Below are 72,089 nucleotides of genomic sequence, written 5' to 3' on the forward strand. Positions count from 1 at the left end.
TTTCATGAGGCATTAAATATGCCTCGTTCTTACAAGAGGAAGTATATCTGAAATTCTAGAACAATGTAAAAAATTGAAAAAAATATATTTGAACATCACATTGTTTGCTGTATTTGAAAAAGTAAACTTCTTATATAGCACATCTTCCTGCAATGTGCTACTATTCCCTTTCCTGTTTTCCAGAAAAATTCAGAGAGAGCTCTTGAAATAAATTCAAGAGAAATGTCACAAGCATGCTTTTCACATTTCTGCTTTGTAGTTCCTGGATGTTTGTCTGGCTTTTAAATTTCCTATGGAAAAAATAATCCACCTCTTCTATAAGCACCATTTTTCTATTAATAATTAATTGGAGTTCAGGGAGGTTCACTCAGAATTTTCAATGGGATGTCTAGTCAGAGCTATAAAATCTTATAGCCAGGGGATGTAAAGCAAGCATACAATGAGAGTGGAAGATCAGAGTGACGTGATTTATTCTGATAATTTTCTTTTTTTCTGTTAAGACCTGTTAGCCTGCCATATAGGTTTACTCTAGATCTCTGTCTCTCTATATAATACTATTTAAAATACATATATATGAGGTCAGCTGATAAAAAATACTAAAACTGATGAAAGGTTTTTGTAAAGATTTTTATGGAGTTACCTTTGAAGATTGTAACCCACAGCTGCTTTTTCTTGTGTGTGCTGTTTTATATTGCTATGATTTTGGACTTTGATGACTAATGTAATGTGAGTCTTGAAAATACAGGTTTATTCTTTAAGAACATACTGCACCTCAAGCCTGAGAAGGGGTGTAAATTACCATATTTAGAAGCATTGCCATCAGCATGCAGAAGTTTTACATCTCCAAAGTAATAGCAGCCCTTTCTCCCCAGAAAGCTTTCACCTTTTTCAGAAAAAGCATTGCCATGGTGTAGTCATATAAGATGTAAGCAAAACAGGGCTCTGTGGTGAGATAGATAGTATCCTCTATTATATGCAGTTGGAAAAATGAAAAAAATACAAGATTTTTGACACAATAAGTACCAAAAACATCAGAGAAATGTCTTCTATGTGATAAACAAGCTGTTTCTGAATTTCATAGATTGTCAAGTGCTTGGCTCTTTCATGATGGAAATTTTCTTCAGCACTTAATTAAAACTTTTTTCCAGACAGTTTTGAATAATAATATATTTGGGGAAGGAGTTCCAAGAACCTAATTTTTAATTCTTGCCAACCTGTAGATTGGCTGGTGACACAAGAGATCAAAATCAACTACTCAGGATCAGGGGAATGCCTGAGAAGTCCCTGTCTGTAGCAGGGACCAGATGGATGGTACCAGGTGGACAAGAAAGCCAGAAAGGCACATCTGGCAATCAGTTGACTTAGAGGGCAGCTGCTAGAGCAGTTTAATGAGACATTTCCCTGGATAGGACCTTTTGTGTTCCTGCAGTCGTGTTTGAGACTCAGCATGCGTGGTGGGGCCAAGGTTTCTAATTTGAACAGAGGAGCAGACGGCACAAGTAGAAGGCAGAGTTTTTGTGTTGCTGAGTTTGTGATGTTTCATGCATTCCTCACCAAGCTTTAGCCTTTCCTCCTGCAGCATCCCAGAGCAGTAATTATTGTTCTGAAGTTGAGTTCTCAGCTCTATTTTAAATTTCTCACTGTAAACCATTGCTAAAGGCAGGAGAAATAGCTTGGAAAAGATCCTTCTCCTACTTTTAGAAGCCTTCATGTGAGAGCATTCCCCAGCCTGTTCACTCAGGTGTTTTCTCCCTATTGCTTTGCTTTAATCTCTGCCAGCACCTTGGCTGTCAGTGAGTCACCAGAGGCCGCACTGTTTGCCAGGTGTCTAAATGAGTGCTTCTGACTGCCCAGAGAGTGGACCCACAGCTGTAGGCTGAAAGCACTTCCTCTTCTGTGCCAAATAAATGCAATAGGCTTTGATAAAACATGTAGGCAACTCCTTCCCATCCCCACACACTGGAAGAAACTTTGCCAAGCATCGTGCACAAAAGGCAAAGTGGAGAAATTGGTTACCAGCTAAAGAGCCCTGTATAAGGGGGTAATCTTGGTTGTGAGAAAGCTTTGGGATGAAGCAGAAATAATGGTTTCTTAGGGGCTCACTTTTCATTTGTTTCTTTGGAAAAATGAAAAGATTTTGTTCACAAAATTGTGGTTTTCTAATCCACTGGTTTTAAAATTATTCATAGGTCTTGAGTATATAGAAATCAATGAATCCAATAGTGCCTCTATCCTGATATTTGTATTAGGTTATCTGAAAATGGGCAGCAAAATGCCTTGTCTAATTACAGTTAAGACTATTGTAATAAAAAGAAATGGGACCTTTTAGACAGTTGGAAATGTATCTCATTTTTCCTTTTTTTCACCCAGACAATCAGAGATATATTCAAATAATCCAGATTTCTTCTTATTAAAGTTTATCAGCCTTCATTTTCCTGTGCAAAACTAATTTTTTATTCTGATTAGATAACTTTCAGTTTTATGCTTGGTGTGCCAGAGCAGAGGAGCATCAATGACCAGTAATATTACAAGAACTGTGTCTCTCCCAACCAATGACAGTCCCTGATTTCCTGCAGCTGGAAGGGATCTGCTCCTGGGACAATGCTGCACTTCTCAATAGGTTTTATTGGGTGTACTTTTCAAAGAGAACTTTGGGGATGAGTCATGCATAGATTGTGCACCGTTTATCCTTCACTAACTCATCTGGAATGCCACAGGGAGTAATTGGGATTTTAAGAGGTTTATGATGCTGATATTCAGTGCAATGTGAAAAAGCTTAATTGTTTTTAATTGAGCAGTAGTATAATAACCATTTTCTTTCAATTAAAAATCCTTTTGGGGCAAAGGCACTCACAAATCCAAAATGCTTTTTTATGGCTCATTTTCCTCAGTTTATTTCAGTTTTGACAGTTGTGCCTTTCTCTGACGATAGGTTCCAAACCAAAGAATTTTGTTGGTTCTCCTGTGATTTATATTTCTGAACTCAAAGAGGACCTATGGTTCTGTCATGATATTTACAGAACTAAATAACTGAGGCAATACTTTCTAATATATCATTTTAAGCACATGTTGTTAAAGCTTTGCACAGTCAAATGAGCTAGCAGAAAAATCAATACAAACAGTGGAAAACCTTTTTTGCCTGTATTACAATGTTGGGTAACAGGTAAACAGCTTATAGCTCTTGTAGGAACACCAGCATAAAATCCTGAGAAGCAGAAGAGCAGTTTTATTTTTAGCAAGGTAGCCTGTGCATCAAAGACAAGTATATATCAATTCTGAAGCTTCTGTAAAGAGCTTGCTAAAGGTGGGAAAGAGCATCAGCTTCAAAACCAAATAGTTTGCAGGTTGCCCATCCAAGAACAGGATGCTGGTATTTCACATTTAAGAAGTGTACTTCTGTCTTAAGGGACAATTTTCAAAATTAATGTTTTCTGTCTTGATTTCTATGCCTTTAGTTTCTTCTTTTAAGGAGCTTCCCCTTTATAAGTGAGAATTATCAACTTCTCTTTACACATTTCTCTTAGAAACTGAGTTTCTCTTCAGAGAAGTGCAATTGCTATCTGGTTTCAATCTAGCCATTGAAAGTGAAAAATTTATTACTAAATTGTAGTGAAAGCTGTTTGAAAAAGGAGCACTGACTCAGTTGTCATTTGAACATAGCATTCAGGAGAACTTCTCATTCCTTCAATCATGTCTGACAGTTGATGTTATTTTAATACAATTACTCCTCTTTAAAGTTTGCTCATATAATGAAGACTGCTTCCAGTTTTATTGTGATGTAAATATTCCAAGACTTATACTTGGGTTTTTGAAATCAGGTCTGTTTTGATGACTTTTTTATGCTATTCAAGAGATGTGCAGATCTGAAGAATAATTCATTTTACATTTCAACACATGACAGTCATTTGAGTTAAGCCTTTTCCCATGAGCAAGGAAGGTGTTTTGTATTTTAAACTAATTTTTTTTTAGAAAATGTTAATGGGTCTGACAGCAGAGAAAAATACAAACTGCAACCAAATTAAATTTGTTTTACACTGAGAGGAAGATGGAAGTTGTTACCATGGACACAGGTGGAGCACATGAGACAAAAGGTGGTTGTGTGCAAAAATACCTGCAAAAATATTCAGCTCTGTTCTTGGGCTTAGCATTGGGATGTCAAGGAACTGAATTAAGACAAAAACACAAGGAAGCAGAGCAAATGTCAAAGAGGCATGAGGCTGTGGACATGAACTGATCCAGCTGGAGGCTGATGGGGTGAAGAAGTTGATCTCCCCTTGGTGCCTGGTTGCTGGAGATACAGGCTCTCAGGGCATCATGCTCCCTTGTAATCCATTTTAAACAAAACTGTGGGTCTAATTCAAGCAGGCTGATTAAATTGTTTATATTGTTACACTAATTTATACTATTACACTAATTGCTGCTGGCTGCTTTGCCCGAGAGGCGCCAGGAGAGAGCACACAGCTGCTCATCTGGGCAGGCTGGTGACCTCTCACTGGAGCAGCACAGACCCATCACAGGCAGAAATGTCTCATCTCATGCCAGCACACAGCTTTAGGCAACAGGAAAAGAATCAATCACTAATATAAAATTATTAATCATTATTGTTGTAGGACGCAAAGGTGTTTTGGAAGGAGCTCCCTCTCCACTGGCCACTGATCCAAACAGAGAAGTAGCCAATTGCTCCCATAACCTGGAAGCCTCAGAGGAAGCATGGGCACAAACAGGTATAATGAACTTCAAATAAGATATTTATCTGTAATCCTTGTTTCAGAGAGTTGTAGGTGTCTGCAGAGATCAATCTGTGTAACACACTTGCATGAGCAAGATAAGGGGCTGGGCAATTTATAAAGGGTGGTTTCTTTATGTTGATTATTGAACCTACCTCTATTTTAGTGAGGAGAACTTTGACTTTACGGGAGGTATAAAAGAGTTTATTTATGAAAATAAAAGTTACTGGTTAGGATCAGATCAAAGATTTTTGGCTCCAGATAGCTTCCTCAGCATAAGCATTTTGTTCCAGGACATCCATCAATCCATCCAATGCAAAACATCCAGATATGGACCAAATGAGTGGAAGGATATACTGGCACAGACAGCTTAATGGTAGTTCTCAGTTCAGAGGGAAGACACAAAAATATTGCAGCCTTTGCTTGCATTACAGTATAAATCAAATTTGCCATATTTGAAAACCAGGAAGATTAGGTATTATTTTGGATGAAGGTTATATCATTTGATAATGAAATCAATTGATATTAGAGGATCAGAGAAATTATAAAGGACACTATTTATGTGAACTTGTCATGGACAGTGCCATCTCCCTGGGCACGAAAGGATGATGAGGCATCAGGTGTTGTGGAGCACTTTGGCAGATGGGGTCTTCTTTCACAGCTACAAGCAGCTTTATGTTCCTTCAGTTTCTCAGCCTAAGAAGGATTGTGAGATGTGAGGTTTTCACTATGGCTTTCTCAGACTTTTTCATAGCTTTGAGAGATTGTCTCAGATCTCTTATTTGTCAGACATTTTCTTCACGTGCTATTGCAGTTGCCCTGGTGAAGTAGCTTCTGTAGTCAGTTCTGCTGGGTCAGACAATATGGCTTAAATTTTTTTGTCTCTTTTTCAAATAACCAAGTAAGCAAACTGTAACAGATGAGTTTATTGCTGCGTCTGAATATTAAAGAGGACGGTGACTTCGGAAAATCCTGTTCATGGAATGTATTGGCAGAGATTTCAGAGGCAGAATATCTGGGTTTGTTGCTTCCCAGACCTTGCTATGCTCCCAGTGTTAAGAAGGCTTCAGGCTTAGGCTTTTGTGGGTTTCTGTGCAAAGAAACATGAGGAACATGGAATAAATCAATTTAATATGATCAAATTCAAAGACAAATTTTTCAGGACAGTCTCAACCTTCTGAGTAGCTCTGATGGGCACAAACCTGGGAAGAACATTTAGGATTTCAGGTGAGAAAGTCATGCCACAGTTTCTCATAAAATCCCTGCTGCTGCAGAGTCCCCCTTCACTGAAGAGAACCTGCCAAATCCTTAGTCTGCCCATACAGGACACAGAAAACAGAGCAGTGTTTCCTTCCCAGGTTGTTTTTGTTCATATTCTGTTTATTGTGATGGCCAAATCACAACATTTGTCCTGACAGAATGATGTTGCTGTGCAAGCCAAGTGCCAATCCATGTTTTCAGCTTTCTCTAAAGACTAACAACAGAATGCTGTCAGGAGGGCACAGTGGGGCAGGGGGTGGCACAGGGCAATTTCATTTCATACCACTTGTTTCTCTGAAAAACATATTTCAGCTAGAAAATGGATATATTTGATGCTCTGAGAATCATCAGAAAGGAGAAAATTGTTTTGTAAGAAAATGAGCAAAAACTGTTCTGAGCCCCATTTGTTATGGGCAGAAGTTGATGTAATATCCAATATCATCAGCAACAGTGCTGTACATGCTCACAAACTGGCAATGATCAGTACTAAGCAAATAGAAAAAAATTTTGCAGGGAAAAGAAGCACAAGGAAAAAACCTTCTATTTTAACTATGCAAAATTAGTTTGAAAAATTCATCTATTTTGCAGGAGAAGCTAAATAATTTCTACACCATATAGTGGATGTCTTTCTTCCTAAAACTTGGGGAATAAAGCTTTTTTTTTTTTCTCTTGAACAAATTAGCTTACACAAGTTTCTGCATATTTTCTTCAACTGCCTTAGAACTGTATATTTTATTCACAGGAAGGACTAGAGCAGGATCTCAGGTAATTTCCTCACTAATGTAGTTAAAAGATGCTTCAGAGTTATAATAAGGAAAAGCAGGACAGAAATCTCAGGAGTCTGGCACAATCTTACACCAGCTAGGATGCAAGATTTTTCAAAAGTCAGATGCCTCATTTATTCTTCATTAATTATTCCTTCTGTTGGTAGAACCCAGAGAACTGTAGCAGGTTCTGTGCACTATTACATAAAAGCTCCACAAATGCAAATGTGTAGATGAGGAGTGAGGGAAGGCCCATGTGGGTTGATATCCATACTGGAACACAGTACAGAAGGCACTGCCTGGGCCATGTCATATATTTGCATAGAAATATCCATGGAAGAACCCAAGTAGAAGAAAAACAGTCCCAGAAAATTAGTTTTCCTTTTTTCTCTCTCTCTCATTTTAGGAAGAGAGGAAGTTATAGGGCTGCAGAGAAGTTTTGGTCCAATTTCTCTACCCAGAGGTCTCTGGGTTTCCAGAAACACAGTCACTCACCTCTGTCACTTTTCCTCCAAAAGTTCCACGTTCACTTCAGCAGGATTCATATGTCAGTATGTCCATGGGTCTCCCTTTTCTCATAGAGAGGAAGGAATATATATGGATTTTAAGGCCCAAATAAATTACATTACATTATTAGGGTACTAAACCCAAGTTCCCCGAAGTCAAGCCATTTGCATGAAACTGAATTGTTGCTCCTTTGTGTATAATGTGTTATATTATTCATTATTATAATCAAGAAAAATTGTACTATGCTTTATAGGTCTCCTGCTTCATTAAGTCATAAAATCAACAAAGCTATTAGTACTTTATCTCTTCATTTTTCAATTTGTGGCCCATTTACAAGAAATGATTCCAATCCTAATGTGAAGGAAAAATTGCTACTAATTATCAGTCCTTCTGTGGTGCTGCTAGTAGTTCTGGATACAGATTCCTTTTCAGAAACTTGGGTAAAGAAGTGTTGCATGAACTTTTACAAATACAGAACCTATACAAAGAATGAGTAAAGGAAATGTGTGCTTTCATGAAATCTGAGATTTACAGGGCTCATTGCTGATTTAGGCTTTCAAATGAGTGAACTGCAGAGTACACTGATACCAGTCAGACAAGGAGATTCAGACTTAGACAACACAAAAAACAAGATAAACTCCCTCTGTTTCAAATCAGACTTTCTGTGCCATAATGAGAAACACACAGTTAATGACTAATTAGGAAAAGAAAGTGGTTTCAGTGGCTTAGCAAGTGGAATTGACCCTGTTATGAGATATGGCAGCTGCAAGACCAGCGCCCAGGGTTTTATCCACAGTAGTGGACAAAAAACCCAAATGTATAAAAGGCTCAGGGGAGCAGAGAAGGAGCTGAGATTTGTGATCCTGAGGAAGCTATGAACCACTTCCAGATATTAATTTTGTAAGCAAGAATCATTTACATCTTATTGTCACAAAGGGTTAGAGGAGGGACTCAGACCAAGGGTAAACACTCTGGAAATGGGCCTGGGGCAGCAGTCCCCTGAAGTAATATAAGGCAGGCTGGAAAAACAGCACCCAGATAAGTACTAAAGTGCACATAACCAACAGTTTACCCTTAGATTTAAAAGGAGTGTGTTTAAAAACTGTCTTCTCTTCCTAGATTTTATCATGATACCAGGCTTGCTGGACTAAGGAAGAACTCCTTTTTCCTTTCTTTGTCACACATGACTTGGCGGGGCTGAAATGCTGTAGCATTGCATGCAGCATCCTAACAGACTATACTGACTTGCAAAAAAAGACATATACTGTTTTTATCCTTAAGAAATTAAATTAATTAAATCTACACTCTTTGAATTTTGCTACTGAGTGTATTATTAGATTACTTTCAAATATTGAGGCTGAAACAAGCATAGAAGTCTTGAAAGATTTCAGGGTGTGTCTAGAATTTCAGGGAATTTTTCAGTCAGATTAAAGGCAACAGCTTGGTGTTTACCATTGTGAACACAATATTAATCCTTTGCCTTTTTGTGATTGTCTCTGAACTCAGTGTGTTTGAACTGTAGCAGCTCAACACTAATTCATGCCATTGAACAAAAAATATGTAGTTCTTTTTTGAAAAAGAACAGTTCTCCCATCACCGGTTTTCTAGTGATGAAGTGTCTCTATTCTTTATTCTCCTTTATGTGAACTCAGCTAGAAGGTAACAGTTTTATGGCTTCAGATTTATTCTCCCTTTATTTTTAGTAGTGAGACAAGGGAAGTGACTGTCTGAGTCATAACATACGAAAAGGAAGTGTAAGGGGAATTCAAAAATCCAAGATTTTTCTGTGCTGTGAATTTAATGATTTAAGTGTGAAAAACAAATTGCAGCTTTTTATCAAAAAGAAATTATACTTTCCTAATGATTTTTCTTCCTATTCACCCACATTTTACTGTTCAAGTATAGACATTCTTAATTAATTATGGATTATTGTATTTACATGTTAAATTTATTGTATTACTTAAGTCTGTAGCAGTTTGCTATTAAATCGAACATGAAGTGATATATGGACAAGCAATTCCATTAAATTCCTCCAGTGGAGATGTTATATTATGAAATGGAAATTGTTTCTTCAGTTGATGACATTAAGTCTGGTGGTACAGATGAACATAATAGACATTTCTTCATTTTCCAGATATATCTAAACTTAAATGTAAAAAAGTAATCTTATCCATGAAGAAAAACAGCAACTATACAGCATAAGGCAGCAGCAAGAAGCTAGGGAGCTGATAGGGGTATCTGGAGAAGATGAGAAGGTAGCAATATGTGCAGGATTGCATTTCCTCTAGAGAACAGCGCAGAACAGCCTCTGCTGGGCAGTGCTTTCCCAGGTGGGGCTGAGCCTGCCTTCTGCTGCAGTGAAGGAAAACTTCAGCAGCAGGTGGGTCCAGACTCATGTAATTCCCAGCTCCACTGATACTGCTCTTTCTTCCCTCTGCTGGTGGGTCTGGCCCCCAGAGACGGAGCTTTTCCTGGATGCACACTTGTGTAAAACCTCCGTGTGGCTCCTTTTTCAGGGTAAGTAACCCTGAACTGGTGTGGAGACAGAGGTAAGTCCCAGCAGCCTTGGCTTTGCCTGCTGTTTGATGGACACAGTTTGTATCAATATTCTGCCATACACTGGAATAATGAACTCTCTTCAGCAAACTAAATTTTAACAAAGATTTTTAAAGTTCAGTTGTTGTTTCCCAATCTTTAAAGGCACAAATATTAGTAAAGCTATTACCTAGTTTCTTGGCACCATCTTCCCTGATGATTAATGTATGCAACGTTTCTGCCACAGGCCCAGCACAGCTTTCCAAGTAGCAGCAGGAGGTTGAAGCGAGATGCTAAAGAACATTTATGCATGCAGCATTTAGTGACTATTTAGAAAAAAATCCATTTTTTTATAATGCAGCAAGTCCACTAAGGAGGAGACCAGGAAATAAATGAAAGTAAAGATCGATCAATCTTTGATTGAGCTGGAGTACAATTATTCATTCCTCTGACAGGATCTCTACTGTGCATTTACAGGACTGTGTTTTAGGATGGTAGGCATGCATTAAACATGAAAAAAAACCCCACCTACTTAATTCTTTGTATAAAGCATTCCGTTCAGGAAAATATTAACTGTAATATTGTTTTTAACAAAAGAGAGGCTGCAATGTGAATGTGAGAGGGAGTGAGAGAGTTGGGAAGCAAGATGTGGCCTATAGCTGGGAAAGGGGAGACAGAAGGTCAGGGCAGCAGTTTGGGAAGAGGTAGAAAAACCCTGCTACAGCCTCAGGACAGGAGCTGGAGACTGGTCTAATCACCTAATCTCTGCTGGACTCCTCATGTTTGCATTCTTCTTGCTGAGCAAGCAGTGAACAGTAAATAAGGAGGGACTGCAGGCAGCTGCTTGTGGCAAATCCTCACTGATACAGGCATTGAGGGAGTACAGTGTGAATTTAGAACAATACACTGAAAATACTAACAGTGCATTAACAGTATTTTTTTCTGTTTCTAGACACACTACTGAAGAAATATGTGTACTCTAAAACATGGTAACAAAAAGAGCTTTCATACACAAGTACACGTGCTCCAAAACAACAAGGCTCTGTAATAGGTGCCTGGCTAGGTAATATAAAGGCACTCAAAGATATATTTTACTCAAGCCTTAAATGTGACATTGCAGAGGAGCAAGAGCTTCATGATGCACACAGGCCTGAGGAAATTCATTGCTATAGAACACCAACCCATAACATCACCATTTTATTTATTTGTTATTATTTACCTCCTTTCAACCTAAAAATGCAGCTCAAAAAAACCTGCCAACAATGTGGTGGTAACAAAAACAAAAGGAATTCATAAAAATAAATCTTTAACCACATCAGGCGCAGGAAGCCTGCCAGTCTGTATGACCAAGAGATGATCATGGCAGAAAGGCAGTATTCAGAGGAGCTAAAGCCACTGCAGAGAACCTAAATGAATCCTCTATTTTTTTATGTAGCAGCCAGCTTCAGAACACCTGGAAAGGTCTGAGTCTCCCTGAACTCCTCCTCCCAAAATAACCCTACAGAAATGTAGCCACTGAGGGTTGCTTAGTAAGAAAGGCACTGCAAGTGTAAAGCATCCTGCAGAAAAAATTAAGCTGGGAAGAGCTTTATCATAAATGTATAGTTCCTGTACTCTGGGTTAAGCATGTGTTCATAACATGCTTACAACCACACAAAAAGATTCTCATGGACAGGACCATGCTGTGGCCCAGTTTAACTGATCATAAAAGCTGTGTTAATACAAACATGCTAGGAATTAACACATCAGCTTTTTCCCTGTATGTGCATGAGTTACCAATGTAATCAAATGTTACTCAGTGGCTACCTGAACTAGCTTGGTGTCATGGTCTAAGTGTCAGGTACACAAAGTTTGCTGTTTGTGTTGTTTTTCACCTGTGATCCCTCTTCTTTCTGGGCACCCTGTTTGCAGGCTGACCTGGGGTAGAAGCCACACTCCACCTGCAAGGTGCATCCCTTGAACACATCTGCAGCACATGAGGGGCTTCAGACAGAACTGGAGATTTCTGTTAGCATTTCATGCTTGGAGGCTTCTCTGTGCAGGTTTCTTACTTCCCTTCTAAAGCAGGAGTGTTACATTTGGGGTCAGACAGTACAAAATGAGCTGGAAGTGTTTGAAGTGAGTCAGGTCCTTGTTGGCATGTTTGGATAGCTGTGTCTCCTGCTGGAAGTGGTTTCAGCTAGGCTTGGACTAGGAAAAACGTAAAACTGCTTCAACCACAAGGAAAGCTATTCATCAGTAATTCTATGATATTTTCTCTCCAGATGGCTTCTGCTTCAGGTCAGATAAGAGTGGAGCTACAGTTCTGTGCCCCAGGAGGAGAGGGTGGTTTTGGGAGCTGTATTTTCGTGCAGGCCAGAGGCTGAGGGGTGTTCAAGGCTGCTGTCCAGCTCTGTAGGAACCTGCCTTTATTGAGTGAAGAGCTGCAAGCTCCAAGCCTCCAGCACACCCATGATACAAACAAGGGGTTTTAGCTGCCGTCATGGGGAGCTATGAGGGCATTCCACACCAACAGCGCCTTGTTTTTTATTTCTGTTTGTTCACAGCCTGTTAAAAGTGCCTGTGCTGGCAGACCTTTGGCTGCAGAGCCTTAGGGAGCTGTGAAGTGTGGCGGCAGTGCCAGCACCACGGCTCTGCCCTTGGCAGCACTGCTGCCCTGCAGCTGCCAGGACACCTGTAAAGCCCAAGGCAGCTGTGTCCAGAGGAGATGGTGCTGAAGGCTTTTGGCTGCTCTCAGTGCCACATAACAAAGAATGTGCTGGATAGAATCAGGCAGAGCTTGTTTATGTCTTCACAAGGAAAAGAAAACAACGTGTCTGAAATTCAGTGCAGCTAATGCACATTTGTGGGAGCAGTTTTAAAATCATGATTCTGAGCAGTATAAAATTAAATGTATTACAATGAAATAACATATTTTACTCTTCAAATTATAGTGTTTGCCCTTAATAAGCATTTCATTAAAAGCATGTTTAAAATGAGTATTTTCATGTAAATTGCTCTGCTCCTTTAGAATTAGTCAATTGAAAATGAGTTAATAGCAGATTTTTAGTCATAAAAAATTCAGGTTTGTAAAAAGACTTGATGAATGACAAATTTGTAGATCCCCTTTCTGTTACTCTACACTGTTTGAGAGCATTGAGTTGAAGTTAGCAAATTCATTTCAAATTGGAGATAAGCCTTGCCATACCCTTTCATTCCTCCTTAATGATTAAGCTTGTGCAGTATTATTAAAGGATTTCTCACTGATATGAGCATTTCTTTTATGTTAAGTTGGTGTTACCTTTGATATGCATTAATGCTTCTTTAGCTCACTCATACCCATATCAAGATTATTTTAATAGCTAAAGGTCATTCATCAATGTGTAGATGTGAATAAATGATGAATTTTTAATAGCAAGAAAAAATCCCATAAATTCAATGGCATTCAATATCCTTCTGTGGGTCCTTGTAAAAACACCATCCTCAGCAAACATCTCATATTAGAAACTTTTTTGCTCAGAGATATTTGGGGTTCCTTTGGCAGAAAAGTTTTCCATTAATATTTAAAAATCTGATAGCAGAGAGAGATTGTGTTTTGCAGAGCTAATACAAACTTTTCTATAAGCTTTTTATGGCATTATCTTCAATATAAAATAGCACTATAAAATCAGCAATGAAGGAGCTTTTTTGCTTTACCAGTCAGACTGTTTCAAGAAGATGACACAAAGGAACTGAATATCAATTCTAAATGTTTTCATATGATGGAGGATCCAGTTTGCTTTCTTGTCTAGAACTATTGTGACTGATTCAGGTCATGCCTTCAGTTTTTCTCATTTTAAATAATGAAAACAGCAGTATTTTCAACCTAGCTCAAAATTTAACTCTTTCCAAAAATCTGTTTAAAAGGTCAATGCTGGGACTTTCTGAACTCTCACAGTAAAAACAATTGAAAAGTTTCAGGAGAGTAAAGTGGACCATGAAGGTACTGCACAAATGGAAACCACTGTTACAGGGCCTCCAGGACAAACATCTTGGCTTTGTTCTTACACACATAGATAAGTCCAACATTTGGCTTTACTCAGACTCTCAAAATGAACGGAGCAGCTAAATTTGATTGTATTTTATTTTCAGCCTAAATTGTACAATGCCATTAGAAAAGGGATTTCTACCTATATGAAAAAAACCCAAGCCTAAAATAAATTACTTGAAGTGAGACCAGAAAATGGATATATTTAAGAACTTTAGCAAAATGAGTCAGAGATGAATCAGCCACAATTCACTGATGTAGTTGTAAGAAAGATCTGCTGTTCCAGCTATGACACAGAAACACAAAAGTGCCACACTAAAACTAAGCTATTAAAAGTGAAAATTATAAGGATTTAAAAAGTGGAATGCAAAGTACTTTCCATAGAAAATTATACTAGAATTTATTTCCAGAAGCAGTTTCCAAATGCAGCTACTGAATTCTTGAGACAATTTTGTATCCTAAAATAAAGTTTAAATTCATACAGTTTCTGATGGCCACAGAAAAGCTGAAGATATAGGACAAACCTATTCTTTGTGTAGTCTGGGATGCAGGGATGGCAGCTCCACTTTCTGTATCTGTGCCATTTCAGATGTGCAAGTGCAAGGCCTGAATGCTTCACATCCAAAGAAAAGTATGGAAATAACTCTTATCATTGGCACACACATACTTGCTAGAGCACAACTGTCTTGTGGAAACATATTATTGCTGGAGGCTGTTTATTATTTCTTAATAAAATTGAAATGCCGGTACATTCCAGAGGCTCTCTTGCAGAATCATCTTGATTTATCATCAATCTTTTCAAATTTTCTTGTCTGAGGTTGAAAATAATCTAGGTCTGGTCATTGATTCTCTTTCTATGATGTTGGTTGACATCAGCAGTTGGGTAGTCAAAACAATGCCATAAATAAACTTGAATTATTTTTAGATATGAAAATAACAGTAGTTAGGGCTGATGCTGCAAATGAACTTGAGTTATTTTAATGCACACTGGAAATAGATACAGAAAATGGAAACAGAGCTAGGGAGGATGCTGTGACAAGAGCCCTGCTCAGCAGCAGCTCTGGTTTATATCTGAGCTGTAAAGTACAGAGGGAAAATAAACACAGCTCATCTGAATAATAACTAAGCCATTTGGTGTGAGCCTGCCTCTCTCATTTCCCTTTCTGGATTCAGAGGTTCCCATGTGTCTGATGCTCACTAAGAATGAAACACAGCTAATAGGTTTGGTCCAGGGGGCTGTGAGCTTATTCTAGTTAGGGAGCTCATACAGAGATTTGTGATGGCAACCCACTGTTCCAACTTGTCTGCTCCTCTTCCATTGAAATAAAATACTTCTATCTGTCATTTCTCTAGGATTTTTTATTTTTTAAGTCTTTAGTGTATCTTGCTTAACAGTTTCTACTGGATTTTAAACTACTGGAGCAGGATGGTCAGCAATCACTCATGCTCTGGGACAGAAGGGTTTTTCACTCAACCCAGCCAACTGGTCAGCTGCTCACCACGTCAGTACATGTCTGCAGAGCCTATCTCATTTATCTCAATAGCTGTGGAAGTCAGTGGCCCTTAATGTTGTGGTTACTATTTCACTGCTGGCTATATTTGAAATTACACCTTTGGCTAGGTTGTTCCTCATGCTCTGGAACTGAGGAGGTGGATAAGTGGGGACATCAGGGACATTAGTGGCAACAGGCCATGAGCTCCAGGCTGCCACACAGCTGACCCTGACAGCTCTGCAGCTGCACAACCTGGCACCAGGGCTTGGGTCTGCTGGCTGCAGAGCTGGGGGCAGCCCTGAGCCCAGGGCAGCCCTGGAAGAGCTCCCAACAGAAGCTCAGTCCCAGGTTATAAAGTAGCTTTCATACAGGTATTTCTCTAACTCTGCTGGCAGTCTAGATTTTCCAATAATGTTAGTATATTTAGCATAACCTTCTGATTTATTTCATTAAGCACAGGCTGTATGATATTAGACTCTTTAAAATATAACAATACTGTTTATTTAGGAAATGCTGATAAATAGCTCCAATTATGCCAATGCAAGTCATGAAAACCCTTCTGGGAATGAAATCTCTGTAAACACATGCAGCAGTGTATGGCTCTTGTCTCAGTGTTGGCTTCAAAAGATTTAATAAAAGGTAGGTGCTGAACCTCATGTCCTCATAGGAAAAGTTTGGCGATACTTTACTTTGAAAAGACAGATAATAGGAAGGAACAAAGATACAGTTTATTTTGGTGATATCTAAAGGAAGATTGTTCATACTAAATACTTTTTGCAGAGCATTGTGTATTTTTACCACAATTATGTGAATTCCTAAAATTAAACCCCTGCTTTGAGTATTGTCTGTTCTAAATGGTTTGAAACCTTTTCTGTTTCCATAGGAAATAGCAGTCTTTTCTACTTACTTTAATTTTCAAGCCATAAAGAAAATTACTAAAATGCCTTTTGATTTGTAAAATTTGTAATGGCTCACACTGACATTTTACAGCAAAATGCCAAGAGAGTACCCAGCTATTAGAATTCTGGCCTTTGTTTTGGATTTTATTTTGGGCTTGGTTTTTTTTACACTAGGTGAACGGAAATAAGTAAGTAAAAGGGAGAAGTAAGGATTACATTCTTACCTACTGAGAAGCAAGCTTGCAATATTGGGAACCACAGCAGATGCTACTTTCAAAATACTGTCATACCTCCCCGTAGTTGTGGCAAATTCACATTTAATGATCTCATTACAGTCTTGCTCACTGAGGCAAGGGAACTTCAAAACCCAGAATTTTTTCTTGTCTTTAAATATCAGATCAGTTTATTTCTTTTTTACAGATAGCTATTGAAGGAAAAGCTAAAACTAAATTTGCAATAAAACTTAAGTTTTAGAAGCTGGCCACTCTCATTGTCTTAGTTCTGTGAGGTTCATATTTAGTTACAGTTTTTCTTGTCTTTTTTCTTTCCCATTTCATCTGGGGATGAAAAGTCAGAGAATTTGTTCAGTTTTGATGACCATTATTGTTGATGAAAATAAAATATAATAAAAAGTAGGAACATTGGTGACTGGACAGATGTACTGAACTGTAATATTCGATATTCAAGGGATTTTTTTGTCAGCTTTCTCTGAAGGTAAAATGATCAAGTTAAAAGAGATGTAATCTCCAGTAATAAGGAAAAAAGTCTTCAGAGCTTGTAGCGCTGCTGCTTTTCATATAAGGACTTTTCTTAAATTAAATTATGGTTTTAAACATTTTTACTATGTTTGTAGCTATCTACTCATCTCATACCTGTAAATTGTAGATAAATTCTGAAAAGGTTGGACCACAACATAGTTCCACTCTTACTTTCAGTGAGTGGAAAATGTTTTCTTTAAAGTGGCAGTTGATTGTGTAGGAGACGTGTGGAATATAGTAAGTGTTCTCTGAAGATTTACAATCCAGCACTGCCTCACTCAAGTTTCTCATTATACAAATTTTTCCTGTATAAAAATAGTTTCACTAAAAAAAAAAATAGGAGAAATCACTGGGTGGTTTTGGGTGTGTGTTTGAACTGGAACCCATGAAAGGTTTTTGTAAGACCCACTCAGCATATAACAACAGGTGCCCGTAGGGAATGGAAGGGAATGGAGTGTGGAAGTGAGCTGGTCTGGATGGAGCTGTTTAATAGCAAGAGAGATTTAGCTGATACTATTTTTAAAATGCCTGTGTATGTTGAAGGCTGGAGGAAAGGTGATGGGCATGTCATGCAAATCTTTGAATTTCACAAGAAAGAAATGTTACTCATTGTATTTGAACTCAATCCCACCTGCCTGAGAGCTGAAATAAATGGAGAGTCCATTTCTGGTTTTGGTTTGATTTATGTTATCCATGGTAATGCTAAGGATGGGGATGAAGTGAAAATTGTGAATTGTCACATAAAAGCTGATTGTGTAGTAACTCTGGCACAACTAAAAGACAGAAAAGCTAGAGGATGAGGTTTTAAAAATTGTCCCCCCCATCTTTTCAGAACATAATTTGTCTCTTATTCCACTGCAGTTTAGTCTCACAGTTTAGCACATAATGCCACCTTCCCAAGCAGCAGGTCAGGCTGAGGGGGCTGAGGCGCTGTCAGAAGGATTGTACTAAAATAAAAGGTCTACTTAAAAAATGAAAAAATAAATAAAATAAATCTCTAACATTTCTCCAAGTTTCTGTATGATAGCAGTAAGACAGATTGTTTAATTGAGACGTCCTAGATAGTTTTCTCCCCAAAGGGCTTTTGATACAGAGCTTCTGGATGAGAAATGGAATAAATAAATGGCCGAATTTTATCCATCACTCTCTGTAGAAGTTTTAATGTGCAACAGTCACTGGTGAAGTACTTGCTGAATCCCAGTAACTGTTTAATCTATAGTTTTATAACTGGACCTGGAGGTTAATTTTATTTTGCGATTTTATTTTTGATTAGAGTTTCAGTCATCCAAACTTTGATCTGTTCAGGTTAACTGTTGGGTAGAAAGTCAAGGAAGGGAATGGTTCCCTATGAGCTCATTGCCTGAGACTTCTTCAAATAAATAGCTTGGTGATTATTTATGAGTTAGTTATTCATTTCCAAGAAAGGTCAAAATCACCAACACTTTATTTGAGAGTCTAAAGTGAACAGGAATCATATTTAGGAATCTAAAGAAGAAAGAAAGTATGTGCAGTTACAGGGAACGATCATTTAATTTCTGTCTTGGTTTTTTGACAAGCATGGACCTTCAATTCTTCATTCCTATGAACATTAAAGATAAGATCTTTTTCTAAGAGCTTAAAGTGAATGTCTAAAACTTTTAAGAATGTATAATGATCTCCAAAGTATTTATATTCATTATTAGCAAAGGAACGTGCTTCGTGCCTTTGTGATTGCAAGTAGGGATTTGAATATAAAATTTTTCTGAGTTTCCAGGCTTCTTTTATACCATAATATGTTTAGTAATTTTGGCTAATTCTTTAATTCCCTTGAAATTAGCTTCTTAAATGAGGATATTTTCCAGATTCTTAACTTCTAGTTTACAGTACTAAAAGACAATGGAAAATTTGACTTTTATCGCTTTGACACACAAAAACTTAATTGACAGAGTGTTTTAGACCGTTCAAAATTTATTAAGGAGATTAAATTATTGCCTCCAGTAACTGCTGAGGATAACAATACTCTTTTGACCCAGCAGTTCCAAAAGCACATATTCGAGTCTCCTTGGGCACTGTGAAAGTGCTCAGGGCTGTCTTTTAATTGTATTTTTGGAATAATTACACTATAGGGTGATCATTCTGTGCAATTTTACTTGTCTACTAGGTCTACTAGGAATCTTTAAATCTTCCAAAGCTCTCATTTCACTTCAATAAACCTTTTCTCATTATATTATTACAAGAAAAGAAGGATAATGTACAAAATTTAGCAAACCAGCATTTTTACTTTTAACACTGAAATAATTCATTTTTAGTTGTGAAATACTATCTGCATTATTGATGCTTCAGGCAAAGCATGTAACAATTGTATATGTTTTATAAACAAAAAAGGAGTATTAAATTTGTAATAGAGACTTCAATTACACTGACCCCATTGCTAATCCCAGTGGGTTGTAGTGGGATCTGACAGAGACTGGGTATTAGATGAGTAAAAGGTGGGCAGAAGGCTCACTGAATGTGCTCTCCTAGTCATTCTTTGTAAATTAATTTCTAATGCTTATTCTCTGGCAACACTCTTTTGCAGAATGGAACAGTTGAAGATAGGAGACAATTCTGTGAAAAATGTTTCTGACCTAATCCAAAACATGAGGTAACCAGTTTTATATCCCAAAAGTTATATTAATAATTTTAATAATTTATTTAAAACTAAAAATTGGGGGGGGGGGGGGGGGGGGTGTATTGAGTTGAAAAAAAAAATTGATTTGATGGAAGCCAAGGAGCAGAAAAAGTTTAGAGCCTGCATTTGGTTCATATAAAACATGACAGCACTAATGCCAGTGCAAACTACTGCAGTTTGCAGGCGAGTCATTTGAGGTCTTACAGCAGTTACTGGGTAGAAGGTAATGTTTACATCTAACTGAATGCTCTGCTTCCATTTCCCTATCTGTAAGGTGAAGCTTCCTACAAAAGTTGTTTTTTTAACTTCTGAAATTGGCAGAATCTTTTTGTTGGTCTTTCTTTGCCTGCTTTTCTGTTGTTCTGTTGTCTCTGTCTCAGAAATTTGTGCCATTGGCCAACTGATCAGGAATATGATAGAAACACGTGGCTGTAGTTGGTAAAAGCAGAGGTCCCAGAGTCACAAAGGCACAGACTAGCTCCAAAGGGAGCTCTGGAGCTCTAGTCCAGTCCCCTACTAAAGCAGGTTCAGCTAGAGCAGTTTACATAGAACCACATCTGGGCAGGTTTGGAGTATCTCCAGAGAAGGAGACTCCACAGTCCCTCTGGGCACCTGTTCTAGTGCTCTGCCACCCACTAAGTAAAGAGGTTTTTCCTCATATTCAGATGGAACTTCCTGTGTTCAGTTTGTGTCCATTGCCCCTCCTTTCTCTTGCTGGGATGCTTTAACCCTACTTGGTCACTCTCAGAAAAAAGTCATTCATAGTGACTCTCAGAGAATAATTTTTTTTCTGCAGATAAAAGATTTCATTTCCCCCATTATGTCATTTGTCTGTAATCATTAGAGATTGGCTTATGGGTGAGAAATAGAACTTAATATCCCTATCAAAGTTGCTATTATTCATTATATTTTTTTTCTATGACATCCAGACTGAGAGGCAAGAAAGACACAGCGTGGAAACAGATCTTACTCTGAAAAAAGAAATCTCAAGGCTACTGAAGAATGATACTGCTATATATATATATACATCAGGCTAGAAAACAAGGTGAGCTAGAAGAGTTTAAAGTTTCCTTGCCTTTCTGCAACAAGATTAGTATTTCTTATAACCAATCTTTCCTTAATTTACAGCTGCCCTCTGCAGAAAATGAGATGTGGATTTATTTCGACATATTGATCCTGTTTAGTTTACTACAGTAAATAAGAGAAAAAGCATATGATGAATTCTGATAATAATGGAGATTTAGGTAAAAAAAAACTACTTACATTAACACCAACACAATATTCCAGTAGAGTATTACATTCTATTTTTCCATTAAAAAGGGACACTTTCTTCATATCAAGACATTTACAGCATGCTTTGTCATTTCCAAATGCTACAGTTTGTGTAGCTGAATTCCTTGGTGTGCCATTACTGCACCCATACCATCTTCTTTTTCAGCCATAGCCTCCTGTGACAGATTTTAATAGAGATTTCATCTGTGCCTCCATCAACAGACATAAATATTTACCTTTAATATCAAGTCTAAATTAAGAATACATTTCTCCTTTCACTCTGAATTCAGCAGGGTAAAAATAACAGGCTGATATTTCCTCTAGAATTTGTTGGTTTGTAACACCTTTCCTCAGAGGTTTGGTGGCCCTTCTCGACACAGTTTTTGCCTACCTGTGTGCCAGGCTCCTGCTGTGATAAGGACCTTGCAGATTTTGAAGAAAAGCAGCCACCATGGCCCAAAACATCTGATAAGCAATTGCAGTGCTGAGAGAGACCAGCTAACTCCCCCAAAATGCCAAATAAATTAGTGAGGAGTAACCCAGCTGCTTTTAAAGAGTGGCTGGGGATTTTCAGTGTGCTTCTGCCTCATGGGCATTAAATTTACAGCATGAAAGGGGGAGTCTGGGGGAGCCTTTCAGTGGTGTCAGCAGGGTCTGATGGGGCTGGGATGAGACTCTCAAGCACTTAGACCTCTCTGCTTGATGGTTTCTGTCTAAGGAGCAGTGAGAAATGGCCCCAAATCTTTAAAGAATATGTTTGAAGAGAAGTAGCAGCAAGTGGCATGTGAGGGTCCCTGCTGTTGGGGAAGTGGATGAAGCAAGGGGGGAAAGGTCCCTGTTATACTCCTTGCCAGCTCCTGTCTTTTCTGCTCAAACTTCTTTTATAGAGAGAGGATGCTGGGACATTACACACAGCAAATTTTGCAGGGCTATTGAAAATATCAGTCCACTAAATTCTCCTGCTTGTCAGTGGGGAAAAATGGGTAAATGAGAAGAAAAGTTCTTTCTCTCAAGTAATAAATGTTTGATAAAAGCTGGGGCAATGATCAAATACTTCCAACCCAGTCAAACATTTCTAGTAAGTGCTACTCATTCCAAAATCTTTAAGGGAGAAAGCATGTCTCTGGTATTTTATCTGAAGTATTTCTCAAAGGCTTGCAGGTCTCAAAGACAACTTTTGCCTTTCTCTTGCACTGGTTGTTATTAAAAACAAAATTTCATTTGACTCCAGTGGTGTAAAATTAGTTATTAAAATTCCCTTCATCAAAACATTCAAGATTCATATATTACAAATTGCTGCAGTGATTCCTCAGCAAATTGATAAAAAAAAAATTCACAGTACTGAAGAAAGAGAAAAGCAGGTAACAAATAAGGGTAAATATTGCAGTCTTTAGTATATAGCCTTCTCATTGAGATAAACACAAATTCATAATTCAAAACAGCAGAATTTGGCCTAGTGAGACAAACTGTTTTCTGACTCTTCTGAGAGAGCAGTGAAATGAGAAATCCAGTTTATAGCTGCTATCTGCCATTTTTGCCAATCTTGGGAGCACAAACCATTTTTTAAAGTGGACTGCAATTGCCCTTGGCTATACAGATTAGTGCTCAAAACCAGAAAAAAGGCCTGTGTCCCACTTTCAAATTGTTGACATCTTGTACTGGCAAAGAAAAAAGGTCTGAAAGGAGACCCAAAATAAAGTAGAGGCTTGGAGGAAGAGGCAAGGCCAGGAAATATGTACCAGTTGAAAGGGGTGGCAGGCTGAAAGTTTGTGTGAGGCTAGAAAAAGTAGAGATTAAAGGGTTTGGTAGACCCAAAGGTCATTGGAGTCCCAGAATAAAATTGAGTTTAAACGGAGGTGGGGGACAATAATGGACCAGAGACAGGGATAAAAGTAGAGGGCAAAAGTGGCCTCAAAAGGTCAGGATGCTGGAAATAAACCAGTGATCCAAAAGTTGGAGGGTGTCAGTAGAGGCTAAAGGGGGTAGAAGGACAAAAAATGGGGGTTCCTGTGATTGCACAAATCTGTGTGTGCAAAATCTTTCCCCCTGGAAGTCTCCTGCTGTGGGATAGCAGCTTGTCTTCTTTATTTCATTTTTTTTTTCTAAAAACTGCAGGAAACTAATCTACATTAGTTCATCCAGCTGCAACTATTGCTAACTTTATCCTTCACACTCATGCTGTGGAAGATGTTCTGGGGAAGCCTCTGCTTATAAACTATTAATATTTTTATGTCCCTAGAGAAAATTAACTCCACTTACTCTTTAGCTTTGAAATTGAGCAATAGCAGTGGTCTGTATTTATTGAAAATAATATACATATATATATATATATATAGCAATAGCAGAAGAAGTGATTCTGACCTTCCTCTAAATAGAGAAATGGCTGAGCAGCCCTTATAAAAACCACACAGTTTGAGTGTACTGAGAGTGGTTGGGGTCGAGTTCTTTTTCCATTATGGCCTGTGATGGTTCTGGATTTGTCATTAGAAGTGGTGACAAAAGCCCAATGTTTTGTGTAGAACAGGGCTAGCACAGTGTCAAGGCTTTTTCTGCACCAGCTGGGATATCACTGTAGAGATTTGCATGCAGTGCCTCAGAACAAGAGGATTCTAGGTAGAGCATTTGACAACTGTGACACTTAGCACATGTTGATGGTGGCAGTGCCTTGGGCAGAGGCTGCAGCAGCACTAACCAGCACTCAGTGCAGTACCTCTGAGTTATTTCACATCCAGGTTTTAGATTTTGTGGATAACCACTTTTCTGTGCAGCAGGAGGGGAAGGGATGGGAATGAGGATGATTCAAGGCCCTGTATCTTGCAGCAGATGTACAGAAATGGACATTGCCCCTGCAGAAATGACATGCCCAGCATTTAGCAGTGAAGGACATCACACTGTTAATTCCACCCAAAGAATGAATATTTTTACTAATCTGCTGTTGCTGCCATTTCAAAGCCCACTGATCCCTGTCTATTAAATGAGTAATAGGCTCTTGAGAGTCCAGAGGAGATGGAATGCCACACAAACATGAGGGTTTCTCAGGTAGGTGGGGGATTAGAATGCCCCAAGTATGTGTGAAGAGGATGAGAGAACGGGTTGTTTCAGGAGAGCATGCAGAGTTGTCACGATACCTTCCTCTCTGAATTAGTAAAACTCAGAGCCCTGTGCTGTGCTGAAGGAAGGATGCATATTTTCCAAATTTAGAAGTCTGTATAGAGCACATTTTCTACTTGATGCTTTCCTGTGACAGTCAATTCTAGCTGACAGCAGGAAGAAAAGATGTGTGCTGAATAAACCTTTTTATATTAGAAGTTTTATCTTTTAATGTGCAATGCCTGCATTCCTGGGTAAAAAAACCCAAATAGCAAAGATCCAAGAAACCAAATCAACCAAGTTTATAATAAACTGTAAAATTGTAATGTTTTGCAAGAAATAATGTCATACAAAAGCATTCAGAACCTTCTGTGTTACAAATAAAAGTGCAGGAATTTATTTTATTTTAGAGAATTAAAGATGGAATAATCAGCTTCTGGTTATATTACACTGCTTTTGTTTTTAAATTCTTATTTTCCACTATTGATAGGACACACAAAATGGGGGTTTTTTTTATATTTTAAAGGAATGTGTACTGAGCCCCTCAACTTGACCAGAACTGCCACTTATACTTAAAAAAAATACAGCTGAAAAAGGGAATAAAAGAATAATAGTGACAATTTAAAATCATTTCCAAACCATCTTGTGTGTCAAATCAAAAGTGGATCAGTATTTCTGTGTTTAAAATGTGTTAATAATATGGCAGACTGCAAGTAAAAATAGTCCTTATCCTATGCCCAATGTGTATTTGTATCCTATTAACCTATTTCCTTAGCCTCAGGAAACCAAGGGATAGAAATGTAGCTCATTGTCTGCTTTAAACACATAAGCTGTCCACTTGGGCAAAAATAGCTGTACATCCACCTAAGCCCATGAAAGTAACAACACAGGCCACTTAGCCAACCATCTGAAGAGTGGCTGGACAAACACTCAGCAAACTGAAAACTCCTTAAATTATTTTTCTGGGGCAATTGTGAACAACAATTGCATTTATGGAGACTTTTAAGCAATTTGTAAAAAGAATAAAGGATCAAGTTTTCAACACAGGTCAGTGCTGAGCTGTTTTGACTGGCCCAGTCCTTGAAGTGCTAGCCAGACCGGTGCAGAGAAAGCTGCTGTGAGATATGCAAAGCAACCTTGAAATGCAGGAGTGAATAGAGGGTTGAGGCATATTCCTTCACATCCTGGAAGCACATCTCTAATGTTTCTGATGTTGAAGGATTTCTTTTCATGACAGCAATTTCACTTGACTAGTCAAGAGGCTTGAGTACTGAGGGGCACAGGGGCACTTTGAAAACTGGCTGTGTTTTATAAAAAACTTGAGGACTATAAACAACTTTTCAAATAGTGTCATGGTTATTGAACTCACAGTCAGGGGCTGTGCTCATTATTGTCTTAATAAATCTCAGCTGTGCAGAGCTCAGATCGAGATTGAGTACCATGTTTCCATGTATTTTAACTGGAATAGAAAAGCAGTGAAGGGGAAAAAAGACTCATTGGAACCATCAGATTTCTCTTTAATATATGCTGTCTTGGCACTATTCTATAAAAACCTCACAGAGGGCTGACTGGCTCTAAACCACCTTGGATTAGCAGTATATCTTTACAAGCTTCTCTACTCTTCAAACTTAGAGGTTCTCCTCCTGAAGCTGTTACTTCTCCAGTCAAATCTTATTGCAGCTAAAGAAAAGATTGCAGTGCTTTTTTTATTGCAAAAGTATTCTTCATTACACACATGGCTGCCAACTGCTACTGGAAATTATTGCCCCAACAGTAAATATTTACCTCTATTTTATCTCACTTAGATTTTACTCATTAAGATTCCACACCAATGTTAGCAAAAGTCAACAATTGCTTATGTTTGGTAGTTTACATAATTGTAGGGAATAGAGATGGATGGAGCTTATTTTTATTTGTTTTTTCTTTTCCACTATTTTGAAGAGATCAAGTTTCAATGTGCTGCTGTAGATCCATTGTTCCTGAGTTGTGATAAAATACAACTGCCTCAAATGGAACATTTTCATGAGAAATTGATGAAAACCATGCAGCAGATGTACCAATAACAAAATCAAATTATTAGAATACTGCAGGTATTGGAGGTACCTTTGGAGATACAAAATTATAGTAGTTTTGTTTGTTAGCATGAATTTCTCTTTACCACCAGGTTACCTTGAGTGATGTTTCAGAGCCTCCTAAGTGAGGTCTTTCTGGCTCAAAAGCCATTCATGTGAGTGCTTTGGTGACATTTTCCATGTGAACTGGCTGCTGTGGGGAAGCTGGATCCTGAATCAGCACCATCAGCTGTTCCCATGACCAGCCAGAGACAGACACTGACTGAATGACTCTAACCCTCCCCTGTCTCCTACAGCTCCTCTTCTATCCTTTCTGTAAAGCACTGGCCATTTCTCTCATGATTAAATGGTATGTAATAGCAATTTTACTAGAGGATAAAGAGAGATGTAGCAGCTGAATTGTCACAAGAGGCATAAATAACTGCCATGAGACCACTGACCTTCATGTTACTTTACTGTATGGCCTTTGACTGAAGTTAACCTTACTGAAGAGAAATAACATGAGTACCTGGCTTCAGTTAATTGTCTAGTGAAAAGAAGTGCTAATCAATTGTCCGGTTTCAAAGGCCAGGCATTGCAAGGAAATCTTGAAATGTTCAGTTAGCAGAAGTGTTGTCCTTGACCTTAAACAGATATCCAGCCTTAGAAAATTGTGCTAAAAAACATATGTAATGGCAAAGCTTGCAAACAAGGAAAGATGGATTACATTGGACATTTGCTGATAGAATACCTTATTTTGGTAGCTGTCTTTCCCTTGAATTCAGTCAAAAGATGTTGATCATATTAAATAGCTGTAATTACATCCTTGATGCTCTATTCAACTCTATGCCAGATGTATATTTCTATGCAGCTCAAAGATCTGTAATAGTTTGCAGACCTGAATGTAGTTCTGCAGTTCATTTCTTTATGAGTTTTCTTCTTTTGGGAAAATGAAACCCAGTAGGAGATAGCATACCAAAAATAATTAGCTTTTCCCATTTTGGTCCTAAGACATGGATTTTATTTCATAGCAATTTTAAATGCTGCAGTTCGAACCATTCATTTGCTTTTCCTACTATTCTGACTCTCTTAAAATAAGTCTAATAGAGATGAGCCTAAAACACAACTACACAATATATTAAAGCCGAGAATAATGGAAACTGAAGCTGAAGCACATTTCTAGCTATCATTCTTCAGTCAAATATTAATATGGCAATCTATAATTTGATAATGCAGGTCTTTTTTTTTTTTTTAAAGTAACTGGTCTTTTTCTGAATTAATTCATTCAAAAACATTAATATTCCACCTGCAGAGATACTATTAAGCCATACAGCTTCAGAAAAGTATTCAGGGTTCTGTTACAGATTTCTGAATAAGAATTTCTAAATTCTTGCCTATATATTTAACACATTCTCTACTGAAAAGTAGCGCTAAGAAAATACAGAGCAAGAAACACATGGAGCTATACACAGAAGGAATATATAATGTTGTGGTGTAATCTTCAGGCATTCACTATAAACAATTTCTTTTGAAGATGTGTATATGTCTCTCTATTGTCCAGCTGTTATATTTCCATGCAATTCAATGAAAATCAGATGAGGAATAGGAATTTCCAGCAGGATCTATCTCATTTTAATGAAGTATCATTGCTGCTATTGGTTTGTTGGTTTGGGGTTTTTTTTTAGCAGGTAACACTGTTAGAACTCTGCACTGGAGAGAGTGGGGTAAATCTGGATCTTTGTGAAACATCGTGCTGAACTCACCTCATTTAATTCCTGCAGCAGGAAATAGTCCAAGGTTGGTGCTGTGTTCTCTGTGTCTGCTCCTGAGCCTTATTATCCAAGTGACTTCCCCAGCAAAGTCAGGTTAATTTGGGGTGAGCAGTTTCCATTGCAGGGCTGACAGAAATGGCACCTGGGAGCTCTGCCTTTATCCAGACACAGGGCGTGCTCAGGGCCTGGATTGCAGCAATGCATTTGTGCCCTTCTGCACACAGGGAAAATATATCATTTACTGAGCATCTAGACACTCTGATAAGGACATGACACCAAAACCAAAGGAAACCTTTGAGTTCAGATGTAAACACCGCTTCCTTGCCTCTTACTCTGCTAAGTTATTAAAAAATAAAATAATAATAATAAATTATTCCAGGTTTCAAAACTCAGTGATGATAAGAAAACTGTGAAATTTATAAACAGGACTTAAGTGAACCTGTAATGTTCATGGAGTTTTGACAAGCCCAAGAGTAAATTCCTTTGATTTAGAACAACTTTTTTCAGCTTTTAGGGAGTAAATTGAGTTTCTTCAGCTACAATATGTGTAATAATTGTCACAGTTTCTTTTCAAGGGACTGAAATAAGGGGGACTATGTAAAGCTGAACAAAAACATGACTATGTTCTCACTCTTTCTTGGGCCAAGGCTCTTTTAAAATGGAACAATTTTTCTAAAACTAAACTGTCCTCACTGAGATCAGATAAAAATTATTCTAGGACTTCCATGAATAACTTTTTGTCCCATACTACAGACAGATGAAATGTATAGCTTCCAGATTAACAATGTAGCCAAACCCTGCAATTCATGGCAGGCTGCAGACAATGAAGTCTAAAAAAAAATTTTAAAAAAAATGCTAAAAGTCTGCACAATGTCTGCTTGCACACTGACAAAGGTCTTTTGTAAACAGTGTCAGTTCATTAAAACTAATTTTTTCTGGTGATGTAAAATGCTGCAAAATTATTTATGCAGATATCAGTTTCAAATTTACAGGAACATTAAAGATGCCTAAGATTATATTGATAAATAATATTTTAGCACTCTTATTCCAGCTTACTATCATATTTGCAGTTTAAATTAACTTCTGTTGCTCTATGAAGCTCTGTTTTTCACAGGTTTTAAGCTGGGGGTATTATTGACATTGAGTTAACTCAAATATTTCCACAAGATATAATAGTAGAAGTCCTGAGAGTTTCCTTATACATAATGCAATTTGTTTAATATGGGCAGATTAAGGAGCTGATTCATCGAGGGATTTAAACACAGGAGTAGACTCATTTGAAGCCAGCAAGACTATCTAAATTGAGAAAACAAAGCAAAGTACTTTATATCTGGCATTGAGACCTAAAATAGGAATCCAGAAATAGATCTGTAACTGCAGTTCTCTAAAACTGTCAGCTAGATCATCAAAATTTGTCTTAATTAGGAACTAACATGTTCTTTGAAGCTGAGGATTTGCCTTTTTTTTCTTTTTTGTAGTTTGTGGAGTTTTTGATATACATATTTTAAAAAGCAAATCAAAATCAAGTTTTAGGTAGAGGAAATGCCAGCTCAGCATCTGTGCCCCTGTGCCAACTGCCCAGAGCCCAGGGTAAGGGCAAAGTGAAGACCACAGAGAAGAATCTGAGCCGCAGAATGTACATTTATTTCCTTTTTATACAAAATTACAGATTACATTCAGGGGTAAATTATTTATATATTATTCATTCTTTTTCTTCAGATTCCCTAGAATTGACAAGCTATCAAACAAGAAGGATCACGCTTGCTAAAAAATGGTATATTTGTAAAAACAGATGCCATAATAGTAGAATAGATTTAGAGCATTTAATGTCTTGATTTTATTCTGATAAAATTTAAAAAAACCAAACAAACACTTTCCCCACCCCACAAGTCTACCTGAAGCACTACTAGAGTGAGTTAAGTAACAAGGCAGAGTTACTTTTAAGCTTTCCTTTTTTCACAGCCTCACTGGGAGTGTGTCTGTCCTGGGGAATCAGGGAGCAGCAGCACGGACCCCCAGTGTTTGCACAATGCAGCTCAAGCTCTCATGGACATGGATGAACCCATTTGGACACCTGGGAGCCTTCATGAAAGACAAATGAAGCTGCTCATGGGATCCATGCAGCATACCTGGTGTGTGCTTTTTATTCAATTCACAGTTTATTTACATTTCTTATCCTTTATCACAATGCTTGTCTGTGTGCATCAACAGTTCCCATGATGGTACGGTGGGAGGCATAATTCCCATCTGTTTGAGTTGTGGATTTCTTTTCAGAAAATCACAAACACAGGACAATGAAAAAGACCTACTCCTTCCAGCACATCATGAGGGAATAGAGCAGAATCTGATGGAATATTCAACACAACAGTGTGAATGCCCAGTGAACGTATGCAGCTCTCAAAACCCCTTGAAAACAAGTTCCACACTGGAGGAATATTTTTTGTGGCTGGGGAGGCTCAGCATGTGGTAAGTCACTCAAGCTGGTTTTCCTTGGTCAAGTTCCTATGTTGCAACTATTTTTCCCTTTCCCAAAGTGTCTCATGTAAGGACCAGATTTTGGTGGATAAGTCAATGTTCTTTTAATCATTATTAGAGTCACTCTAAGGGTGCAGCTGTCAGGATGCATTGATACTAATTTTCTAGGGCTTTAAAACTTTATTGTCATTGATACAGCACCAAAGCAACGTGCAAATTCACTAAGTGGCAGAGTTTATCAGTAAAGCCACATGAAGGCTTTCAACATCTTCTCTGCATCCTCCAATTTCTTCCAAGGCTCTCTGTTAATTTCAATTATTGCTGTGTCTTCCTCTGCCTTGAGGAAGCAGTTCTGGAATTGTCATTGACTTTCTAGAGAAAGCTGGTTGTTTCCAAGACACAATATCTCTTTTAAAAGCTGTGAACCACCCTCTGATACAATGAGTGTTAGTAAAATTTCACAGAATTTTTACTGTATGAAATGCTAAACAACTGCACAGATAGTTCAAAGTCAAACAGAGATCACAGAGGAACTGAACAAACATTTAAAGTCTCTCAGGCATTCAGGAACCATCAAGTGAATATTCTATTTCTGTGACACCTGTGAATTCCTTTTTAGGTATATTTGAATATTTGTAAGTACACTGAAATTCAGTGATCTCACATGTATACGGTTGTGCAAATACTGCTATTTTATTCTTTAGATTTACTGGTAGATTTGGAAGAAAATTATCCAGGAGCTGAAAATAGCAGGGAGGCAGATCAGCCAACCCACTGATCAAATCTGTAGATATAGCAAAGTATCCCTTTAATTTTTCATGAATTTACTAAGGAAATTTACGAGCAGTATTAAAGCCTATGGTGGAACATGTGGCCATCAGGCCCCACCATATGGCTCAGTTGCCCTGTTAGCCATCTATGCAGAGGCTAACTCAGGGCTGGAGGAACTCACCCTGCTCCCTGTTGGGGGTTTCCAGGCCAGACCAGAACTCTGCTTAAGTTTCTCTCCTGCCCCAGATGTGCTGCAATTATCAGCTGTTCTAGGAGGGAGCACTGCTGGTTAGGGGAGAAACAGAACTCTGTCTATCCTCATGTGTAGAGGTTGCCAGGAAACAGAATTTCTTCTGAAATTTCTGAAAGAAACATAGTTTTGGTTTCTAGAGATTACTTAGGGAAGATATTTGAACTTTTCTGACGCAAATGAGAGGGTTGAATCAGCTCAGGTTTAAAAACAGTTGAAACTCATGAACACGTAAACAAAGGTAATGGTTCTGGTTAATTTGCACAACTGTTCTTGTAAAAGTTAAATGTGCACAGACTGATCCTCCCCAAAAACAAATAGGCTGGAGCTGAGACATTTATCTTCAACCCAGCTGATTTATCTCATCTATGTGTAAATGAGAAATAGTTGTTGGGGCATCTTTAAAAAGCAGTATATTCACTTATCTCAAACTCATCAGGTGGGTCTTAGACATTGAAGGCATTTGCAAGGGAGAGTAATTGCTCACAGCTGAGGAATCTAGACTTTTTTCTGCAGTCATAATATTCCACAATATGTGTGCTCAGGGTACTGATTTGTCCTGGTTAAAGAAGAAAGTGAACCTATTCAAACATTACTACTACTGTAACAAGAAAAAGAACAGCCACCATTCCTATCCCAAGTGTTAAATCCTCATTCTGTATTTCCTAAAAACCTTTTCTGTTCATATACAGAGGGAAACAGGATAGAAAATTAAGCGGAAACTTTTTTATTTGGTGAATATATAACAAGAACTAAAAAAGGAAGTATAAGTGAAGCAAAAGAAAAGAAAGCATTCCTTGAGTTCAGGCTGTTAAACACCTTTTGTTGGCTTGTAAATGAAAGCTTATTCAGCTATTTTTTCTCCAATTAAATATTTGAGGTCTCCATAGTAACAGCCATTTTGCAAGATGCTTGTACTTCACAATCTGGATATTGAGCCACTGAATAAAGTGGAACGGGAAATGCTATATCCATAACACTTTTTAGAATACTTTCTAGGGAGAGAAGCAGTACCTGCTGCCACAGAGCAACAGTTTTCTGGACATAATGCTAATTTTAAAAGTTTGGATTTTTTTCTAAAGAAATTATGCATTTCCTTTTCTGTTCTTGTTGGCTTGTGTTGTGTGACATGTGCATTTAAAAAATAGTTTTACATAAAAATTAAAATAAAACTTAATTTTAGATTTTAAGTCATGATGTTACAAATCAGCTTTTCAGCAGGTCAAAGTGCTTTACAAATCACTGAGGTCACTGCAGAGATTATAGGGGCTGAGGCTCTGCAGTCAATCTGTTAGACACATTGGTAAAAGAAATTTAAAAATACTGTTTCTCTAGCATGGCTATTGGTCACAGCTCAGTAGGTGCTGTGCAGTGGTGCTGGTACCATTATTTCTCTGTGGGTGAAATTGCCTTACAAGTGAATAGTCCAATGTCCACACCCTTGGGATAAGGAGCAGTGCTCAGACACTGTTGGACACTTTCTCCCTAGCGGGTCTGCAAACAAGGACTTTACTCTGAGCTGAATTTCTCCTCCTCTTTTTTATTCCTACAGAATCAACCATGAGGTCCTGCATACTCTTTTCCCCCCCATACTATTAAATTTTCTCAGAGGTCTCTCAGGTAGCAGCCTTGAATGCTCAGTTGGAATAGCTGATGGCTCAGCATGTTTGTGAGCTATATGGTTGATATTTGTTTCAGATCTGTGGTACATTGTGTCCTCCATAACAGCATTACCTCCTTTTCTTTCTCCTGTGTGAACAACTGGTCATCTTCTGCCTTATTTTGACTACAGTGTCAACAACAAATTGGAGCCAGAGGCAGAGCTGTTAAGCCCTGATAAGATAACTGAAGCATGACTTAGATATGAAGCAAATGTTTCTACCCTAGAGGAGATCTGTTATTTTATTTTTCCTTAAGCTAACTGGAGGTTTGTTTTGCATTGTCTCAGCATGGCAGTTTAGGCACTAATCCTGACACACAGGTCCCACAGACTTTAACAGGAGCATACCACACCTGAAAATGCTCAGTTCTGGGAGGGATGTTCCTGTTGGAATTCATGCTTACCACAGCCAACTAGCTAAATACAGGGGATTCAAGGAGAGGATCAAAATGTCTTGTCTGGCAGGAATTGCTACCGGCACTTGTATTAACTGGATTATTAATCTCCATAAAGTACTTAATAGATAAATAGTGTTTTTTATATTTTCAGAGATAGTATTCTTAAAGATGTCTGATTTTCCAAAGGGAACAAAAAATGTCACTGAAGCATTTCCATTAGGGAGAAGATAGGATCCCCGGGGTGTTAATCCAGCTCTTTGAGAGGCTGAAAATCTCAGGAAGCAAGCAGAGCACAAGCCATTGTCCAAGTTCTGGCAATTAATTTTCTTTGCTCTCCCTCACTGCATTTTATTAACTAGGCTATTGATGATATGTATGTTATTTTAATGGTCATGTCCAACACAACAAAACAACCATTAACTATATTGGAGTTAGTATTTCCTATGTATGAGTAAGTTCTACAAGTCTTACCTTTAAAAAATATAAGATCTTTGGGCTACCCTGATTCTGGGCAGCTACATCTGTTTCTGTAATATAAAAAAAGAGTGGCACCAGCTGATGAATTGACATCTAGACAAGGACAGCTTTTTATGAAGAGTTGCTACAGTGTTCATCATCATGAAGGACCCCTCAGTTCTGAGCTGTTTGACCTACCTCTGCAATGCTTCCTCAGCCAGGTTTTCTTATGGAATGTGTTTACTCATTGATTATAAAGATTTGGCTGAATAAGGATTGTATAATCTATATATTTAACCATAGAAACTGCCTTATTTATAATATTGTTGCTTATTCAGATTGTCAGAAGTGTAGGTAACGTGACAAGTATTCCTACTCTGTAACTATTAACACTTGGGTTAAAGAAAGCATCTTGCAAAAACACCTGTACAGGAGCTGTTGAGATAAACTGAAGCCTAGATCAGCAGAATGTTGCTACAGGTAATGTCAGCTTTAATGTGAATGTGATTTGGAGAGATTTGCACAGTGTGGCCAGCATTTGACCGAATTTCCAGTTACAGAGCAGCATCTACCTGGTAATCTCAGTGCCTTACAGCACACAGGCAGTTTTCTGCTCCTGGAGGTCACAACAGTAGAGTGACTTGTGTGGGAGATCAGAGCTCCCAAAGTCAGGACAGCAGAACCTTTTTTTATAAATAAAAAGCAATACATTTTCATTGATTTTACTTTATCAGCAATTATTTTGGAGCAAGTACATGATCCTCTATCCCAATGCTTTAGTTCTGCTCAGACACTATGAAAAAGAACAAGGGAACATTATCAAGCTGATACTTTAAGCAGAAAGTAAACAATGGCAGTGACAGGCAAAGAAAAGTGCAGCAGTGGAGTTGCAGCTTCACTTCCAAGGGCATGGCAAGCAAGGTAATTGAGAGTATGAATGGACACAGAACAGCTCAGTCAAATTAGATTAGAGCAAAACCTGTCAATAAACAAGATCTTAATACAGGAAAATGAGAATTAACAAAAGAAAACAAAATATTCTTTTAAAAACCCAAAAATGTATGATATTGTGAGCAAAATGAAACAATAATCAAGTCCATGCTTTTTGAAAAAGTTCTAGTGCTTTTTAGCTATGCAGCACAGATCCCATATGAGAGCACGTCTGGACCTACAATCTCTGCTACAACTTCTCATTAGTATCATCTTAGATTCTTTATTTCCCCAGTAATATTATTAGAAATAACCATAAAAGCAATAACATGTGTGCTCAGGGTTGGTACAGGCTTCAGACATTCAACAATATACTTTTTTGGACCATTTTGAATTCCTATCCTAGTATTCACAATCCTTTTAGGTAATCAAAGCTATGAGAATATTGCTTTTTCTTTTCTAGGTAAGGTTTGGTCATCTCCTGACAGATCCAGTGTCTAGTAGACAATGTAAAGAAGTTTTGATCACTCCATCTCCTGCTCCATCATTCCACCTCTCTGGGCTAAAACTCCAAGCATTGCATGCCTTATAAAAGAGATGACTCTGCCTATATGTTACCTCCCTGCTGCTTTTCCTTGTTTATAACTTGCCAGATTCCAAGTTGTCCATTACAACTCCAATTTGTCAGTACAAATGCACTCAGGAAGCTGCATCAATGTGAAGCCAGCTTGATACCATATTTAAGTCTAGGCATAATTAATATCTAGGCAAATCCTAGAGCAGGATTTTAATGCAACACATTGGGAGTATGAACGTCCAGGACTCTGACTTAATTAAGGAAAAGAAAATAAAAGGTTATCTATTGTTTCACTATCTTAAATCTCTGCAGGACAGACCTCCTACAGAGCTACTGGTGACTGGCTCTGGGTCAGCTCTTAGTTCCACCCAAGGAATGTCCCAGAGATCAGTGCAGCCAGGACTATCAAAGCCAGGAAACCAGAAGGAAACAGTTCAGACTGCTGTGTTTGTCCTCAACATTTTGTGACTGCAGTCTCATGTTTTGTCACTAAATTTTATTTTTGCATAAACATTCCCCTTGGGCACCTGGACTTCACAGCAATGGGATCTTTTCAAAGTAAATCATCCAAAGATGTCATGCTTGCTTCAAACTGCTTGTAGATGAAACAACAGCTGGATGAGAAGTACAATGAACAGGTAAACAGAATAATGGGTAGATTGTCTTTCATGCAATAAACAGCAGCCACAGTAAAGCAAGTGCTTTGTTAAAGGAAGGGTAACAGTACTTTACAATAAATTATTCTTTATTTTAAAAACTCCAGCCACTCCTCTGTGTCAACAAATCCTATTTGCCCTTCTCAAGGTGCCTGGGGACAGAATATGAATGACATGTGGGCTAGAAGATAAATGGGATAAGCCATGGTTCTCTCTTTTATTTTGCTCTGACTTTGATTTTAAGCAATATTTTTGCCTGGGTCAGTGCATATATTCTCTAATATATTGTTGAACCTCAATGCTTTCTCTTCTGCAGTAAGTTGCAGTTGGACCTGTTAGCTTCTCCTTTCAATAGATGTTTATGTGAAAACCTCAAAACATCAGCTGCACAGCACTCCAAGATAAAATATCCCTTGATGAGAGAGACATGTAGCAATTATGCCTCATAAAGTATATGTTTCAATCCCTGAAACATCAGCATGTGTATACATTCTATTCTCTGTGAGGCCATCTCCTCATCTAGGTTTTGCTATCTGCTTGCAGACTGATCTCATTTTGGTTTTGAAGTGTAAAGAAGGAAAAGGGAGTAAAGTATTTGTGACAGTGATAATTTGCAACCCATGCAGCATAAGCCAGTCCTCTGTTGCTTTTGTGGTAGGTGAGGGAGAAGGCTGTAGGTGATGAAGCAGGGTTTCTGCTCCTGTAGGTTTTTGTTCATTTGGTGCCAGTTGAATGTTGGTCCCTTCATGCCATCAGTCTCTCTACACCCTGTCTGTTTGAGTGGGGAACAATGACAGTGCAAAACCCTGAGTCTATATATCTCTATTTTGTAATTCATTAAAGGTGAGAAATGAGGCTTCTGTGAATTGAATTACTCTGATGCAGAATGCTTTCCAGCAGTTTATAAACCTGTACCCTTGGGTTTCAGTGTTAGCCAAAAGAGGACATGCAGGTTTTTTTTATCTTGGTTTTCTAGATCCCAGAAAATAAAAACAACAATTATATTCTTTATTTCTGCACCATGGCATTTCAACAAAATATTCATGTCATTTGCATCGACGTATAGAAAGTTATCTGCTTGCCTGTTGAGGTGGGATGATATTTAGTAATATTCCTTGTCTCCATGCTGCTGAGTAATTAAAATTATGTTTCTTTATGGATGGATCATGTGAAGGCCTAAGAAAAATACCACTGTGCTGCACCTGAATTTTTTATAAATAAATAACAGAAATTGGGTTGATGATATTGTTTCTTACAGTAATTGCATCAATTAAAATAATGAAACACTGTAGGAGCTTCATTTCTAAAGTTCTTATTTAAAACCTAAAGAAATTCACTGTGGGCCTAGGGCTCTCTCCCATGTGGTATACATAAATTTGGAACATGGGAGGGTTTCAAAGCACTTATGCAACAGCAATTAGCTATTTAATTACTCCCTTCTCTTAGATCCTGTTGTTAAACCCAGTTCATAATGCATGAACATTCTGGGCTATCAAGGCAGGAGCTTCAAACCATGCCAGACCAAACAACTTGCTGAGGCAGTGGTCATTAGCTGGAGTAGCAACCCTTGTGGTATTTCCATATATGTAATATATAAACTCCCGTAATGGTGTGCTGAGGGCAGATGGGGTGTTGGTGGCTCTGCAGTCCTAGGAGCAGTTCCAGCCCCACCAGGCCCTGCAGCTGATCAGTTCTTACATGCACTGAGCTTTGAGTCCATGACAGTCAGGCAAGTGGCACTCCCAGGCTCACAGAAAGGGCTGCATAAATGGACTGTGCAACCTCTCATAAAAAAAACCTCTGGCTTTGCAGAGTCCACCCCAAACACATCACCTTTCCTTCTGTGAGATGAAATACTTATCTTTAGCAAGCTCTAACACAGTTTTCACCCGAGGCCACTAACAACATAGGACTCAGAAGTCGATATACTGACCAGTACCACAAACTAAATTTTTAACTGAGTATTAACTGGAACACGGTAAGCTCTTTTCAGTAAATTAGGTTTGTATTGAATAAAATGGCTGGCATGGAAGTAGCATGAATTTCTTAGTGAGTTTGCTTTAAATGTGCTTTATGAGCTCAGTAACATAAATCATAGGACTTCCATTATTTAATTTTTAATCTCAGCTTTTAATAGCTTCATAATTCACTGTTGTTTTTAATTACCATTCATATCTTCACCAACAACAAAAAAATGGGCTCAAAGAAAAAGAAATCAAGCATCAGAACATGGTTTTGATTTAGAAACATTCACAGTATTAAAATAGAATTGTTGCTCCTAGCTAAACTGTTTGAATTATACATTAATTCATTTCATCTGGTTTCTCTGGTACTATTTTGGAATATTTTTTCAACCACTGATTTACATTTTATGTTAAAGCTAAAATTCCACTTTTATATTCGTAGATATTAGGTCAGCTATATAATTTATTAATTCATCAAAGTAAATACCATATTCTACCACAAGTGTCTGATGTTGGCTGCTCACCAACCAGCAAGTGCCACAGGGACAATGAATCAGAACATTTCTGGGGCATCTGCAGAAATCTAAGATTCAGGAAAGCAAATGTAAACCCCAGTGTGCTGTGGGTGAGAGCCAGCCAGGAGGCATGTCAAATTCCAAATGGCATCCTGAGGCACATATGCATGCTGCTAACTGTGCCACTTTGGTTTATGGGAAGAAGTAAGCTCATGATAACAATGCTTTGTCATTCATTTTTCCAAATCTAAACTGCAGCTGATGTAACTTACAGTGCTATGGAAGCTAAAATGCAGTGGAAAAATTCCTGATCCACTTCAGTGTGAGTACAGCCAAGACAAACTGTACACTGCAAAAGAATAACTTGATTTAAATTTTGCATTTCCTTGAGTCCAGTAGTGCTACACCTGCTTTCAGCTCACACGTTTATATTTTACAAGTAGCAAGATGCAAAGAGAAGTCTCCTTTTAATTTTTTGTCCCGGCCAGATTTCCCTTTAGCCTATCTCCCTGCTTTCCTGCTATGGAGCTGGGCAGAAACCAGCATGGAGAAGGGTGAGGGCAGGTGCCACCCTGCACATCTAGAGGAGTCCCCACTGCCAAAACACTGGGACCCCATCTCCACTGGAGCACCCAGTTTGGGTTCATTCTCCCTTGCAACACTGACTGCGGCTGTCTTTGGATCAGACACTCAACAGAGACTAAATGCAACTGCTGCAATGTCAGGTGTTAATCACGATGGATTAATTGATTAGAAATTAAACTGCTGTCATCCCTCTTTGCTCCTTCTCATGAGGACACCTTCCTCCTTCATCTGCATCAGAGTTCAGCTGAGGCAGAGCAGAATGCAGACACGGAGCTTGCACAGCTACAGTGGGAAGTAGATGTGGGTACATCTATGTATATACATAAAGACATATGTTTTAAATAGATGTACATACATAGATATATATATACACACACACTGAATGGTTGTCACTATAAATAAATAGTGTAAAAAATGCAATATTTACAGATAAATTTAAATCATAAGCTCTCGCTGCCCAGAATCTAAGCAGCTTTTCTCTCAAATTCAGAGATTAAAAAAAAAAAAAAAGGGGGGGGAAAATATGGCTGTATTGCCACCTGGAGGATCTGCGTGTCCTTACCCGTGTGTCATGACTGGCTCCCCAGGACAGGATGCGTGTGGTGTCTCTGAGCACAGGGGTTGAACTGTAAAGGGAAGAAGTTCCTGGCATTGAGGTTATCATTAGGGGTAATTTGAATCAGCTAATTGTGTAGTTACACCTCTCATCAGTATTTGTACCAGAATAAATAGCTTGGACACTCAATTTATTTTTGTGCTCTTGAGATGACGTGTCTGTGCTTTCAAAATAAACTCCTGGGTGTCTCCTCTTGCTTAAAGGAAGAGGCAGGAGGGACGATGTTGGCAATGGTCAGAATTCAATGCTTCCTTTCAGCTTTTTTTCCTTTGATTTTGACTTGCAGTTTTAGGTCCCTTCTAAATTTTAAAGTTAGTAAAATGTGAAGAAAGCTCTCTTTTAAAACCCAAGATTAATTCTAAAGTTGAACCTATTTCATTCATGCCAAGGAGATCTAAAAGCCTGAAATAAAATCCTGCCAAAGTCATTAAGTATTCTTGTGCAGGCTCTTCCCCCTTCTCCTGCTGTCTGGCACTGCCAAAGGGAAGAAATGGCTCCTTTAGTGAAAATGATCCAAGTATGAGACATAAAATCCCTTGGAGTGCAGAAAACATGATCATCCCAGCACAGGCTGCACCAAGTGGACTCATGTTCCGTTTATATATTTACAGGGACCTGGCCAGTGCTGTCCTGAGCGCACTGAGGGTTCTGCAGCCACAGTATTGCTGCAGTCTCCAGGGTGTCAGGCAGGGACAGAGCCCTCATCACACCGTCCTCCTCACCTGACTGAAACACCTTGGCCATTTCTTTGACACCCCATGAAGATCTGCCCCGAGGATGGTTTCAGTGTGTACCAAGGATGAGTAGTGGGGACCTGTGGATATCTTCTCCCTACCAGGTGTGGAATGTGTGTTCTGACTCCAGGAGCCTGACTAATGGAGGGAGGCTGTACCCACAGAGCTGGTAAATGGGGCACTGAGCCTTTCCCGGGCAGGGAAAGAGATGACTGCCATTTCCCAGGGCAGGCACGAGGCTTTGCAGGCCTGCCAGAGCAGTCCCAGAGCGCCACCAACGCAGCAGGGAACGCCTCAGCAGAAGCACCCGGCCAGGGAACCCGGCCCTGCCCTGCGCTGCGCTGCTCGGCCGGGGCTCGGCAGCCGGGGCAGAGTGTGCCACAAGCAGTGCAGCCTTCCAGCTCCGCGCACAGGGACCGCAGCAGAGACAGGGAGCGCAGCGCTTTGCCCCGCTCTGCTCCTGCCCCTGTCGCTGTCCCTGCCCCTGTCCCTTCTCCTGTCCCTGCCCTGCCGCTGCCGCTGGCGGCGCGCCCCGCTCCTTGGGGCAGGGACAGGGACAGGGACAGGGACAGTCTCCGCGGGCTGCCGTGTCACCACCCCGGCCTCTCGGGCACCTGGCACTCACCTGTCACCCTGCCAGCCTCGCACCTGAGCAGTTCCTGCCTCTCACTCACCCCGTTCTGCAGATTCCTGGTCTCCTGTGCCGCTGCATGGCCGCACGCAGAAATGCAGCTCTGGGGAGGAACTTCTGTGCTCTTTCCCTGTGATAAGAACGAGGAGAAAAAGAAATAAAGTTAAGAAGACTGTAACAGTGACAGCAAAATGATGAGCAGGCACCACTTGGAATTTAATAAATTCCTGAAGCCACACATAGACAAATGTGCTCACGTGTCGGTTTTTCCATCATATTTTTTGTTGTATTTTATGTTCTTGCTTAGGGCAATTAGCCTTTTAACAACCTCTCTTTCAGAAGAAGAAGTAACTTTAGTTCCTGATCATTAGTGAAACACATATTTTCTGTATTGTTATGTCTGGACAGATGGCAGCCATTCCTAAATATGTCTTTATAGGACTAAATATTTTAAAAATAATGTTAGCTAAAGATAATGCTAAGTAAAGCAATATCACCTACCATTATATTCTAATTCCCCAGAAAAGAGTTGCCAGCAGCTGCAGCACAGTAGCTGAAGCTTAGCATTTCTCCTTGTGTTAACCTAGACATTGTGAGGGGGCAGCCAGCCACAAAAGATGCTTCCCTCCAATTATTGTACTTATGTAGGAAATAATCTGAAAAGGGCCATCTGACAGGCAGGATGCCATCTTTCTATTGCTAAGCAACCCCTGATATCTCTTTTCAGGAGGAGTGATCCGCTTCCTGAAGAGTACACAGCTGAATTTAAAGAAGCCTTTTTTCCTTCTATATTTCTTTTATTCTCTCTCTCATTTTTTTCAATTTTTTTAACTACACAAAACGACTACTGATGATCCTATAATGACAAAAAAAAAAGGACTGGGAAGAGCTTACTAGGCAAAAGACAAGCAAAATCTGAGCTGCAGACTGCAGTCAGTAAGACAAAGTTGATAATGATGGCACAAATAACCTTCCACCATAGCTAACAAAGATACTAAAGAAAATTAAATACACCACTCTATGCAGAAAATTTGGCTTGGAGAGAAAAAGTGAGAGAACAGTGGGAGGTAGACTGCATTTTTTTTTATGCTTTCCTGTTCCTTCCATTTGGTTCTACTTTCTTTCTTCCAGCTTTTATTTGGCAACAATTCAGCAGCATATGTGTTGAGATGGAACACGTACTTTTACCCACTTTTGTTGCTTGCTAATGCCCTTAGTGCTACCTTTTTGCTGGTTCCCTGTTTTCCTTTCTCCTTGTCTCTGGGGTCACAGGTTTCTGCCATTTACTGCTCTTCCAGCAGCTCTTACTTAACTAAACAAGTATATTTCCAGCTGACAGTATATCTATAGTGGTGTCTTGAAGCCAGTTGTTTACACAGTGGTGCTTTTAGTGGGATAAACATATCCACAAGTGCTCTGTCTCATGTTGGCTGTTTTCTCCTTGAACCTTTGTGTTACAACATGCAGAAAGTGGTTTCTTGTGCATGCAGGGGTTGCTTTATTCTTTTTTTTTCCTAACCAGAGAAAAATTATGAGTGCCCACACTGTTTCAGTTGATGCAGATAGCAAAGGACTCGGTCAAAATTTTCTCCAGACAGGTCCAGATCTTAGATCAAGTTCTCCCACCAGTGAACAGAGGGCATAGCACAAGATCTTCCTTTTCCAGCTTGCCCTCTGCCTTCTCTGTCTGGATACTCTGAGGTCAATCCATGATCAAGAAGCTCAGTTTAACCTCTTAAACTCAATGGCCACTCAGCAGACATCATGCTATAAATAAGGATATTCTTTCCCAATCTCCCAATCTCAAGCATGTACTGAAGATACAATCCAGCTTGAACATACTAGTGCTCTATTAAATCCATTGTCTCACATTTATCAGTAGCAATACAGAAATTTTCAGATACCCATACAGATGCTGAGTAGAAACAATATCACTGAACAAGGTCAGAGCTGGAACGATAAAATGCCCACGCAGGATGTATTTGCAGTTATCTTTCCAGTTGCAATGAGTACCTGGAGTGACTATGGCTTGAGTTTTTCTGCTCTTTTTTTATGAATGATGGTAGCAAAAGCACCCATCAGTATAAGGGTGAATACCAGTGTGGTGGGCAAAGCAACTGCTGAAATTATGTTCAGTTTAAGGACAGTTTGAAAGTATGTAACTGAGATAAATTCGTCAGGTCAATTAGGCAAAGAAATAATTAACACATCAGAGAATGATTCAAGGGAAAATTCCTGGTGGGGAAGAATTTGTAAGGAACCAGAGAGTTTTGTGGTGCAGGGTTATCCCCTGTAGTGAATTGCCTTTATGGGACCACAATTTTTTCAACAAGGATCTCCCACAGGGGATAAAGAAATCTTCCTTTTGTAAAAGACCTCAAAATAATTCAAGCTGTCTGCCAGTAATTAAATCCATTAAACTAGTAACAGGTGGTAAAGCTGTATTTTTTTCACATCTGTTATCATTTTCATGAATCAGTATGTATTCATTGCAAGAGCTGGGTAAACCACAGAGCAGAGAGGGCTGGGTTGATGGCTGTCATCCAGGCAGCTGCTGTGCTCACTCCTGTAGTTATCTGAAGAGCAAAGCAGAGGGAATGTGAGAATATCTGGTAGGCAGGAGGGGGTTTTGGCAGGATTCCAAAGGATAGGAAGGCAGGGATTTAAAAGGTAGTGAAAATATTTCATAGGCTCTTTATAGAGAAGAGTAAAAAAGAAAAAGGGAACCTTGGTTGTGTTTAGAGCATTACCTTGATATACCTTCCCTAACACAGATTTTCTGTGTGGCCTGGAGTATATTCCTTGGTTGGTCTAGCTTAGTAAATTTAAAAACGAAAATCCCTGGGAAATTTCATAGTTGGTGAGGACAACAGGCATAGGACAGCTCCCAGGTATGTAAGTGAATTGACCTTAGTCTCCAAATCTCAATGCATTTGTGCAAACTGGCTGCTGGGAATAGTGTGCCATGATGAAGAGGTCTGGGTATGTTGCAAGAAGAATTCTATTGAAGAGCTTACTAAGACTGAAAACTGCTTTTAATGCAAAGAACTCATGGAATGGCCACAGCTCTGGGTTGCTCTGTAATGCAGCAGGGTGTACAGGTCACTCCTATATAAGAGCAGGAGAGAATCCTGCTACTGGGATGTGCAGTGTCCTCACTGCTCTGGAGAGCAGCTGCAGCTTTTTGCTGTACTTTTGGATTCTTGACTTCCCAAGAACATTTTCCATGTCTGGTGGCCTTTTCCACCTTCCTCCAAACAACACTCCTTCTTTAACTCAGAGGGGAAAGGCTCTGTAATTTCAGCTGTTTTTTCCTTTACTGAATACTGGCAATAAGTATTTATGGAAAGGTGAGAGAAGTTCACAATCAATTTACATCCAACAACAGTGACACAAAGTTTCAGGTTTTGTTTAGGACATGCTGCCTTTACACTTCTCCTCAGTCAAAGACTGTTTTCTTCTCCAGTAGTGCTTTGCATGGCAGTATTAAGGATACTTATTATTGCATTGAGCTACAGTTTTGTAGTGAGTAAATAATTGTCCACTTAAAGAAACTTTTAAGAGCCAGTTTAGAACAAAAATATATGTAATTGAGTTATTGCTGTAGGAATTTCTTTAATTATATCTTGTTCCATGGCAATGAGTAGATTACTGTAATTCTTTTTAAAGAATCATCATTTAACTCTACTGGAATTTTGCAGGTTGTTTAATGTTAATAGCTATCCTTAAGCTGAGGCTGCTTGGCTGAGGCTACTTGGCTGAGATCCATGGCAAGAGACAGGGTTTATCCAGCAGATATTTGCTTTTCTGGAAGCTCTCCCATGGGCAGAGCCACAGATCACTCAATTCCTAACCACATCCTCATGGAACTGTGTTACTGTGAACTCCCATGTGGCCAAAAGACCATCAGGGACCACATATTTTCTTAATTAATAAAATTAGACACAGGAAATTAATAACCCTTAAACTGTCTAAACCTCAAAATAAGTATTGTGGAGTTCTGGATAGAGATAGAAATGGGTGCAGACCAAGTCAGTCCAGGCATCCTTCCCACCCTCTTCTTCCTCCCTTTTATATCCTTGACTTTGGAACTGGGCCCTTGCTGTCAGTGCAGGCTGCTCCCCAGCTCAGCCATTCTTGCCCAAAGGCATCCCAGAAGTGTTCAAGGTCCACAGACACCAGAGCATCACCACAGATCCTGGTGTCAGTGCCCTTTCCAGCTGTGGGTGCCTGACACCTCTGCCAAGGCAGCAGCAGGGCCTCCAAGCAGCCTCTTCTCATTATTCCAAGAGGAAAATAAGCAGCAGAAAGGAGGGACTCCCTGATGCCCAGTTCCCCCATTCTCAAAACCTGGATAACTAACCCTTATTTTGTAGAAGAGTATTTGCCCACAGAACAACAAAATCATGATTCAAGTGTGATTCTTCACTGAAACAATTAACTTCAGCTTCATGTGATGGCACTGATTGATACAGGAAGTCTCCAGGTTTGTAAAGGAATGAACCAAAGCAGATTTAACAGGTTTTGGGGAAGGGTACGCTCATATGATGGATTTAGTCTTCCTGAGAAATCATTGAATGTTGCTCAGTGATTCACTGACTGTTGGCCAGAGCACTCTTTGTAAGTGATTTATCTGAATCCTTTTCAAATCCTTCCCTTCATTAACATTTCAGCAGTTCCTTTCCTATGTGAATTCATGGCAGTTCTGTGTTTTTCAGGAAGATTGCAGGAAAATGGTTTCAAGCAGGATGATTACATATTGAGCAGATGAGCTGTCTCAGGTTTATGTCAGAGCCCATCTGCCTGTTTGAAGCAGGCTTCCTGCACTGTGCCATTTCCTCTCCAGCGGGCAGGCAGGGAAAAAGACTGCTCATGCTGCATCTTCATTCTGTTTGACCTTTCTAGAGTGTTATTTCACACACACTCTTGAAAGTTTGCATTTCCTTCTGTAAATGTAATTTTAATCTCATTCTATTTTGGCAGCAGATACGATTGCTACAAAATCTGTTCATTTTTTATCCCATTATCTTCATTGTGGAAGCTGAAATACAACATGTCAGCTTTAGAAGGGCAGTCTGAGGGAAGCTTGGGGCACACACTTCAAGGCTGGATCCCACAAAGATCTGAATTGTACTGAAAATCAGAAATGTATAGGTCTTGGTTCAGCACTGAAGAATATACATACTTGCATTTGGGCTGGGATCAGGCTGAGATTTAAAGTGGAGCTTGATCAATCCCCTTCATCAGGCTCCCATTCACTGTGAGTATTCAAAATTAAAATATTTTCCCCACAGGTTTTACATTTTACTCACTCTTATTCCTGCTAGTCTGGGTGAATACTTTGCATTATGATGAACCAGCCACAAGGTGTCAATGTAGTGTAGCAGATTATCAGTAAGGGTTTGTTACTACAGCATCCTTTGACTTTCAATACAATTAAAATCTGCCTTCTGAGAGGATATTTGTATCACTAATTGCAAAAATTCTGGTCAGATCACATTTTCTGTACCTGATTCATTTAATCAGTGAAGTCTTCTCATGTTATGATTGCCGGGGTGTGAGGAGAAAAATCAGTATAAATGACTGAAGTTAATAATGTGATAAGTCACCAACTGCTGCAGCACTGTGTTTTAGAAGGAAAGGCTGACAAAGTGAGATGTAGACTGGTAGAGATGAATTAATTCTTGTCAAAATATCAGAAGTGACTATAAGCAAAAAAACACAATATAGGAATTCACTTTTCCCAGTAAGGAGTCAAAATATCTGGGTGAACTGGTGTGTATTTATAAAGCCCCAGTTACACGCATTATAAGAGGTGTAATGACAGATGAGACCAGATAGTGATGGAAAAGCAATAGCACAGAATCCCATTTTGTGTCTTCTAGACACAAACTATTGTGTGTCATTAAATATAAAAACAAATGCCTCAAAAGAACCAGAGCTAAAGCTGAGGTCTGAATTACAAGAGACATGGAAGCAATTTGGTTTTGTACCTCAACGGGGGGCTTGGATCTAGGGAGGAAGGGCCTGTCAGAAATGAGAATAAAAGGCTGTTAGGAAAATTACTCCTGGAATTGTGAATATTATCTCTTTGAAGTATGCTTAATGGATTTGGACTAAGAATTTTCAAAGAGGTTAAGGACTTAGCTCCCATTGAATGTCAGTGGCTTTTGGACACTTTACTGCCATAGTCTGCTTTGAAAACCCCAGCTTAGAATATTAATTTTAATGTACCCTTTTCACTACAGTAGGAGGGAGCAGATCCATGACAGAGAAAAGAACAGAGAAACTACAAAAGAAAGTAAGTTTCTTTGTATAAAATTCTTTCTTTATAAATTATTGTACTTTACCTAATCTATTCAGACAAGTAGAAAGGTACATAAAATAGGTAGCTGAGCAGAGGATATTACATTATGTGATGCCCTTCACTTGTGTCAATGACCCTCTGATTGTGCTTTGCACAAAGTGGAGGGCACTGCTTAGCAGATAATACCATGAAAATATATCCTTGGCTACATTTCCTAAAAGGACAAAGGGAAGATGGAGCCTGTTTATGCAAAGAGCTGGTTTTCTCAGGTTCTAAACCAGCTGTGACACCATGCTGTCCTTTGAGAGATATTTTATTGGGCAACAGTTCAGTGTCAGAGGACAAAAGAGCAGCAGCAATAGATGCATCATATTCCCTGGAGCTCCCTGGGGGCAGGCTGGGACAATGGTTAGAAAAACTGCAAAGTCTGTGGGAATAGAACTCTTGCTGTTCTTGTGCTTTTCTCTTTTGCATTTTCTTTTCATATCATATATCTTAATGAGAGGAAAGACCCCCTCACAATACTGGTGTGATGGTAAATAAAATGCTACAGGGAAGCTTTAAGTTCTTCAGAATGAAAGTATGTTGAAAAGATGGGTTTGCATATTAAGGGTGGCAACTAAATATGATGAAAAAGCCAGCAGAGAAATCCCTGCTAGCCCCACTTTACTGTCAAAGACTTGATATTCAAGTGGAGACAAGAGAATATCCTGGCTCCCCTTTGGTGGTATAGTGACAGCAGCTGAAAGAATCAGAAAAAACTAGGTCTGCAATCCATGAGGGGTGTTTGTGCTTTGCTGCCTCAGGACTCAGGTCTGTAGCATCTTGAAAGAACAGACTTTCCATTGAAATGACATGAAGTGGAGAATTTCCCAACTTGCATTTCCTCTGCTACTTCACACACTAGCTTTGTGCCTTTTAGCATTTAACAGGAGTCAGCAATTATTTAACTTCCACTTTGGAAGTGGAAATTATTTAACTTCCACTTTAGCTACCTACTCCAGACTTTGAGTTGTCCTAGGCTTCCCCCAGCTTGGAGTGTTTGGTCTAAGAACAGCTCTCTCAAAGCAGGACACCCACTTTAAATTCAGCAGGATGCTTTCTTCACAGATTTTAATGTTTTGGCAGTTCAGCCAAACACAGATCAGATGTGGGTGGCACTATTCACTGTCTGAATCATCTAAGGAGGTTTAGGAGCACATTGTCTTCTGCTGAATAGTGTTACTCAAATTGTGACCTTAAGATCTCAGAGATCTCCTTGCAGCATTCAGCATCTGTAGACAAAGTTCACAAGAAAGGGGCTGTTTACAATTTCTTTCTATTCATATTCTTTCAGACATTTTCTACAATACCTGACTTACAGCATCTTTTATAGTTTTAATGTGGAGTAGTCCTTAGAGAGACCAGGAAATCATTCCTGTGGTTATGTTGTAAAGATAACTAAATATGCAACGAAAACTAGGAAATGAGTACTTGCTGTTTGTTGGATCTCAGCACAGCCTTTGATACCTCTGGGTATAGCCTAATTCCTCTCAAATTGGCAAAAGGGCTGTGAAGATAACTCAAAGACTTCTTTAATTTCGCTATATTATGAATAGTTAGTTCACTTTCTTCCTCTTCACTTCAGTTTCCTCCAAGGCATATTCTGAGTAAGCACAGTTGCAGCTGATTATTCTTCAATCTCCTTCCTTAAAAATACCATTTTTCTTGGTTTTCATTTCTTCTTCCTGTTAGAAAAACCAGCTTTAAGAAGCTTGGATCCCCAGTGCCTCATGCTAGTGCAGCCACTGCTAGCTGTGCAGCACACATCTGAGACATTGCCATTTGGCTTCTCTTGCACTTCCTGCCAGGCACACAGTCCTGGAGCATGTAGGGATATAGGCCAGCCTAGCAAGGAATGATACCTACACCAGGATGCTGGTGCTAACATTTGGGGAGTCTAAGTGGTGCCTCTCTGCTGATATGAACCCTGAGAAGCAGAGGAGACAGAGGGATAAAAAGAATTTTTACTGTTATGTGCAACAATATATACAGAGTAGCACACATGCCATATTTTGAGGGTACCTCATTTTGAAATTCTTGCTATAGTGTGGAACTACTACTGAGAGTTCGGGTGAATAGCTCTTTGCAAGTGCTTTGGAAACACAGCCCTTCCTTGGCAACACACTGGTTGTCTGCAGCAACAGAGCTCTGTGACCCAGTGCACACCATCTTCACCCCCTGACCACAAGAAAAATGATCAAAAACTGTTGTTCCTGAAGGCATCATTCAGAACCCTGCCAGACTCTGTGTCATTAACCATGAGTCACAAAATCTGATAATGCAATTTAAGATATTGAATCATATCCTCAACTTGTGATTCATTACGGGATTTAAATGCCAGAAGTGGCATCTTGGACTCTATCCCAATATATATGAGTTCAGATATCCTTCCAAAATAAGCAAGTGACTATGAGCCACAAATTCAGTCCACCTCAACCACTAATAGTGCCCAGAAAGGTTATCCTGTAGCTTTTCTGGCAAGGACAAGGTAATAAACATTCCCCAAGCTCTCCCCCTGCCCTTCCCCCACCTCCCCTACCCCATTTCACTCCCTATTTCACTTCAAGGATGCCAAAATTAAATTTTCAGCATCTCCAGGAGTGTTAATTCTTTTTCAGACAAAGAGAAGTAAAGTGACCTTACAGATTTCATTACCCAGTGTTGTAAGACTCCATGTCTGGAGGCAAAACCTGTGGATAATAATGGCAAAGGATGTGGGAGCATGGAAGTGATCTGCCCCTCATCTGCTCTGGAGGGAACATGAGCACTGAGGAAAGTGCTTTTCCAGAGCAGATCTGACAGAGCACAGTGTATGTGCATGGTCAAAGTACTTCCTTCATCTTAGGGATAAAATACTATTTGCTGGAAAGCAACCATTGCCCATTGGATGCAATGTCTCCTTCAGAGCAATATTCCTGAGTTTCGTTTATTGGTAAACACCAACACGCTCTTGTCCCTCAGAAAGAAAAGTCATCCATCCTTTGGAACTGGTCCTTTGGTGCTGTTTTGAATGGATGGTCTGTTACCACAGCTACAGCATACTACAACAGTGTTTGGGCCTGTGTTCAACAATAGATAAACTAAAAATCACACTCCTTGTGTCTGAGTTGATATAGAGCCAAATAGCCAAATGCACTGGATGTCAATATGATTAAAGACTCAACCTTGAAGCTGCAGTTACTCTTTCTCTTACAACTCAGTGTAACTAAAGTCCCATTGGCTTTACAGCAGTTACTCTGAATTTACACATGTGAATGTGAACAGACAGTAAAGCATAGCAAGTGTTGCACACAACTTAAATAAAACTAAATAAACCTAACAGACTTTTCCAAAACACCATATGAAATTAACAGGGAGAACTGTTTGAATCAAAGCAAAATTTCATTTCTGCCCAGCTGACACCCTTCATGTTATCAAACTGCAAATAGCTTCTGATTATTATAAAGCAAGAAGTAAAGATAAAATGCAAGTTCATAGGATGTATTAACAAGAAGAAAGCAAATTCATAGTGTCAGCATCAAAGCAGCATAGAAAGACTAACTTGAATACCTCTGCCTTTGCACTACTTCAGACAGAACAGTGAAGCTGTTCTGAAATGCCCTGGTTTGGTGTTCAGCAGGTGTTGGGGCTCAGACCCAATACTGTGTTTGTGGAACACTGCAGAGGGAAGGGAATTGCCAGATCTGGGTGACAAGAGGCTTCAGCACAAAGGGGGAGGATTAATTGCCACATCATTTGAAGGACCTGGATGGATCATAATCCACTCTCAAGAAGTTAGCATCAGTACCAAGAGGAATTTGTGGACTAGAGAAGGTATTGCTAATGAGCTTGCATTAACTGAGCTTAGCCCCAGAGGGCACAGCAATGTCAGGTAAAAGTGCCATTCAGGGTCTGACTGGTATAAAATAGGTGAACCTGTGTAAGGTGTCAATGCTCATAGGAAAACTCCCTGAAAAGGAAGGGAGATTAAGGCACTTCTATTTTGGAATAAAGTTTTGAAAGCACAGCAGGAGGATAGTAATATCACCCCCAATTTAATGAGAGATGGAGACATTCACCAAGAGTTCTGACAAAGCAGCCCTTCCCCCAAGCCAAGTGCAGCAGTGCTGGTTCAAAATGTCCAAGAGTAGCACATTAATGAGATTTGGTAATTCACAAAATCATTTCTCCTCACAGCATGAGCAATAACTGTTTAGTTACCTTTCCAGGGGTCCTGCCTGCAATTAGCTCACCCAAATGTTGACCTATAAATAACTGCCAGAAGGAGCTTTCTGACAAAGGATCTCAAAGCACTGGTCAGCAGGTGAGTGAAGCCTGGTTTAGACAGGCACTGCTGACAGGTGACAGATTGCAGAAGGACAAAGATTATGCACTGAGATGGAGGCTCCTAAAGGCTTGAGCTAGAGTTACACCCATTAATCAGGTTATTTATACAATGTTATCAGCTCTTAAAATACAGAGCCCATACATCAGATAAAAACAGTAAAATTAACCAAGTGAGTGACCTGGAAGAGCAGTGGCTTGTGACTTGCCTCCCACTGCTCTCCCCTTCTTCCATGAAGTACATGGCCCAGGTGTGCTGCTTATTGCTTTCCACTAATGGCAGCTGGCACCCAGCAGTGCCCTGCACACTGTGGGGTTCCTTTCCCTTTCTTCGTAATTAATTTCCTTTTCTACCTAGTTAACGTCTTTTTTTTTTTTCTGATAGGAAAGTCTAGGGAAAATGCCTTGTGCTAAATTGCATATTTTCTTAGATTTCACCCAAATTTTGTATCAGCATACCAAAGGTATTTCTTTATCCTTGCAACTCTCAGTGAGAATTCCCTGTTTTCAGTGAGTGCAACAGGATTTCAGTCTGTTTGCATTGCATCTAGAAACTTTTCTGTGCTTTCCCGAAACTATTGGGAATAGAGCAGAATCTCCAGATCACTATTTTCAGTATTTACAAGGTGTTTTGGTGTAAAGCATGTATATAAAGCCTAGCTAAGCTTTGTCCTCTGGCAAATGCCCAGTTTTAAACAGAGAATTCAGCTCAGGCTCTTGAGTCAAGCAAACACCAACATTTGGCTCAGGTGGATTGGAGAAATACCAGTGTGCAAAAGGGAAAAGTGAACTGCAAAATTCCATACACAAACCTGGGCCACACTCTCATGGCTTTTGAAGTTAGAAGCTAGCAGGATATCACTTGTCTCTTGTACTTCTAAACATTTCGCTTAGCTTACTTTCAGATCAGCAATTTCATTTTGAAAGGATACACGGCTTCAATTACAAATTAGATTTTCCTGCGCCTTTAACTTGACAGAGAAATTCTTAGTTTCAGCACTGACAAGCTTTTCTGCCTAACAAAACACTTCATTGCAAATTACTTAATATGACCTGAGGAAAGTTGTAAGTAAGTAAAAATACTGCCTTAAAAAATACAGTATAGCATTCTCTCTCCCAAAAGATTACAACAGGATGTGTTTGACAGCTTTGGTTTATAAAATCATTCTGGTAACACTTACATGTACAAGAATTGTCAAACTTGGTGTTACTAGAGGTCAATTGTCACATTCTCACTTAATACAAGTGTAAAATAGAGGTGACAAATTTCATTGTAGCCTGACAGTTTTACATGTGCAGTAGATATAATATCAAAAGTATGTCTTACATCAGAAGTGGCATTTTTAACATTTCTCAACTGAATACACATCCTTCACAATGTTTTGATCTTTTTGTAGCAGGACATGAAAAATGCACATGAGAAAGCTGCCTCCTGCTCTAGCAAGCTCTTTCCTATGAGCCAAATATTTTAAAAGTGTTGCATTCGTTGTTATTTTGGATCAGTGCAGTGGCAGGAACAAGCCTCAAGAGAGTTCTGGCAGATTCTAGGACAAAGAAATTTTCAAGAAACTATCAAAGTACATGGTTTCCTAGTTAGTATCACTCCTTTTTTCTATTTTTTCCCTCTTGCATTATGCTGTAGACCTCTTCAATGGTCACATGGTTCCAATTTCTTATTCTGATCCTAACAGCTGGCAAGGATGAGCTCAACTCTACCTGTATTCATTTTCATTTTCATTTTGATGGTGCTCTAGTTACCTAAAGAATCATGAAATCCAATAAATTCTCAGACAAGAGTGATCTGAATAGTTGGCCAAGTGGAGTCCTTGCATGCTGTATCTGCATAAGCTCCCCAAGAACTGTGACAATACCAATGATAAATAGATATCTTCCTTTTGAGGTTTTTTCAAGGCAACACCATTCTGTGAGTCTAAGGGAAACTGCAGAGCTGGTAGCAGTGGCTTACAGATAAGATTCTGTAACTTAATTTCTACTGTATATTAGATAAGATGCACATGTGTGTCTATATGTATATATACATATTTATATATATTTACACACATTAAAGATTCTAGAGTTATTGACACAATTAATTACTTGTTGTATTCTGAGTGATTATGCCTTGGACAATAATGTTGTTTCTCAGAAACTTAATACAGGAATGAGCAATGTATTTCCAGGAATAGTTAAAGAAAAAGGTTTGATATTTCACCTCATGGATACATGGAATTCATGCTGGTGCCAAATCTCAAAATCTTTTAAAAGTTATAAAGGGACAGAAATGTAAATACGTTGTACAGCAGCATGATATTCTGTTTTATCTCACATATTTTATTTTTACTAGCAAACTGTGAATTTGCTAGTGAATCTTGTCTAGATTATTGCTGGATATCAAGAAAGCATCACTCAGGATGAATTATTTCAGTCTAGAATCCAGGAAGGATTATTTTTTTAAAACTACAGGTTTTTTAGCTAATGTTGCCCATTAAAATTTCCAGCGTTGGTATTAATTACAGTAAGTCTTTGCTGCTAATTGCTGCATGTGGCAGCAATTTACACTGTGTTACACATATTTTTCAGAGAGGAAAAGAAGCCAGATGATCCAGCAGAGCAGTGCAGTCACGTCCCCAGCAAGCACCACTGCCTCCAGATCATCTGCCTTGATGAGTGTAAGGGACCATCATTCAAGAGTGAGACAGTGGCTAAGAAAAATCTTTTAAGCTTGTAAAACCGAAGCAAACTTTTCAAGCTAATATTTGAAATGACTTTACAGATAAGGAAGAGGATTCAACAAGAACATATTAGCATTTATTTGATATATATTTGCCAAATGAATGATTTATCTTCATGTTTCTTTAAAAAGGACAGTGATTACCACATCCCATTTTCACATTCAAAAAAAGTGAAGCATAGAAACTTCCCTTTGGAGCACTGAAATGATCCACTAATACTTACAAGACTGTTTTCCTCATTTTCTGGAAAATTATTTATAATACTTTGCAGTTTTTCTCAAAAGAAAAGAAGTTCCTTGGCCATTCACTGAGAAATAATCACACCAAGGAGAGTCTTTTTGCAAGCAAACTTTCCCCCTCAGCCACTGAAGCAGCTAAAACCTGCACCCCTTTTCAGCAGCCCAGCTCTCTGGTTCCTCCCAGCTGAGGAAAGCTGTGTGCACTGGACAAAGCAGTTCCATGTATTTTTCAGTGTGAGCATTTATTTTCTGGTCTGTGCAGTTCTAACCTGTCTGCTCTCACGAACATTATGGGACTCTGACAATTTCTAATGATGACAAAGTAATTCAGCACTGTCTGTGTTTATTCCTCCAGGAATACACTGCTTTAGCAGAAGCATATTTGCAATGTGCATGACCCCTGCTCTCCTTCATAAATCTTTCTGACAAAACAAAGAGATGTGGTAGCATTTGGAATGGGAGCTGTATTAACTGCTGCATCTTCCTGCTCTAGAAACTGGTAAAAAAAAAAGTCTCAGATATATTTAATTCAGTATAAAAGACATTACTTCTATTTTTAAAAAATAGACGTATTATTTAATACAGTCTAAAATGCATTATTTTATAAAGCTACCAAGCAAATCAGAAAAGCCCAAGAGAGCCAGTTCGTTCAGGAGGAGAAAGCTAAAGACAGAGCTGATTTCAGATGGAATTCTGGGTCTGAGGGGGTCTCAGAAGGAGCACAATCACTGGTACAAAACTGATACTTCCAGAAGCATTCACTCAGGTCCATGGGGCCACTGTGTCTGCAGCAGGAGGGGAAGAAAAGTTTCCTTACCATTATATGTCTTTCTTTCAGAACTTCTGGGGTGGGGCATTTCATTACTGAATGAAATGAAATGTAGAAGGGCCCCAGGACAGTTCTGCCTCTCCATGGTCCTTTTAGACTTTATGAGCAGCCAAGAACAGCTGAGGGACTGAATAACAACCAGTAGTAACAGCAAAATAAAGTTGGATAATGTAGGTAAAAACTTTATACTAGTGAGTGGTACATGCCAGGAAATAATGATTTTTAATAATGGCCCCCTGCCATGAAGATCCAGTCTGGGTCAACTTTTACACACCCACCTCTGCCACAGCAGGACAGGGATTCAGCTGCTGCCAAGAATGCTGCAGGCAGCTTCTGTGATCTCCTGCACAGAACTTCAGCACCATTCCCTGAAGGTTTCTGACTTCATTCTAAAAATTTTCTTTAGTATTTTCCTATTAAAAAACTGAAAGGCTGAAAAGTAAATGTACTTTTTTTTCTTATTTCTGCATTTCTGAATTTTGTAAGCATGTCTTTTCCCTGCTCCTGATGGAGCATGGGCTGGAAGTCCTTTCATCTGTTTATTCATCTGAGCAGAAGCAGCTTTCATTCTTGGAGCACGAACCCAGCCTCCTGCACTAAAGCAATACAATTGCTTTTCTTTGCATCACAGAGAGATTAATATTTATTCAAATTCATACTTATTTATTTATTTGGCTGGCAGAATTAAACTGAGAGAATAAAATACAAATACAAATCTAGAGCCTGCAAAACACCTCTTATCTGAGGAGAACCTCCATTTGTGTTTACACAGCATTTTAAAAAATATTTGTTATTGGTTTTAAAAAGTGCTATTGATAAAAATTGCAAACTAAAAAAATTAGACCTGAGCACATTTCTGATTTTAGGGAAGCTTTGACTGATAATGCAAGATGTTGTAGCCTGTCAGACCCTGTTTCCTTAAAACATTCTGAGAAGACTGAAGTATAAAAGCACTATCAAGTTTGGAGTCTTACATATTGAATTCTGAGCTGAATTTTCTAGTCTGGATTTATCACTAATTACTATCCTGGTGGGAGGTTTTGGGGAAAAAAGGGGGGAAATCCCCATACATATTCTGAAAAGCCAAATGCTTTTGTGTAGAAAAAGAGCTGCAGTTTTTTAGCAACTCCTGCTCTTACAGAAGTATGGGCTAATAGTGGAAATAATGTCTACACTGTGGTTACAAAACCAAGCTATTTTAATTGTTGCTATTAAGAGACAAGTATCAGCATACTGCATCTTAAATCATCTGGAAAAATATATTTCTTGGCTATTTTTCCATTGAATGAAATGTTGTTTAAAACAGAGAAAACAGTTCTACTTCCTGATATGTTTTTAGTGTGTCTTCAGGGCATTGCTATTTATTTTGCAAGGTCAGAGTAATTGAATGCTTTTCATTTCCCTGAATTTTTGAAATAGGGCCTAGCATCTATCAATTAAAGTGACAGATGGACTTTTGTCTATTGTAAGCTACCATCACTGATATTTCAGAACTATTTGCTTTGACATCAGTTCTCTACTTGGCTATTTTTCTTAATTATGGCTTTAGAGATAGAAACTTGTTTAACAAATTTTAAAATTAAAAAAAAAAAAAAAGAAAAGGTCCACATTAAAGAGTAACAGTTGAGTAAGAATAATTATAAAAATAAATAATGAAAATGAGTAAAAGCTAAAAAGCAACATTCTGGTTCACTCTAACAGCCAAATAGCACTAAGAAAAGTGGATTTCTCAGTTAAAACATCTCCAGGTTTTTGATGCCTGAGCAAAGTCTTGATGGCTGCCCATTGAAAAATGTATTTAGTTTGTTTTCTGCCCAGGTTGTGTGCATATTGGAGAATTACTGAGCAAATGTTTGATGGACAAAGGCTGAGAAGTTCATGAAATCTTCATTGCATTTTTTTAACCTTTGCTCTTGCTATGATTGCCATCACAGATATATTCAAATTGTTCATCCAAACCTGCATCCCAGTTACTATATTCAGGTTCCCTCTCTCAGAGTTATGACTAAGAGAGGACAAGTCAGAAGAGAGTAACTTGCTGGGGCATTTCTGGGAAAGCAGACTCAGCAGAATTGCACTGTGCACATTTGGAGGATGTGGTCACTGCCTGCCCTGTGGCAAGTTCCCCTTTCACATCCTCTGATGTGCATAGTTTGAACCATTTTTGTCAGGCCTGTTTCAACGTCTCTTCCCCATCCCCAGTGCCAAGAGCCTCCCCAGTCTTTAGTGTCTGACAAGTCCATGCCATTCTGTGTCCTGTGTGAGTGTGTGCAAATCTGCACAGGAGCAGAGGTGTGGGGGGGTCTCATGGTCAGCACTGCTGTGCTGTGCTTCCTCTGGGTAACAGCAGCCACAGCTCTGCCCTAGAGCCAAGAGCAGGGGATTCCAGTGGCCCTGGAGTGCTCTGATCACAGCCCATATCACCACCCCAAGAGGGGTAGGGCTGCACATTGCTGGGCCTTACAGGCCATGTGTACCCATAAAACTGGATAATGTGTGACACCCTCACTGCTGCCTCAGTTAGCGCTGCCCTGAACAACAGATGCAATGGCCCAGGTCTGCACTTCCAGCTCCTCCTCTGTACAGACACTGTGTTTTCAAGCTTAACTCTGGGAAAAGATGAAACAGAGCACATTTGGAATAACACTTCTATCAAAAAAATGAAATTTCTTAGCACAACAAACTCTGTCCAATATCTGGAAACTCCCTTTCCTGCAGTGTGGTGAAGGACAGCAGGGAGTGTTAACTGGATGAAATGGGAGGCTAGGCTCATACAGATTAAAGATTCTTGAATTGTGAAGCCTTGCACAAGTTCTGCCTTCTCCTGAGAACTTCAGCCCAGTTAGGATCTTTGAAAGTTATATCTAGTGTAAAGATAATTTTAGAATGGTTTAACCACCTGTGGTTTAAGCTCTGCTAGCCAGTCTAATAACTAATAGTGCTATCACTGATCCTGAACATTTAATTAAGAGCAATTTCCAATTACTTACTAAAGTATTTGGGACCAAGAAGGAGGAATGTGCCTGTATTCCAACACAATACTTTTGGCTGTTTGGAAGCTGTGGGACACATCTTCCAATTACACAAAGCAGGCAGGGTGTGAGAGCACAATCCCCAAACTTGGCTTACATAGATCATGGGTAAAGGATTGCCAAACAATCAAATAGATAAAGAGACAGAAGAGACAGCAGGAGAGCTGGAAACATCCAGGAGCAGACAGATGCTGCAAAATCCATATTTTAGTGTGAATAATAAATGGAGAAAGAGACACACTGTTAGGAATAGAACAATATAAGGAAGATGGTACCAAGCAAATAAGGTAATAAAAATCCATACCAAAAACCAAACTAAGTCCTTCTAAAAGATGCTCTGTATCTGACAGCTACTTAAATGCCACATGATATGGGAAGCATCTATGTGCAACTGTTGGGATTAATCCCTGCATCTAATGTTAAAAAAGATTTTTTGAGTGTGCATTGCTTTTGTACCAAGGTTGCCACTGCATGACTAAATAAGTATTCACATGTTATTTAAAAATAATTCTCTCTTGTGTAGTTCTATTCTGCATTACCATATGAATGTAAACCAGCTGACATTGTGATGGGTTGGAAGAGGTTTCATAGATATTTATTAGGTATTTAGTTACATTTCCTATTTGAAAATATTTTCAGTGTTGTGTTGGGTTTCTAGATAGCCAAATAGGTAGCAAACAAGTCTGAAAAACCCAGTCCACAATAACCTGCAGAATCTAAATTACTGCAACCTATCAAAAAACCCTACAGAATTCAGATGCAAAAGAAAGTAATTTTTTTTGATGCTCAGGCTTTCACAAAACCAGCCACTTTAGCCTGCCTAGGGAGGAAATGATGCCCTTAATGACATTAACATTTCATAAATGGTATCAGTGGACTCTGCAAGGGAGGCAGGACATTTGTAATACTTTTCCTTAGCGCAATATTGAAATTGAGAATTACTACAAAAAACACTGCTGGACTGGCAATTGTGCAGTGTTTTGATGGATTTAGATGAGATTTAGATTTAGACAGAGCAAACTGGGAAAAGATGCCTGTGTAATTTAAACTGTGTTTGCTAAGCAGAACAACATCCCAGCTATAAAGCTCTAAAAGGAAAAACAAAGGTTCGAGTTTTTGCCTCACTAGAAATATGAGTAGCATGGGACTGAGGCAAGGAAAGAAACTAAACAATCAATTCAATATTTACACAAAGAACAAACAAAAAGTATTCTTTTCATGACACTGAGCAAAATTTCATGGCAAACATGCTTTTATCATCTTGAAGTGATTTGAAGTCATAAGATTGATGTAGATGAAGATGAAAGACAGCAATAAAATCAGTTATCACTAAGAAACTCTGCCCAGAGCAGGGAATGACTTGTGCTGTCCTCCCTCCCAGCTCCAGTCTAGCACAACCAGCCTGGCCAGAGTGCCTGCATGCAAAGGTGGGAAGAACAAAAGCCAGCTCAGAATGAGGAATTTTGCAGGTTACAGGGATGTGTCAGCAGCCTAAGCACATAACAACTGTTGTTGCTCGCTGTCCTGAGAACAATAAATCACTGTCTAGCTCTACACTCCTTCCTCAACACTATACAAGGCCATTGCTTGCCTTGATTATCAGATCCACCAGCAGTTCCCATGAGGAGCATCCTCTGTTCCAGGAGAGGTGAACACACATGCCTGAGCTGGTGTTCCAGCAACAGTGGAGGTGGTGGTACAGCAATACAGAGCAGACTGAAGAACAATAAAATGCTCTTTATTTCAGCCCCATGCAGTGCCCCAGGCTCTGATCCACAGCAGTCACCCTTTGCAGCAGGGCTCATAAAAGAGCACACATTTTTGGCCTGTGTACTGTACACTTGCAGTCCCAATTAGATTTTTTTTTTTCTCTGATTGCACCCAGATAAAACATCCAAGATGCAAACCACCTCCACAACAGCAAAATTTCCCTAACTCAGCAAATGGTATCATAACATGGCCAGAAAAAATAAAGAAATAAAGTGAATTACTGCAAACCTTCCTTGCCCAAAGACTGGGGTAAAAGTGCAGCTTACCAGTCTGCCATGGATCCCAGGTTTTCCCTTGGTAAATTGGAAAGAGGCTTGCTGGCACACATGCCATGCCAGGGACTGGCTATATGCAGGCACCCAAGCTATTAAAGGAAATTCTCATACACAAAAATCAACAGCCCCAAGCAGTTGGGACTAGTCACATTTTGAGTGTGTGCTGCTGGACAATGAGAGCTGTGCAACAGCGAATTCTACTTCCATGTCTCTTTCATTAAATAACTTATTTTGTCATTATTTCTAGCAAGCAAAGTAAGGCAAGATCAAGTTAAATGACTTCTGAGGCAAAAATTTGAACAAAATTGGGGTTTTTTGTTAACTCTGGAAATGTCCACTGAAAAATAACTGTTTGTCTGTCCAGCACCTTCTGAAGAAGACCCACTTTCCTGCACATGCCAAACCAGCTAAGACAGTGAGGAATCTGATGAACCCTAAAAGAACAGAATGTCTTGTTCATTTACATACAGTAAACACATGTTTCATCCAAACACAATTGTGAAATAGTTTTGAAATCCTTCTTTCATTGCCGTTTGGAGACTGTTGGCTAACAAGACTCCCAGAAGGTTTTATTGTCTCTTGTTTACATGAGAGGATCAAATTACAATAAAAAATGTTTTGGAAATATAATTTGTGTTTTGTTTCCTGAGTGCTTTATTTCCGTTGAGCTAGTATTTCTAAGATTAAGCATCAGGCACCTCCAGGATCCTTCCAGCATAAACTTATGCTTTAAAGAAAGACATGCATAAAATCTGGCACACATAATGATAGTCTGTCTTTATCACCACAGTTGAGATAAAATTTAGAAGCTGGAAACACGGCTGTCTAGCAGTCATAATTCTGTCTGCATTTATCTGGCACCAGCTTCCCTTACTCTTTATTATGATTCATTCTGTATTTTATTCTCCAAATATTTTCTTAGATTGAGTACCTTTAGTACATGCTGAGTAATTCTAATTCTGGCCACTTATGAGAGTAGGTGTGGAGGCTGTGCAAGACTTCACGGAATCAAATCCAAATGACAAAACTGGCACGGATTGTAAAGTCATCATGGCAGCAGCAAAATGAATTTCCATGAAAAGATGTCTTGGAGAAAAGTCTGTGTACATCAGGAAACAAAATCTCAAAGTTTTCCACCAATGGATGCTGCAGAGCATTCAAGGAATCAAGGCATGCCCAAAGGAAAACCAAAATAAACCAAAACTAATCAGGCTAGATAGTAAGCTTTTACTTAAAATACAGAGTTTATTTTGAAATAGATGTAAGTGTAACAAACTTGGTGGTCTCTCCTGGATGCCTGAGAGTCAGGGAAACCCACACCATCAGGACCTGGTCTGACAGAGGCCAACCCTCGTATACTCTGCCGAGAGTATTTCAGCACAAAGAGAGTGAAACTGGGAAGGAGGCAGGAGAGGAAAACAGCAGGAGATGCAGCAAGGCACAACATTTTTCATCTTCAGAAGTAATGCTTTGTAATTCCTGTAATGAGTTTCACTGATGAGCTTGAAGAGATCTGTTAATGAATTCCTTAACTCACATAATGTCCTTCTGTCATAGCTGTATTAAATTGATGCACAAACAAGTAAACTGAGAAGCTGAGGAAACCCATTCCTGGCCAAACATCAACAGCCCAACAGGATGAGGGAAGAAGCAGCATCTCCCATCCCACAGCACAACCTCAGGAATCTGCACAACAGTGCCACCAGGAGAAAGACAGCTGGGCCAATGCTCCCCTTTCTCCTTCCATACCTCTCCTGCTCTTCTGTTCCCTTCAGATCCTGCAAATTCCAGCTTTTGCTTTTGGTTGGTTGTAAACCAGAGTAGGTCAGAGCACCCACAATACAGTTTAGTGAGCATGGCACCAAACTATAGTAGAGGAAATGTATTTGAATATGTGTATAGAGGCTTTGCCCCAGAGGTCCCTGTTGCCCTCGACGGGCTGCAGCTGTGATGTCCTTAATTGGGCTGCAGCTGTAACCAATGAAGATGACCGGGATAAAAGGGGGTGGGTTGGCCAGTCAGGGAGAGCCTTGGAGGAGTCCTGACTTGAGAGAGAACAGCATGCAGAAGAAGGAGTCTGTGCAGTGATGATCTGCAGCCATGAGAATACATCAGAGAGGTATGGACTTTAGAAATCTAATAACAACAATATGGGACTCTAGAAATAATAGAAGAACAACACCAAACCTTTGAGCATCAATGGTCCCTGAAGTATGTGTGTGACTGGGAGAAAATCTACCCCAGTCTAGCTCATGTCCACACCAGCCAATTATCGTAATCAGCAATCATCCAAAAATCCAAAACTAGAACAATAACAGTGGGTAAAAGAAATAATTTTATTATTTGCCTTTACCCAGAGAATATGTCATAAAATCCACACCAAAAATCATTTGTTTCTACTTAAATTTTACTCCTGTGTTTCCTTTTTTTTGTGAATAAAACATCCATTGAGTATTTAGGGAACACCATGAGGCAGAGGAAGCTTGTGTGGGACTCGCAGTGTGCAGTGCTATTGTTTTAAAGTCATCAGCTTGGGAAGGCTATCACCACATCAGGAATGACTTCCAAAGCCACAAAAAGTAGAATTTAGCCATGACTAGCCCTTTCTAGCCACTAAAAAGAATTGCAAGACAGAATTTTTTTATTCTAATAGTAATCAGGAACCAAAGAAATGATGGAAGCAATAGCACAGTTACGGTGTATGCAGTCATTGGTGGATCAGATACAAAAATTATTCTGATAATTCAAGACAAGTGGGAGCCAAGCAAATCAAAAAGAAATAGGAATTTTCAATACTTGGTCCCTATGTGCAAGTCCTTACAGAAGAATAGCAATTTAAAAATGTGTTACTGTCTGCTACAATTTCAATCTGGAGAAATTGGTGTCTTTTTTTTTTTTCTGGAAAGAACCCTGTCTTGTGAGTCAGTATTTGATTCAAACTGTACTTAATTAGAGTAAATCATTGCTGCAAATTTCAATGAGTTTTAATTCAGATAGAAATAATGGAACTTAAAAGTATTTTGATTTACAGCTCATGATCACCTTCAGAGATGCTTTCTAGAAGAGGCCATTCCAGGAAGTCCTTAAGGGAGTACTGGGGTTAAAGATAGTCTGAGAATTTCTAAAGGGGTTTTTTATTGGCAAGAGGTAGAAAGGTCAAATCAAAGAGGCTCTTTTTGTCATAGAAATATTCTCAGTACAAAAGGTTCACTCAGAGAAAACAGTGTGGCCATGTACTCATTCCCTAGCAGATCAGATGTGTGGAACTGGCCCAGTTGTTAATAAAAATCCAGTTTCATGACAATGGCTGCAATTTACTACTTCTCACAGCCAAGAAGCCAGAGGGACCACTATGGGCAGATGGAGCTTCTGTCTACATACTTCCAAATTATTATTTTACTGCACCTATATTAAACAACTCCAAAATTTCAACCCTGTTTGTAGTAATATTCAACAGATAAAGTTTAGGCCCTAAATCCAAAATTGTTTTCAAAGAAAATAAAAGCTGGGAGGTTTTCTTTATACCTCTCTTGCTTTACTTTTTAGGCAGTGTTAACACTGTGCAACCACTTCACCATGGACTTACTGAACCATGGACTTATCTGCAATGCAGCAGCTCAGCAGCAATTAATTTCTGCTTTACTTAAAGTCTAGTTTTTAATTTTTTTTTTAGCCTGGCAGGACAGAAATAGAGCCCCATTCTATTTTAGAGACATAACAGAAAAGGCCATTTATTGCACATGCCTCAAAAACTGGCTAGTTTTGACTGACACCATATTATTGTGCAGATCTAGGCATTTTATCTCCCCTACTGGAGTAATTTCAGATTTACCTTTAGTTGATCTACCACTCTTGGAGCCTTAGCTCTGCAGATAATTGTAGCATGTGAGCAAAAATATAAAACAAGGTAAATCTACATAGAATGCCAACCGTAATATGAAAGGAAGCCTTCAACTTAACTTATTTCTGTGGCACATGAGAATACCTTGTCCCTGAAGGGGGTGTGACACACACCATGTACATCAAAGCCAAAGATGGATCACCCAGTAGGTCCTGAAATGAAAGAGGCACCATATCACTGCTGATTGCTCATGGTAACTCCACAAAAATCTCTGCTCAGTATTATCACTTTTATTGTAAGAAAAAGAGAACACCAAAGAGGCAGCACTTGCAATGTCCTATGTCTGAGCCTTTCCAAGTAACCCCTGCCACAAGATCTCCCAACCCTGTTTTATACAGAAATGTTCAGGTCTTTCCCTTCTTTTTAAGCTTCTGTTTTGTTTGGTTTAACAGCTGAGAACCCTAACCTAACCCAGCTGTGTTTCACAGCACAGAGAGGGCACAGAACAGCTGGGTGACAGCACCATGCAGAGCCAGGCCAGAGCAGAGGTGCAGGATTGCTCTGTGCCTGTGCCAGGCAGACAGGGCACAGAGGCAGGCTCTGCTCTGGCCTAACAGCTGGCCCATGTCTAAGAGTGGTCCAAAGCTCTCACACTAAAAAATTCATGTCAAGGTCCACTGGGAATTGTTTTTCTTTGTACATGATGCTTGGTTCTTGTGGTTTTTGGGTTCAATACCTACTAATAATCTCTTCAGTAATTTGTTAGAGTAGCCTCTGAATTCTCTAGTTTTTTGTGGTTTTATTTGTTTTTCCTCTTACTCACATTGCCTTTTCTCTTTGCCTGTTTTTCAGTGTTTGTTATGGTATCTCAGGCGTCACCCAGAGATCAGTGTCTCACTCAGGCGTTACATAACAGTTACACCAGATAATGCTGAGGTTTCCCACTGTTTACAAAGCAAACTCGGTTTGCTCTTCATGTTTTCCAGTACACAATTGTCAGTTTACAAATGAGAACTGAGTCATTTTTGCCAAGCCATCATCTTTCCACTCACTGTATCCTAGTCCCAAGTGACAGGGAGCACACAGCAAGAACAGCCTTACCAGAAAGGGCAGAAATCTGCTGCTGTCAAAGGGAGAAGTTGTTTTAACTTGATGTAAGTGGTTATGAGGTTATTTCAAGGCTACTAATAAGTCTTTCAACTTAGCACTGTTGATCCAGGGTTATTTTTTTAACTGGTTATTTTCCTTTTAATTTCCAACATTCATTACTAAGACCTAAATCTTTGGCCACAGTAAACTCTATCTTCTCTGACTTCCCTAAAATTATACTGAATTACACATCCTGTGGCCTCCATCCCAAATCTACAGCCATGCATTTATAAGTGGTGCTTGCAATTAAAGTTTAAAAATGAAAAAAAATCAGTTTGCTTTTGCCTCCTGCATCCTAACCTGAAGGTGTGACAGAGCAGTTGGGTGGCAATCCTGAGCAAGACAGAGCTGACTTCTGGGCCAAATCCCATCTCTTTCCTGAAGATTTACCTCTCCTACTCTGTCCTTTGCCAGCCCTAGCATGGTCTTTCTATGTGCATGTGCTTTGGGAAAGGGGCCAGCTGACATACAGGGGAACAAATGTGGGCTATGCAAAGCATTATTCTTGTGCTGTCAGTATTTCCCAGTGTATGCTGTAGACCCATTTCTCACATATCACAGCTCTCCCTCTAAAAATTTAAAGCCATGAGCAATAATTTTCTTACTCAATACTTTTCCAGGCCACAGTAGAAGAGTCAGTCCAAAGAGCCAGTGTGTGAATCTGCCCTCAGCCACCTCTTCATTCCACTCCTGTGTGTTTCCAATGGGGGCAGAAATGATGCAGCACCAGCACCACTACCCTGCCCTTTGGGTGATGGATGTTAGCAGTCATAAGTAATCACCGAAACCATGAGCACTAAGAGGAGCTCATTCCTTTGCAGTCCCAATAGTCTGTCACACCATGATCCATTGCTGTGTCTCATAGAAATGAATTGGCCTTTTTCTTTTTGTTCCTCCACATTACCAGCCATTAGCATTTCTCTGCAAGGGATTTTATAACCAGGTTAGGTGACTATTCTTCCCAGAACAGGTTTCAGACCTTCCAAGGCACAGTGGAGGAGGAAGGCTGTTGCACAGAGAGCTTCACTATTGCTGTAATGCCTTCTGGGCTGCAGTGAACTGAAATGTTTTCATTTTAAAGGCTTTGCTTTGAAAGAGTGATTTCACCTTCCGAGTTGCTAATGAAATAACTACAATCATGCCAAACTGAGATTGGTACTGCACTCTAAAAAGAAACAAGGAGCAGCTGTGTTTGACATTTTGGCTTCCACTTACAAAAGAGTTTCCTTCTCAGCTCCCAGATCTTTGCATGAATAAGCAAAGCTGCAATTGCACAGCTTTGAGACCCCCAGCATCCTTGTGTGTTGTGAATTTTTCTCAGGGTTTGCCCTGAGGCTGCAATGGAGTAAAGGTAAAGTGACAGATAAAAATAGATCTCTTGATACTGTTTTTTAAGCTGATGACCAGATGTTTCAAGTTAATGTGACCAGTCCAGGCACACTGAACGTCCACTCCACCTGAGTGCTTTGTTTGGTTAAGGGTTTGATTTGTTTTCTTTATTTTCCAAGAAGCCTTGGATGACTTCATAGGAGCTTACAAAAAAAAGTAAATAAACAGCTCCAGTTTACACCCACACAATGATAACTGTATTAATGAAATTGTTCCTTTTTCTACTGTGGTAAAACCATTCAGCATCATCCTTATCAATTTCCATGTTGTACAAAACTACTGCACAGAGGAAAAATTAATTGCTCCAAGTATCTTGACATTAAAAGTAACCAAATGGGGCTTTAGGTCACATCAGTGTTTTATCTGAGTGACTCATTTCAATCTTCCTGACACACACACTTCACTCTCTTCTCTGTTGTGCCTGAGCAAAACTGTTAATGGGTCTTTGCAAAAGGCCTTTAACATTTCCTAATGTATTTTCTCTGCTCCTCACCTCATTACTGTCCATTTTATTCCATTTCAAATTATTTCTTCTCATGCATACTCAGAACATCCTGCGAATTTTTGGTTTCTGGGTTCATCAGTGACACACATGACTGAAATGCATTCATTTGACACTGCCCTGACCACTGACATCCAATGGGAAGCCATACCCTGCTGCATGCAAGTGTTGGAAGATGATTAAAATGCATTGCCTAATCTTTTCTCATGATCCATGTTGCAATTTTCTTTGAGGCACAGCCTCTCCTCCAGCAGCATCACTTCTGTAGCAATGCACTTTGCACTGCCCCCAAACTGCAGCCATAGCAAAGTTTGATTGTTGCCCGAGGTAATACCTTGGGCAATGAAAATTGAGCCTGTCCTGAGCACTTTGGCCTCAGTGTCAGCAGCATGTCAAAAATATTCACCTTTATGGCTTCATCTAACAGCAGGTGTCTTGTACTGAGAAATGGTCCCAGTGTTCTCACATGGTCCTCAGGATTTCCGCTGACATGATGCCAGCCCTTCCCTGCTCCCAGGTAGTGCCACCCCCCATTTGCAGAAGCTCAAGGAAAGGCCCAGCCCTGGTACCCAACTGTGTCACAAACAGCTGCTACACAGTGTTGGAGGAGGCAACAGAAATTGTTTTCATGTTTCACAAAGCATGTTCAAGCTGTTTGCTAGATGGAAATGGAGAGCCAATGCTGGGCAGTCTCTTTAGGAATATCCAGGAACCTGAATACACTTGAGTTAGAGGGTGGTTTGGGTTATGTGACAGTCATGTGGGCACTCACTGCAGTCCACCACCCATAACTGAGTCTGTGATCTCACAGCCAATGACTTTCAACTTAGTCTTCTCCTTAATACTTCAAAATCATTCACTGATTGTTTCCAGTGTTTCCTGAAGATGAAGTAGTTCAGTCTAACAGAGCACACACTTTAGGGAGGGAAAAATATACTACTCTTTTTGCAGTGGGTTATTCATCCCTTTACCTGCCTTCTTTAGGTACAATGGTGGGCTGCAGAGCTGGGAGTGACAACCCCAGGTTTGGCAGAGAAATATAACCCACGGTTCCCTTAGAAAAACCCCATTGGGATTTGGGCATCAAAGCTGGCTGTCCATTCAGGCTTGCAGGCAGAGCCACCCCCAGACTGTTCACTGCATTGAGCCCATGTGGAGCAGCTATTTGATGTACACAAAATGGAAGCTCTTTTCTGAGTTCTGAGTTCTGTGCAGTTAAGTATCTTTCTTTTACAAACAAAGGAAATTTTTCCTGAAGTTTGCTGGATTTGCTTCATAGTAAAGTGCTTTTCATTTAAGATGTCTTTGGGTGTTGACAACCTTGTCTGAAGGTTATTTCATTGTACTCTCCTTGATCAAGTGCTGTTCACAATACAGTGAATGTCATGACCCAGTAATCCCATTTAATAAAATTCAATGTCTCCTGACTAGCTAGCAAAAGGAGGTCCTACTCAAATAATTATCAGACCTTAGCATTGGACTTGTGACTAATATCAAATTAGAAATGGCTTTTATTTTTCCCCTTCTTCTCACCTTGAGTGAATTTGGGTTTGATTAATAGATCTAGATATCATCAAAGTCCTGACAATTTGCACACACACTATAATAAAGGCAAAAAATAATTTCTGATGGGTACATTAATTCACCTCAAGGCATCCTGTTAATTCCCTTGTCTCTTGAGCTATCTAAAGCTGATGATGCTGCACATTTGTCTCCCTAAAATAACTAACTCTTATCAAAATCCACTATGCTTCATTTACTCAAGCATAACAAACTTGTTGCTCACAACACACAGTTTGTCTTTGATATCAGAAACATGAAAATAATATGAAAGAGACTCTAGATCCATAAAGGACATGGGTGTTTGGACTGGTACCTCCTATTTCCCAAGGGAATTACTTCATCTTGTCAATTTGTCCAAGAGCTTGAGTGCTGAAACTCCTTACTATGGCTTGTTCAGGCCTAATCTGACTATACTGGGAAAAGTGGAGCAGTTTCTGTGGAAGAATGAGTACCACAAGATTACCTGTAAGGAAACATTCTTCTCTTGAAGCTGCTACACTTTTCTGAATATTAAATGCTTATGGAGTTGTGTTGAAAAATACAATGATACATGAGCTGGTAGGAGCTCTGCAAGGTGGGAGATGGGGGAAACTACCTGATCAGCAGAATACTCTCTGAACTTCAGCAATAACATGTCCGGTGTACATGAGAGATTAAGATGCCCAGACACCCCTTTTTTGATGGGAATTTGAGCATTCCAACAGAGCAGAGTTTTCATGTGAGTTTCATACTTACCCAGTGAAGATGTGATGTGGGTGAACCATCTAAGGACTAGAAGGGATGACCAACTCTTTGCCATCACCACAGCAAGAAAGCCTAGATGTTGCTCATGCCGCAGGCTCTGAAATGAGCAAAGGCTGCTGACTTTTCAACAAAGGCTCCGAGCATTCCTGGACAGGGAAGATTAGAAATGATGACAGCATATTTGTAATGTAATGCAGCCTGCCTTAAATGCCCTGAAAAGTCAAAAGAAAAGGCATCTTGCACTTCCCTGTCTCAAGGATGACATACAGCTGCTGTGTGTCTCCAAACAGCTGCAGCATTTGTCTGAGGAAGATGCAGGAACCTGTTCAGTGTCTGCATATTTGTCTGAAGAGTGCTTAACAAACCATGGGGATGATCAGCACTTTAAAAACTTGCTACAGGCCAATTCCTCCATGTCACACACTACAGAGACCCCAAACCCACATCCAATGTGATTTAAACCTAAATATGCATTAAGGATAACATATACAAATATCCAGCAATACCCAGAAATACAATCACCACTGTGGTAAAAGGTGTTAACCAATAAGGTCACCATGGGTTTCAATGTACATAGGTCACAAATATCAGCACAATAAAACATTATTTTAAAATTTAAATAAATCTAAATGCAAGAGAACTGAATATTTAAATGAAGACTTCCAATCACTTGCTGTTTTACCCTTTGGGTTATGTAACTGACATCTACATTTTACCGCTAACAAGCCTTATAATGTTCTGGTAGTACATAAACGCAGCACATAACATAGATGAAGAAATAATTGTCCATGTATGTTGCAAACTACCGAAAACAGCTAAAACTAAAGCAAGTAATAAAGATATTTAAGATAGACACGTCCAAAACAAACAAAAAAATAAGGTTATTTATAGACATTAAGAGTTAGCAATGGTTTGATACAAGTTCCAAACCACTTAGTTGGAAAGTCAGCCTGTAGATTTATTGTCAGCCTCCTTCCTTCAGCATCACCAGAGAATTAACAGACATTTGCCTGATACATATATCTGAATCAAACAGTTCCATCCATAAGCCTGGTACAATGAATTTATATTGACAAGACAGCTGCAGCGTGACTTTATGTTTCAATAGTTCTCAAGCTGTTACAGATCCATGCCTCCAAAAGAAAGTGAAATAACCCCAAAATGTGGATGATAAGCATATGTGTTGCAGCATATGCCACAGTTGAGATGGCCACAATACACAGAGTATTGTCACACAATTTCAGAAGGCTTTAAGCATTTGCCCATACACAGTAACACCTTACCACTTCAGAATGCTTCAGGTGTCTGCCTGTACACAGTAACATCAGGCCATGTCAGAAGGCTGCAAGTAACTGCTCTTCTTGTTCTTTAGCCCAGCCTTTTATCCCCTCCTGTTGATGCCCTGCACCTGTGTGCCCTCTGCTCCCTTTGGTGGTTGGTCAGTGCCCCTGGGCACTCCATGGCTCATTGCTGTCAGTGCTGCTCACAGCTGTGCCCATTGGGGATGAGGCTCAGCTCAGCCCCATCCCAATCACCACAAACTCTGTGCCTACAAGACTGTTTTGTTTTCTTCTGCAGCCAGCAGCAGAAAATAACCTCATACAAAGTTTAACCTTTGTTTTGGGATGGGAAGGATATGAATATCATGGCACCATGAAGAGAAAGGAAGAAAACAACAGCGGGCATTAGCACATCTTTGGATGCGTAATCACAGCCTTAAGTCTGAGTTGCAATAATTAAAAAAACAGGATTTCAATATGAGAATTTGTTGTGGAGTCATGCTTCTACCTTAACCCTAAAGACAATGGGGTGGCTGGGGTGGGGTGGTGGTGGTGTTTCTAATGGGTTCATAAAGGACCTCAGTGCCACAAAGCAGCTTATTAGTTTTGCTATTTAGCGAAACATTCTAGGAGAATTGAATATTCCTTTGGGCCTCTTCCCTTACCTAGCATCACATCCTCAGCAGCTGACTGGAAGCTGCAGCCAGCACTCCCATTGGACACCAGCAGTAGTGGTCACCATCTGACTGGTACTCAAGGCCTTGATCCTTCCAGAGCTCCCTGGAGAAAGACACTGCTGACACACAATCACAGAATGGTTTGGGTTGGAGGAGACCTTAAAGATCACCTCATTGCAAGCCCCTGCCATGGGCAGGGACACCTGCCACGGGCAGGGACACCTGCCACTAGACCACGTTGCTCAAAGCTTCATTCAACCTGACCTTGAACACTTCCAGGCATGGGGCATCCACAGCTTCTGAGAGCAATCTGTTCCAGGGTCTCACCACCCTCGCAGTAAAGGATTTTTTTCTATCTCATCTAAACCTACTCTCAGTTTGAAACTGTTCTGC

At 39.4% G+C, this 72,089-nt stretch overlaps 1 long non-coding RNA gene across 1 annotated transcript; it reads right to left on the reverse strand.

The window, feature by feature from the left end:
- Positions 1-4,841: 4,841 nt before the first annotated feature.
- LOC139594684 (uncharacterized) lies at positions 4,842-10,071 on the reverse strand. The gene is made up of 3 exons (XR_011680730.1): positions 9,984-10,071; positions 7,247-7,320; positions 4,842-5,817 (listed from the first exon to the last, which is right to left on the reverse strand). It is a non-coding gene; the product is annotated as an uncharacterized lncRNA (long non-coding RNA).
- Between the last annotated feature and the right edge of the window lie 62,018 nt (positions 10,072-72,089).

The sequence above is a fragment of the Agelaius tricolor genome, unplaced genomic scaffold (assembly GCF_023055355.1).
Source record: "Agelaius tricolor isolate 1412-34295 unplaced genomic scaffold, bAgeTri1.0.p SCAF_12, whole genome shotgun sequence".
Lineage (NCBI taxonomy): Eukaryota > Metazoa > Chordata > Aves > Passeriformes > Icteridae > Agelaius > Agelaius tricolor.